This window comes from Perna viridis, chromosome 9 (assembly GCF_037379345.1).
Source record: "Perna viridis isolate PV_CMFRI_1.1 ecotype Kerala chromosome 9, ASM3737934v1, whole genome shotgun sequence".
NCBI classification, from domain to species: Eukaryota; Metazoa; Mollusca; class Bivalvia; order Mytilida; family Mytilidae; genus Perna; species Perna viridis.
In genome coordinates this window covers 20,636,041-20,698,786 of record NC_142453.1, presented here as the reverse complement: position 1 = coordinate 20,698,786, position 62,746 = coordinate 20,636,041, and the positions used below count along the sequence as shown (strand labels likewise).

The following is a 62,746-nucleotide window of genomic DNA, read 5'->3' as shown; positions in this document are numbered from 1 at the left end:
GTGTATCCATCTGCACCTTGTTGTGTATGTCTGTTTTCCATGTCTGGTCTTTGTCCCTGGATTACATTCGTTTGATTACCGCTATAACCTTGGTTCCCTTGATTACTCTTTATAATTAAAATACAACACTTTGAAGCTCCAAAACGGCTTGTCTGAAGACATATCACAAGACCAATTTAAACAAAACACACACACACACACACATGAATTCTATACATCTGAAATAAGTCTACCTGTCGAAACAATCAATCCGATATCCGATGATTTTCGATTTTGTAGCGAGATCGCAGAAATCACTATATATATTAAGCCTGCATAGAGTGAGTTTGGCTTTTTTACATATTTGTTTTTTCAATGTTTGTTTTGGTTTCTTTTTTTTTGATTGGATGGTTGCTTGTTTGTTTGTTTGTTTAGTTTAGTTTGTTTGTTTTGTTTTGCTTTGTTTTTTGTTTTTGTTGGTTTTTTTGTAGCCTGATTTTACAGAATAGTTGATTATTGTAATGGCAATGTTCCAAAATACGGACTGACCAAGGGTAGCCATATAGATGTGGTATTGACGTTTAAATATGAAGTCGAATAGACTTTATGGCAAGTTTTTAGGGACCCTGCATCTGCAAAATAGGATTTTCATCATAGAAACCACAATTTCTTGTGTAGGTTAAGGTGCACTGAATAAGAAAATGTAGTTTGTGTTAAGAAATTTAATTGTTTAGTGCAAAATGTCCTTAGCAACCAAATTTTCTGAAGTTTCATCCTTTCAAATGCGACGCCACAGAAGACATTCTTGTGTCTTAATTCTTGCGATATGTGATATTCTTACCACTTTTAAGTAAAAAATGTTACTTCTTTCGCTTATCATAAATAAAATGGACAACGGAACAAACCTTTTCTGTGCAAATAAGTATTGCAATACAGAAACAAGCCTTAAGTTTTGGGAAAACTCCTTGATTTTCTGTACTTTCATCCTCATATGCTATTTTTATGATTTGAAAACCATTACATGATGAGAAAAAACATAAAAAAATACTGTTTTCAGTGCTCAGAGTGTGGAAAAAATCTGTGTCTTGATGTAGCAGAACACAAGGCAAAATTATCCTTAATCTGGGGGAGCAGAACAAGTATTAGGTTAATTGCTGAAGAATCAATATCACATGTTTAATTTTAATAATTCTTGTATTTTTTAATTCCACACACATAGAGCTTGCCAACAATTACAAGACATACACAACGTAAAAAGTTCCCTTCTCCTTGAGGGTGCACTATACAGTTACATTAAGGCGCACTGTTTCGCACACCAAGTTACCCCCGTCAAATTTTGTAAAACTTGAAATTAAAAGTTGAAATTTGGCGGATGTAGGAGAGAATCTAATACGACGGGGGACTGAAACGTCCCGGATACCATTCTTCATTTAAATTACACCTGTTTACCATTACATATATTACATCTGTCTATGTATAAATGCTTAACAAGTTACAATAACGAGCTGTATTTAGATTCATTTGAAGTTAACCCTGCTTTTTTTCTTCTTGTGTTATCCCTCTTTGTACAATTTGACGTTTATTTAATGTATTCAAAATTTAAAAAAAAGATATGAATTGATTCAGTACATGAGTACATTGATTGTGAAAGACCAATTGCCTAAATATATAAGTTTGTTATTTAAATGGTGCACTATACATTTACATTAAGGCACACTGTTTCGCACAACAAGTTACCCCCGTTTAATTTTGTAAAACTTAAAATTAAAAGTTGAAATCTGGCAAATATATTGTTTAAATGTAGTTAAGCATTTATACATCCTGACTAACAAGTTCCGTACACTAAAATATATCCAGGAGAGGCATAAATGATGCTCTAAAACGCTATCTCCGCGGTGCTTCGGGGGGGGGGTGGCTTCGCCCCACACCCCCTGCCGTAATTTTGCCTACACTTCAATTTGGCCTCAGCTACGCGCCTGGACACGAATCAGTGGAGTATTTACTCTTGAACCAGGATTGTTAACTATACAACATATACTTATCTGGTAAAAAAATCTATAAGTTGGTTATAAACACTCATCTAAAGAATTTTTGAAACAATGCTTAATATGATGACAGGCCTATAATTGCCCACTTCTAAAGAGCCATTTTTCATTCTTATAAAGTGGTTTTTCATGCATTGTGGTACAACACTTGAATTTATTTGCAGTTACAGGTTTCTTTATAATATAAATAACCTCTGAATTAAATGCTATTTCTACTTATCGACCGGGAGGGAAAATATGGTTATAAGGGTCTACCAACCCCGGGAAGCGCCTGATTTCGTTCCATAAATTTAAATCCCTGATTTAATTGAAAGACAACCAATGTCAACGGAAGTGAAATTGACCAATCAAATTAAACTATCTGAATACATTGTAATTTCCCCTCCATGTCGAACATACAACAAACTTTGTGTGCTGCAAAATGTCAAGTTATAAGATAGGAGTGAATTTAAGAGTGACTGAGAACAGTAATCAGGGTGGACGGAAGTATATGGAAGATACTCATGCCATTAGATTTGTGAAAAATGACGAAGGTGGCTTTGAATTCGCTTACTTCGGTATTTTCGATGGTCACGGAGGTGGTGAAGCTTCAAAATTTGCCCGTGATCACCTTTTAGATGAAATCACCAAGTATGAATGCTTTTGGAATGATAATGACGACGACGTATTGCACGCTATCAAATCTGGATTTCTCGACGTACACTTCGCAATGTGGAGGGAAGTCGGTATGTTTGAATGTTGTGTATCGTAGCCATGTTTGTTTACTGTGTACTAACGTGTGCGTCTGATGAATGAAAGGTCTTGCGTATTTTTATGACCGATAAACGATATTTTACATTACTTAAAGGCCATTTCAAATTTATTATTTTCATTTGTGATCAACTGAGGAAATGAAATGCCCTCATAGACTTATATTTTTAAATCCGCAAATTCCGCGCCCTTTCGATCCAGGTCAAAGAGGCACATTTGGGGTGTTTTATTTACATATTGTCATCGATAGAAATGGACTTTTTCTTTGAAAAGGTGAAATGATAACTATGCGTATTAAATTGAGTACAGTGATTCTATTGAATATACAGTTGGTAATATAATGAAATGTTGCCCTACATGTAGAAAATTGTGTCAGTTTTTTAATAAGTTTAATTTTGGATATGATGCAAGATCCAGACTGCATTTGTTTACACCCTTAATGTAGCTATTCCCTCCATAATTTGTGTTTATTTATTTCAGATCAATGGCCAAGGACATCAAGTGGGTTCCGTAGCACATCAGGCACTACAGCAAGCATTGCAATTATCAAGAATTCTAAACTTTATATTGGACATGTTGGTGATTCTGGCATTGCATTGGGGTTTGATGACAGTGGCAGCGAAAAGTTCATTAGACCAAAAGGAACTATGTTGACAGTGGTTTGTATTAAAAGATTATCTCAGATGTTTCACTTGACCAATTAATTTTTTTTGTCATATGCACTGAACTCCATTAAAGACATTTTTGTGCATTGTGGTTAAACTAGAATTGCAAAATACCACATAATGTAAGACGAAAAAATTTGTATTCAAAATCAAGACATACATATCATGTAGTATACTTAAGAATTATTTTTCTAAAAAAATTCAAGAGTGACCATTTTACTTATTGAGTATAGAAATGCAAAGTATTTTTTGGGAAACAGCACTTCCAATCAGGGCTCAAGCTACTTGAGAAAAAACAGGGAGAAGTGGCTCCTCTTTCAGAGAGACACTAGCAGTGATTTAGCTAGCTCTCGTCATTTTCGCCATTTACGAAAGGATTTCATAAATGACAAAAATGTTTTAGATCGTTTTCATCACTTAAAATTTGAAAAGTGTATTAAAAAAAATCCATTCAAAAAGTATTTCGGATAAATTATCGTCACCTCAGATAAAAACTGTCAATCGAAAGTCAAATAATTTCACCTGGCCTTACGCTCTGATAAGTTTATGACCCCAAGCTTGGTAATTACCTGGTCAACCAGGTGTGAAATACATTCTATTATTGTTAACCTGGCATCCTTGATATGTGCATCATTAATAATCCTTTAAAATAATAACAGTTTATCAATCGATTGATCATTAGGACCACAAAAGATAATCCTAGGGTTCTCACTCAACTTCAGCCGGTCGTTTTCGACCGACGACAAAAGCCTCGAGTTGACTCAAAACATTTCTGCTCTCAAGTGCATTTAAAATGTGACTTATGTATGTCCTTATTTAGTCATGTTAAATGATTTATTTCATTAATGGATACTGACCGATTTAACTCTCATATAAAAACAAACCCTTCACAAACCTCGCAACATATATAGCTATCTATTTTTAGAAATTTAAATGCACACAAAAACAATGTCTTCGATGTGTGACTGGTCATCTCATGGATTTCAATTAATTTGAACGCAATAGTGGGTAGTTAGGAAGTGTTAATCGACGATAACTTGAAACAAAATCACAATGATGACGAACGTCTTCATTTCTACTCATGATCTGGGGTCAGAGGTCACCAAAAAATTACCACCCAGCAGTAAGAGATATCAGGCAGCAACCACTTACAGAGTGCAACATTCTACATTTGACTATGCCAATGTGGCCAACCTCCTTTCTATCTGTCTAGTTTCTGCGTTATCTTTTGGTGACTGAGAGGGGATTTAGTAGGTACTATCTAATCAAGACCTACCTTAGGAACAGGCTCAAGGTTTCATCAATCAATTCTCTTCTAAAGATCTGTCTCCATCCTTGTGATTTGAGGAGTTTTAGGTTGAAGAGGTCTTTTCAGGTGTGGTGTTTGGCAAAGGACAGGAGGATGGATTTTCTCTTATTAGTTGAGTGTCAGGTCATACCATAATAGTAGCTTATGTCAAATAGTAGCTATTTTTAGACTGAATGCATCAAAGCTTTGTCATGATGTAAAAAAAATTCTATTTTACTATTTTTTTAATAGTAACTATTGTATTTTATTAAGTAACACTGCACTAGGGAGAAGTGAACATGGTCACGCATCATTTACTATTTTATCATTTACTAATGCTTTTTAAAATTATGTGTTTATGTTATTTACATGCACACAATACAAGCAAGCATTTTCATTTATTCATTTTCTTTTATTGAGATATATATTACTTTCTCTTTAAGCTACATATGTAAGTTACTAAATATTTTGGGCAAAATGAAATCAGCCTGCTGACGGAATGATTGACTGGATCATATATTTATGAAATTGAATTTCTAATCTATACCTCTACCCCTTACCAAATTTATTACAGCAATATTAATATATGATTGAGCAAAGCAAAGCTTCTTGCACTGCACTGTCATTTGATTTTGTCTTTTTTTAACAGCACTTGAATAGAAACATTCTTCAGTGACATTCTGTTGGAATTTTCATTTTGTTCATTTTTTTTTCCTGATCCCACTTATTCCATAATGATTTCTTGTCAAAATATCCTGTCTCTTGATATAAGTTGATCAAGAGTATCAATAATCATGTAAAAATTTTATTACTGACAAATCAAGACTGAAACTTTATTGACACATTTTGTAGCGGTCAGTACGAACTCGTCTCAAGCTTAAAAAATGTTTCGTTGAAATGGATAATTAATTGTTCTGTTATGAAACATGAAGATCAAAAGAAACGCTTCAGGTTTTCTACCGAATTATCAGTTGAATGAATTTAACTAAAGTCCAAAGAACCCGCACAACAAATTTGCACGTTTCGTAACAAAATGTGAATGGTAAGACTTGAATTATTGTAAGCTGAAGTGAAGAATGATCATTCTGTATCTTTACTTAAATGTTTGAAACAAAAAGGTGATTACAATACTTGCTTGTAACCAATAATTTGTTAGATTTTGAAAATTTTTACGACTTACGAATTTTTCTCAAACGGGCACCATTTTTGTTTGAATTGCTATCGGAAGAGAAATAACTCTGGTCAAATTACTTCTAAAAGACGGAGTACAGTCCCGATGATGGGCAATGTCTGAAAATGAGAGGGCGACTTTACTTAGCTTTTGGTTTCATCTGAAGGCGAAGTGAGTGACTCCAGGGCAATTATTTCGAGTCCTGTCCAATGTTATAAACATGTATGTTGCTCAAGGAAGACTGTTATTGTCCTGTTAATACCATATACATGTACATTTGTATTTACATGTTTGTATAGTGTGACCACATGTAAGTCATGACTATTGAAATAATTGATTTCACCACTCTTTATTGCAGAAATTAATTAGCCTTTTAAGGCCAAGTCTGAAAAGTTTTTCCTTTTTTGGAAAGGGAATAATAAATTTTTATGGTTGATTTTGAAGGACCACAAACCAGATAGTCCAGAAGAAAAGAAAAGAATTGAAGAATGTGGAGGGCAGGTGGTTGCTAAGTCAGGAGTACAGAGGGTTGTGTGGAATAGACCTCGCTTTCAGCATCAAGGACCCATTAGAAGGAGTACACCTATTGACAAAATTCCCTTTCTAGCTGTGGCTAGAAGTTTAGGTATTTAAAATGACATCAGGTAGTTGTAAGCCAGAAGGCTGATTAAATTCTATGACACTTAATTTTAAAATGAAAAAGGCTTTTTTAATGTGTTTCTCTAAGGTCTCAGTTATTAAAATGTAAAACATCATGTGGACCTAAATTATGTGGTATACTTCAGTTTATTTCATATTAAGTCGTAAGTGTATAATTAATTGTAGGCAAAGCCGTCACAATAGGAGATAGTATTGTGACGTTATTACTTCTGACAAATTTTCCACTTACAACTTTCTGTGAAATTGACCAAGGACTGCTGGTAACCAGTACTATTAAGTCCTCTACTACTCTAGGTGGATAACTATTAGCACAATGTGACACAAAGGTTTCCTGATACATGTACATTGTATCTGCACATGCACAGCATATTCTTATCAAACTGAATACAGATCATCAGACAGGGATTCAAAGATCATAGGTTAAATGTGTGAAGATTATCAAGGATTTTGTTTTCTATGAAATGCAATTAAGCAAACTAGTATCCTAAATCTTTTAGCCAAATGAATGGTGAAGATTTTGTCCAGGTTCTTGTGTTTTTGCCTATTCTTAGAAACTTTACAAATTATTTTGAAGTGTTTGATACAGAAGTACAGTCCAACCTCACTCCCTAGAATTTGATAACTTGAACATCCAAGATTTCTCCAACACACGCAATTTCTCGAATACAATTTGAAGTACCAATTTTTTTTCCTATGTAATCAATTTAAATGATCTTGTATTTCTATTGGACTGACTATTCGGTCCGTTCAGTAATAAATCTTTGAGAAAAATCCTCTCGAACTCATTAGCCATTTTGTCAGCTTTGGTCATAAAGGGTGTGAAAAATTGAAACCTTATGATTAATCAAATTGTCATTTTTGTAAATTACTGATAATATTAAAGCCATCACTTATTGGACAGTTTTAATCAAATATAGTTTTGGAAGTAAGCAATTTCTAATGATTAAGTCGAACTCAAACCCAGACCCATCGAAACCTGTAAAATTGTCCCGGGTCCGGTAAATACACTTTGCTTGTCGGCCCGGGTGTCCGATGTTTTTTTCTTACGTTAAAGAAGATTTTCTCAAAACTGAAGTGGTTTTTGTGAATAATAAAACTAGAACGTTTTAATAATTACGTGAATTAGTCTACAGTCTAGCGAGATAGTCAATCAATTTGATTGTAAACAATAATATGTAACTTCCGGTTCATTCGCTACACGTCATTTCGTCCTTTGATATATCGTCCCTTCCGTTGTCTCGCTACTCGTTTACATGTGAAACATGCGGTCATTATATTGTCAAAATAATAATGAAAAAAATAATAAAGTATATTTCTTTTACATCGAAATTGATAAAGATTAATAATTGAATATCTGATAAAACAAATCTTCATTTGACAATGATGATGATTATGAAGACAGTGAATGTTTTGACTATTAAGATGAAATGTTGAATTTGGAATGATTATGTTTTATGCCAGAGATTGAGAATAGATTTTATAATTTAATAACAATACTTTATTTTAAATTTAAAAAATCAACAATATATAATACAAAGAACTCAAAACAAAGTACACGTTTCGTTTATGAAGACTCATCAGATACACTCTAGCCAAAATGAATAATGGTGACAAATTAACAAATTCAAGAGCCAATACCCAGTAGTTTTAAAATCAGCTTGATAATAAAATGTACTTGGAGATTCCCACCCCCCATCAAAAATGTTAGCGTGTCGATAAATTGTTCAGAGTTTTTTCGGTCAGACAAGTCATCACCTTGTGTCTGACCAAATGTCAGATGTGCTTAAAAAAATTTCGATGGGTCTGCAAACCAGCCACGAAGAAATCTGGAAATAATACGAAATATACCAACTTCAATTTCTCTAACTCCTGATAACTTGAACACATTTCAATGGTCCCTTGGAGTTTGAGCTACCAAGGTTTGACTGTATGTATAAACATTCAAAGTGTCATGTGGAATTATTTGAGCCTACATGTGAATTAAAATTTATCAAGATACATTTCGTAATCACAAGACAATTTATTTTCATACACTCTCTTCATTACATTGGTGCTCTCAAACTTTGTTTTTATAGGTGACCTGTGGAGTTACAACTACCTTAACGAACAGTTTGTAGTTTCTCCTGAACCTGATGTTTCTGTTCGTACTCTAGATCCAACACGTGATAAGTGCCTTGTGCTTGGTTCCGATGGACTCTGGAATATGGTAACTGCCGAGGAGTCTGTTTCAGTAGTAGTTGATTTAGAGTACCATTTTGAGTACAAGGTCATCAACGATCCCGTATGTATTAATTAAACCTTTTTTTCCTGCTGAAAATCTACACTTCTAAAATAATTTAGAAAATCTGTCTATATTTGCTTTTGTTAGGTAAACTAAACCATGCAGCAGATATTCTATTGGACTTCTAATTCTTTTTATTAATTTGATTGACAAGTGCTTGGTTTGGTTATCTCCCCGTTTTAAAAAAAATAGATATTTTCCTTTTTCCAAAAACGTTATGTGTAGTAAACTAAATTTACTGATTCAAACCTTAAATGTTCATGTTTTTATTTTGAATAAAAGTAAAGTTTGTTTTAAGTAATAATTTACAATTTTTTTTTAAGATAGTAGAAATTTAATCAAGGGAGGTAATCTCTTTTTTTTTTAAATCAAGATTTGTGACCTCAGAGATTACCTACTTAAATCAAAACATGACACATGCTTGGCTTGCTTCACTTGCATTTTTTTTTCACCTTGACAGGATTAGAATTTTGTCCTATAAGAATCAGATATTTATTTTAAGCCATGTATTAGTAATATTTTAACATTGTTTACAATGTAACCTCCTGCGAAGTAAGGCTAGGGTGTTTAAAGAATTGTCCTATCTGTACACCTGTTTACACATCTCGTAGAATATAACATGCAGGGGTGAAAATTAGGAAATACAAGCTAGTAGCCCAGATCATTTTTTTTTAAATATTTTTATACGTTTTAACAAAATTTTATCCAAAAGACTGAGTAGCCAAGCTCAAAATCTAGTAGTCATAGGCATAGGCTAATGGGCACTGTTAATTTTTATCCCTGCCGTGATTTTTTTTTAAAAATACATATATTATTCAAAGGAATGTTAATTATCTTGTTAGTGTAAATATAGGAAGATAACAATTTTTGAATCGCTGCAAGGAGAAATATATGAATAAGTCTAGGTGAAGTGAAGCAGAAGTATTCTGTATTTCTAGTTATTTTTATAGTACTGCTTGCTAGTATATTTCATAAAATACATCTATTCCCATCTCGTATACAAATGCATAATGAAATACCTTCAGTGTGGCTTATAGGAACTGTTTTCATAGGAACAAAAAAATACAATTAAAGAGGATATATATATTTAACACTGTTAGATGATACAAAAGAAAAGTACAGTGAAACTTGTCCAAATCAAACTCAAATTTAGACGTTAAGTAGCACTCCAGTTAAGAATCATGCAAAATGTGATTCATGGGTGAAAAGCCTACACATTTTTATTTTTGATATTTCGTTTGAATGGCCACGATAAACAGAAATTAACATTCAGTTTTTCATATAACCTGTGTTCTTAGGAGATAAAAATTCTATGGAATGCACTGTAGAATTCAAAATTAAGGGAGATAACTCTGTAAGTGACACTAAAATACAATAGAAACTGTAGGATTTTCAATATGGATTATATTCTAAGAGCAGACAGATTGGAATGAATAATTATACATGTCATCATATAGACCTGTAAAACCTCTCAATAACAAAAATAAAAATATGTAGCCTTTTTTAGGGTGTAGCACATTTTTCAGATTTTGCATGATTCTTACAAAGACAGCTACTTAAAATGTGTTTGATTTAGAAAGGTCCTTGGTTTACCTAGTTTCAAAATACATTAAAATTAATATAAATGGATTTTAAAAGTGTCTGATTTAGACAGCTTTTCATATTATTCAGGAATCAGTATAGACAGGTTTTACTGTTTGTCCTCAATTCATGTACATGTAAGTATCTTCTGTTATCCAACAACTTGGATTAGATTGTACATTTTCAAGAAAATAATTGATTATGTATTTTCAGACTGCTCCAGTGTCATATTGGATAAACCCAGCAGAGAAACTTGTACAGAGAGCCCTGAACAAGTGGAAGTCGAGACTGATGAGAGCTGATAATACAAGCTGTGTTGTTGTGCTCATTGATCCTCTTGGACCTAGGAAACTTTCACTTCTGAAAAAGGAACGTGAGGAAAATATGCGAAAAATGAGAGAAAGCAAAGAAAAACAGCAAGTTCAGGCCGCTAAAATGGCCACAAGATCTTCACCAAGAAAATCAGTTGATGCTGATTCAGACTCGGTCAAAACTGAAATGAAAAAATCCCATCCTGCCAAAATCAGTCCTCCTAGTCCTAAAAAGCTGGGTGATTCATGTCATAAAAATGTGGTATCTCCTATTTCCGTCGACAAGACTAGACGGCTTTCCATTCCTAATTCTATGGAATTTGATCTGGATGATAGTATCCAAGCAGCAAATGTGAACAAAAAATTACATTTCACTCCAAGTACTTTACATGAGAAAATGACTAGAGCTGTTGATATTTCTGATCAGATTTTAACGCAAGGAAGTGCATCAGCCCTGAAGAAAGCTGCTGAGGCATTATTACCAAGTCACAAGGGTATTTCTTTGAAAAAGATAGATGATCAAGTTTGTCCAGAAAGTGCCTCAGCATTGAAGAAAGCTAATAAAGCAAGCACTAAACTGACTGATATTCAATTTAGCAATTCTACTGTCACAACAAATTCACATTTTACACGGACTCGTCAACGTCATTCATCTGAAGCCGTGTTGTCCTTGAGCAACCAATCTTCTAATCCTTTGACATTCTTAAGGAACATCAAGGGAAAATTCTTGTCTGAAAATAAGCCAGAACCTCATTGTAGAAACATACTAACAGAAAATTCTAAGCAAACAAATAAGGCTAATCATGCTCATGAACAAACAAAAACTAAAGGAAAAGATGTGATGCAATCCAAAGAAGATCTTGGTATTTGTGATACAGCAGCAGCTTTTAAGGTACGGACTAAACAGGAAATAAATGAACGTCTTGGACATGGACATCAACTCAGGAACAACAGCAACAATAACAGCACAAATAGTAAAAAATTAGACAGTAAACCAGTAGCCGCTGCAGCTCTTAGAAGATTGTCAACAGATCTTGACAGTGCAAAGCGTTCCAGTATGAGACTACGAAAGTCCTCTCACAGGGCACTCCGGTGTAAAAGTCAGACTGAAAATAAAAACTTTGTATCAAAGTTTAGATTACGAACAGGCTTGAAGAGAAAGAGAACATGTTCAGATGGTGCACCTCTGACAAAGAAAGTGTGTCGTAGTTAATAGTGCTAAGTTTGTTTTAACGTTATGCATTTTTTATGTGTATTCCCATGTTTTATTGCAGATATTACAAGGTAGTTCAGTCTTTCTAAAGGTACAAGTACTGTAGATGTATTAATGAAGGAATTGAATGACAGTATTGTGATTTTGTTCCAAAGGCATTCAAAACGCATTTACATTTAGAAGTTGTTTCCGTCTTAATATGTGAATATGCATTGTTTTAATTTAAACGTTTTATTGTGTTCAAATCATTCTTTAGACATGATTTTTCAATTAGAGAATGAGATATGGAGTTTTAATCCATAAATCAATTTATTTCTTAATGATTAGGAAGAGTTTTTTATTATATTGTAGAGGTACAGTGTAGATCTCCATTTTCAGTATGTTGAAGTAAGTGGACATTCGTACATGGTTTAAGTTACAGGGCCTAATCTAGAGGGAGAAATGAGCAAAGACTTTTCCTTGTTTGTGCTCACTTCTCCCATTTGTCTTTGATGGGGAGAAGTTTTTGTATTAGATTACAGAAAAAAATTTCAATATTGTTTTTTTTTCAAACAGAATTTACTAAAACTTCTCCTTGTCATCAATGTTTAGATTAGGCCCTGTAAGCTTGTGTACTCATTGTTGTTCAGTTCTTGTACATGTAAATTATTCAAAGCTAAAGAAGATGTAAAATTTGATGTATACATGTACTTGTATGTACAGTACACGTACATTTGTACTCTACAGTCAACACATTTTGATTTCTCCACTCTCAACAGTGGAAATGATGTGAATGGAGTCACCAATTCAAAATACATGTACAATGTATGTGTATAGTTTACTTCTGCCTTCATACCAAAATACAATGTATGTTAACTGATTCTTGAAAGTTTAATATTATTTCAGCATACATGTATGCAGAAAAAGTAATTGAAAAGTATTGAAATGATGCAATTTTATCTCAATTTCTACTTGGTGAAGACACAGCGGAGGGAAATGGCTGTGGAGAGTGGAGAAATTCAAAAATAGCTGTGGGGAGTAAAATTGCTGTGGAGAGTGGAGAAATTTAAATTTAGGTTGATGGTAGTGTAGATTCATGTGCATTTACATTTCTTTTAAAGTATCAATAAACCCATGTTAAGTTTTGAAGGAAAAAAAAACAGTAACTTTTCTGAATTATATTTTTTTGATTTAATTAATTTTTATTTTTTTCCTTCTTATACATGTAAATGTGATAGAAATTGTTTCAGTTGACCGTTTTGTTAAATACACTAGTTTATTTTACATGTTCACATACATGTACCTGAGGTTTTTAATTCATGCAGGTTTTAATTTTGTTTAAGTTATAAATTTCAATTGAAATGTCTGTTTTCTTTTCAATATATTCTTGCTTATGAGTATATCTGTAATTACAAACAACTTCTAACTCTGCACATTTTATATTGGTAATGGAAAAATCAAACAAAAAATAGTCTTGTTCCCTGCTACCAGCAAGCAAAATTCGGTACAATGTAGGTAAGTAAGGAAATTATTTTACCTTTGTGTTGAAGAGGAAACTTAGAATTTATGCTGCTTGAGCCGAATTGGCCATAAAATGTTAAGGGTAGATACATGTACATGTAGGGTAGCAGGATTCCAGGAAACACATTTTTTGCTCAATGATTACCTTTAAATTTTTATTTTCTAGAACAGTAAGGTTTCATCCAGTATTATATACCTTTTTTGTATTTTGTTTAATCTTTGTCTAAGTCCAAATACTCTTTTAAAGATACAATGTAAAATGTAACATTTTAATAGGGGCAGAAATTACCAAATTAGTTGGATTTTGAAAAACATGATCTTTTTTTATGAAAATTGTATTTTAGTTCCTGAGGTTGAAACTAGAAATTTCACTAATACACGTGTACATTTACATGTATGTATATAAGTCTTCAAAAAGTTGAATTTCTTAAAATGTACTTATTACATGTACATACATGTGCATGTTTATTGTACACATCTTTTGGAGAATATGATTTGGGTTTCCTTTAGGCCAAAAGAAAATAATGCATGTTTCCTGCTACCCTACCTACAAAAATGTACCCCGTTTTTTGTGCATACCCTAGACATTTTATGGCTCAAGCAGTGTCAAAGTCTACATTATTTACCCAGTAACTCAATGTAAAATGTATTTGATAAGTAAAGTAATTGCTATAGATAGCAGTGTTTTATCGAATGTTCCCAGTGTAATAAATTTTCAATAATTCACACTTTGAATTAAATTCTGTAATTTCACTCTCGCGCTTTCTCCCGCCAAAAACGTCACAACTTTGATATCAATCCGCCAATCACAGAATATAAAATTCATATTGAAAATATCCATAAATTATGAAGAAAATCTATATACATGTAATAAATAGGATAATCGGTTGGTGAATGACCTGAATATGATCACTCGTGCCAAGAATACTTGAGGATTTAACTCGTGCGTGGAACAAGTTCTGCACACTCATTAAATATAGGCATTCTTTGGCACTAGTGATAATAATTTTGGTTATTCACTCTTTCCAATTAATTATCCTTTTGATCCTTATCTACTACATATACCAACCCTGTTTTATCTTGCTGGTAGCAAGAAACAACACTTAATTTTTTTATTTTTTTTTTGGTCTCAATAAAACTATATTAGATACAAATGTAATTTTCAGTTGATTTGTAGATTTTTGCTCTAAATGTTTTAATATTACCAGAACACTAGTGTTGTGATTCTTTATTTTACTGTTTATTTACTTTTAATTTTACACTTTGGTTATACTCCCTTGTTGTTCCTGATATCTTACCTTGAATAAATCAACATCTCAGTTATGGTGTTGAATGGGTCAGGTTTCACTAAGCACCTTAAATTGAGGTAGTACAAGTACATGTATACACATGTACAAATAATCATATCCTTGTATATAAAATAATTCAATTTCTAGTGGTCTACTGATCTATATTTACTGATAAGGTGAGGGAGGAATACATGTAATTTGAAATATTTTATGATGCTCTGTCTAATCTTTGTGGAGACTTTTATAGAAGAGTTTCATGGTTTACACGTATATACATGTACATTTTTGTAGAAATTTTATCAATAACTGTGTTTTAATATCAATTTGAAAGGAGTTTGATTGATTAGATGCACAGTACAATGTACATGTAATGCATTTTTATTCTTTGGGATCAAGATTGAATAAACTTATTATGCAAACTGAAGTCTACACTTACTACATGTACATATTCATGTATGATACACATGCACTACTGTCACTGCATCTTGCAAAAATCCGGAAAAAATGCTATATTTTTAAGTAGGATATGGTTGATTAGAGATCTAAGAAGGTAGACCTAAGGTAAGAGACACAACTCTTACAAATCATTGGAATGTTTGTATTCAGCATTTGACATCAATCTCATGTAAGCATCAAAGTAACTTGGATTGATTTCATTCGGGTTTCAAGTGAAAGCTTGACAGGCTTTGTTGAAATTGAATATGACACAAACATATCACTGATTTCAAGAGTTATGTCCCTTACTCTAGGTCTACCTCCTTAAATGCATCATCTCTTTGTGATTCATCGATTGTAAACCAATGGAAATATTATTTGTTCACCTCTTTTCTCGTCACCTCCTTCAGTGATTATTTAGGGTTTTGAAATGAATTAAGGTTCAATTACCTCCCCTTGGGTTATGAAGGTATTTGTTATCTTGTCCAGTGTCATTGAATTACAGGTAGTCTATCCAATAATTCTGTCCACAAAACCAATGTATTAGATAAAACCTGATTTTGTTATTATTTATGTTACTTGTTACAAGTTATTTTTACCATTTGTTATCTGTAAATAAATTTATGTATAGACTCCAATGAAATTTGTTTATAGAAGTGAGAGATCTTTAATTCAGTTTTTATTTATTATTTTTTGTTTGAAGATGATGCTTTAATTACTAAATTGTTGAAAGAATCACAATTTGAGTGTTAAAGATGATTTTAAAGTTACACAGTATACAAATTGCATACCATTGGTTTTGGAACATGAACAATTATACATTTGTAGTAGAATTTAGGCCAGAAAAAATGTTTTAATTGTATTTTTTTATTTATTCAAAGTGACATCTAAAATGTGTCACATGCTGAGCCTGATTATACATCATGTACATGTAACCAGCTCTGCATGTAATTTAGCAATGTTTAGTTTGCATTACAAGTTGGTGTTTTTAGGCCATCCTTAAAATATTGTTGGTTTTATTTATTCACCTACAGGCTAATCATTTTGGAACTACCTACACAAACAATTTTGTTTTCATTTTCAATAAAAAGGGAAATTCCATTTTAACACAGTAACTATGAAGTTATTCCCATTCTGGCCACTTCTTACTAACCTACAAAATGTGCCTGTCTGTATTCAAATTTGATGATTGAGTAACAACAAACTAAAAAAATATTTATGAAGGCCTTATTGCATACAATCCCTAATTGGATAAAAATGCCTTTCTAGGGTCAGCTAATTGATTCTTAACATCCTGATATAGTATATACTAGTCATATCATTGTCAAAGGTACAAGTTATAACATTTATGACTACATGTACATGTATACACTGTTGTAGAAATATGGGTATAGTTTAGAGCATTGTGTTAAATGTGCCTTTAATGAAAGAGTAATAGAGAAATTTATGTTACTGAACTCATTCTAATTAAAACCTACAACAGTATTGTCACTAAAAGACAAGTCATCTGTCTTGATTTCAATAGTAGAACACACAATTATTTTGGTTGTTTTGATTTTTTATTTAAGTATCAGTCCACATAAAATTCAGGCACTACCAATGGTAAAGTGGTTCATGGTCAAGAAAAACCCACCAAACAAACGATGCTTTTTTAGTCTACATATGCTATACTTTCATATAACAGCTACCTTTTCTGTATTCAGATTTGCACTTTTGAGAAAATCATACATTTATCTCCCACTAAAACGAAATAAAGCCAAACTTAGAACGATAACTCTTGCAAAGTTCAAATTTCATGTACAATCTATATAATTTTTATCTCAAAAGTGTAACAACCAAATGAAAAACTAAGACTGGTTATGTGATCAGTTACTGTTTATGAACAAGAAATAAAACTGAATTTGGTGGGTTTTGACATGCATGAATCTCCTTCTGTCTGATTTTTAGAAAGACTGCTTCTTATGTCTGTATATTGATACCAGATTCTTTGTGGCTTTAGGTATTGTATAGTGACCACAGCTGAGTGGATGTTTACAACAATGATGTTAAATACAGCCTTAGGTGGATCCAGTGATCCCTCATCCCCCATTATGAATTTGAAAAATTATGAAAACACACACTGTATTTTTGTGTGTGTATATGCATGCATAAAAAGTGTTTAATGAATATTTTTTGTGTCCCTCCACCCCTTTCGGTGATTGTGTGGTTTCCACCACTTTTTAATTGTTTTTATCCATACCTATACAACAATTTTTATGAAGCAGTTTTAAAAGTAAACTTTGGCAATATTTGTCTATGCAATGAACAACTTTGACAATACTACTTCTAAGAAAGATTAAATTCTTGTTTGATTTTTTTTTACAAATGCCTATGGAACAATGAATTGACTGTATATTTGTACATAGACAACAAAAATGTTGATAAATTCCAAATTTTAAACTATTGTACAGAAAATGGAAGTTTAAAAGTAATAAATTTTATATTTTACCTCAATCATGTGTTTTGTATCGTTCTTCTATTCCCTATATTTTGGTGGAAGTGTTATGGTATATTAAATGCATACACTATACAATGGTACTTCAGTACCAATCTGTGTAAGAATCAGGCAGTGGGTGACACATCATTTTGTCTCGCCTGCAACAAAAGTCGTGGAAGGCGAGATTTAGGTTATCTATCCCAGCGATGACCGCATCCACAAATTACATTAAGTTTTCTGCAAGTTCATTTCAACATGAACCCCTTATGCTAGGTCAATGATATTTGGTGTACAGATGCCTTACCATCATTGCATCACAAATCCATGCCAATTTTACGCATATACCCCTGCAGCCTTGGTTTGTTGAAAGTTTAATATTAAGTTTTATTATAGTTTATTGTAGTTTTGCATTTTTATTTGGATTCCGTCTCAATGTGATGCAATAAAAAAAAACAATTAATCCCCAGGTACTCATATTGTTGCCATTCCTTTGTCCTTTCCTATTTTATAATATATATTTTTAGTCATCAAACATGTTGTATTTATGTGACCACTTTATGTATACTATGCCACACGAAGTGGCGAGTTATTTTGTGATGGCCTCCAGAAAAGTTTAGTTGAGTGTTCATCCATCTGTCGCTTAGTGCATTTTGTAGTGGTAACACAAAAAATAATTTCATATTGTAATACAAACTATGAAAGCAACACAAAAAAAAAATTGAACAAACATACCATTATATTGACAATATCGAACAGGTGATATTTATCTCTGATAACAGTTTCTGATTTAGTCATTTTTGCCTAAAATATATTAGTACATCTAGAAAATAATCGAAAAGCTATTTAAATTTATCCTGAAGCATTTGTGATATATATATTTTGACTGCTTATATACGGAAAAAGTGTGAAAATTTTCCCTTCATGTTTTTTTATAGTGCATTTCAACAAAACTTGACGAATCAATATCTCAAGAAGGCTAACTTGCAAACACTTTTATTGTTTTTTTTCTTGGGGTTATGAGGTAAACACACTTGGATAATGCAATAAAAAATCTGTTTTGCTGCACCTTATACAAATTTTACCTGATTCTTAGAGAATTACTTAAGTGTAAGTGTTTGTAAGAATCTGGCAAAATGGGAACAATCAGAAACATGCATGTCTAAACTCCACCGGTCTGACAATAAAATATCTTTCAAAGGTACCTTCTCTATTTGAAAAGACCCTAATTTAATCCCTGCACCACTGGCTATGTTTAGAAATTTTTCAATAGAATGTAAGACAGAGTTATCTGCCCTTGCAATGTTCATTTTTAATGTATTTCAATGAAATTATAACTCAATGGGCCAGCATGATTTGGAAAATTTCCTGGATTCTGATGTTGAAAATAGTCAAATTAAATTATCAAAATGGCGGGTTTTAAATTTTTATACCATGTTTCACCCATGCCTGATTCTTACAGATACTGACACTTTTAAAAATACTTCAAATGGTTATTATCTGCTGTCATCTATGTCACTGGTGTCCTTGTTTGTAGATATTTGGTGGCTGGACAATAACTTGAGTAGGAGTGTATAGATTGTAAACTATAATGAGATTGTACCACAAGTTGCCATACCACAAAGGAAACGGTGCAGCTTGGGTTGGTTTTTGGCGGTTGTGACTTGACTACACCAGAAACAAGCATTGACAACAATTTGACTCTAAAGTACAAGATGCAGCTTGGATTGGTTTTGGCGGTTGTGACTTTATTAGACCAGAAACAAGCATTGACAACAATTTGACTATAAGCAAATGAATCTCTTTAAAATTGTATCACAAAGTGTTTTACTAGAAATTTGTAGGAGTTCTGACTGGAGCGAATTAGGAATTAGAGGTAAATTCGAGAAATTCTAATCCAGTTTCTAGGCCTGTTTCAGGTATAAAATCAAGATCAATGTCTTATCAAGCTCAAGCTTGAATGATGTTTCCATACTAGCTCTATTCCTACAGCGTAAGAAGTTGAAATTTCGTTCATCCACACCTGAAGATGGCACCAAGTCCGAAAATATCTTGATAGCTTGCCATACAGATAACCTCTAGTAGCATTGCTGCAGTATTCTTGCTCCAGCTGTTGAGGGTTCGATCTCTGCGGTCGTATCAAGCTATTCACTGTGAAGCATTTGATCATATACAGAACTGCATTTTGGAGAAAACCTCACATTCATCTCCTCAAATCAACCAATTCAAGAAAGATAATTCTTGCAAAATATCAATTTCACCCTGGTTTGCATATACAATACACTACATAATTCTTTTCTCAAAGTGCAACAACCCGTCTGTAATTGTTTCTACGTCAATGAGTCTTCGATACTTATGCTAACTAACTAAGGGGGATTTTAACGTCCTTGACTACTCTGTAAGGTCTCGCACGGACGGGATACTTATGCTCTTACTGTTTGATATATATATATATATATATATATATATATATATATATATATATATATATATATATATATATATATATATATATATATATATATATAAAAAGACTGTTAGTTACAAAATAAACAATAACTATCCATAAATTCTGAAAAGGTGTGAGGTGCGATGCAAGTGAGGGGCTCCAGTATGGATTGCAACCCCTCCCCCCCAAATTTGTTCTATAGGTTTTAATGAAAGAAAATTTGTAACTTCCGCAACCAAGTTTTCTCCAGTGATTCCTATATTATTAACAAACTCAACCATACCCCGGGATCCGCCTATAAGATTATGAGGTCAAACATGAAAAAAAAAATACATTTCGATATCACAGCTGAGAATTACAAGGATTATGATTAGAGTTTTCTTCCGCTGATAATTATAAATTTATGTTTACATAATGCACATTGATAATATGTTTTATTTCCATTTCTGTTCGCTATGTTTCATTCTGAATTCTTTCTATAAGATATCTGTTCAACTTTGCTTAACACACACAATAAAAGGTAATCATATGGTATATCTTAGTGTAAGTATTTGTAATAATCAGGCAAAATGGGAAAAATCAGACACAACCATGTCGAAACCCCACCAACCTGACAATAGAATATCATTCAAGGATGCTTTCTCTATTTGAAAAGACCATAATTTGATCTCTGCATCATTGGCTTTGCTTAGAAATTTTTCAAAAGAATCTAAGAAAAATGAGGTTTTTGACAGAGTTATCTGCCCTTGAAATGTTCATTTTCAGTGCATTTCAATGAAATTGTAACTCAGTTTTCCTTGATTCTGATGGTGCAAATTTATACACTATCAAAATGATGTTTTTTATACCATGTTTCACCTACTACCTGATTCTTACAAGGACTGACGCTTAATATGTCTGACATTGACAAGTTAATACAACGGACCATTGAAGGTTTTCAATTTGTTCAACACTTTTGGTTTTAAAAATGAACAACCATAGCTAAAATTACGTTATGAGAAAATTGTTTTTGTGAATAATGTCTGGAAAAGGATTATCGAGACCAGAGCAAACTCGGGAATGTTATCTTTGTCAAAAGAAAAGTTTTCAGTTCCATTGTACTGACTGTGAAATATTGATATGTAGAGACTGTAAGAAGAAACATTTGGAATTAAAAAGTTCGAAATATCATAATATTGCACGAGTGACTGGTTGGTACGGAAATTAGTCGAAGCTTCGCTATATAGATGAGACTTCTAGTTTGACAAAAGTTATAGCACGTATATAACTTGGAGAATTCAAGAGATTTGCGAACACTGGATATCATAGTGTGATCTCTCTTTTAAATAGATTGTTATATATAATCAAAATGCCACCGAAATGGAATCAACCGTAAAGGATTATGGGCGGCAAACACATATTCTAAAATTAATTTGACTTTTGTAATTTTATTCGTGATACTGATAATTTTGTAGAACTGATTTTCTTTGCAAGATGAAACTGGGCATTTCAAACCTCGTTTAATCATATTAGGGGTAATGTCTCTATATTTCTTAGTGGTCAAAACCTAGGCGCGGATCCAGAGATTTTGAAAGGGATTCATGCTATTTTATTCATACGTTGTCCACATTTAGCATGAAATTAACAAGATATTACAACGAAAGGGCAGATCCGGGGTTCGCAACACCCGCTTTAGTTCCGCCTATTAGACCGCTCCATTCATTTAAAGCCCAAAGACGGGTTTTAGATCTTTTTGAATGCTGGGGGAGGGGTATTTCCTGACACATTCCCCATTTCCATTTTTGTTTAAAGTACAGTACTACATAACTACGATTCTGATAAAAAAAAAAGAAAAAAAAAGAATACTTTCACTCACATGTCGAAAATGTATACACTGCGTATATATTATTTTAATATAGATTTTTAATTAATAATGAAGTCTTATAAAATATCCAAATCTTATTTATTAAAATCAAAGTTTGTACCTCATTCAAGTCCGGTAGGCTTTCAGGAAGAGTGGTTTAAGAGCTTGCGTGGAGGAAATATAGTAGATACCCCCACCCCATCGAAAATTCGTGAAATTCGTATTTATTTGGCAACTAATAAAAATTGTTATGGGTATTCTATTTGACTAATTTTATTTCTTTTCGGTATTTTTCTGAATTTCTCTTCTTCTTGCTTGGTTTTTCAAATTGTGTCAATTCGCTTTGCAGTTTCAAGGTACCCAACAAAAATCATGTTAAATCATTTTAATGAAATAATCATTACAACGAACAATATTTACAAACATCCACAGGCAGTGACAAAAGGCCTTTTTATTTAGCATACTCTTAGCGGTGAGCATCGTGTTCATATAACACCGACCGGCCGTGACCATTATCAGTAACACACTGAAAACACAAAAAGCTAGACCTATAGCAGTCTCAATCATAAAAAGCAGGTACAATTTGTTCGTAGTTCCCTGTTCTATAGTAACGGAGAGTGCAAGCGGGTTCGTATTCATTCATGGGTTTCAATAGTTTGCTGCTCAGACATACAGAGGGAAATCACTTGAACCTGAGCAGAATAATGTGACGCAATCGTCTTCTGAACATGATAATTCGACTAAAATTTTGCAAAATAAAAGAAAAATAAAATTTGATCAGATATCCATTACTGGCTCTGCTTATTTACTGTTTCCATTTGCATTTTTCCTAAGTTTTTCCTCGGTTTTTCTTATTTTATCGAGAAGTTTCTTCTCACGCCTTTCAATGACTGCCAATCTCTTAAGATCATAATCCTTTCCAACTTGCGCTGTAAAGTAGATAAAATGAAAAAATTGTAGATATATATAATCGCTACACTGCTCCATCGGATCAAATTGATACAGGGAAGAAAAAGTAAATTTATAGAAGGGTCTGAAAAATTCCAAACGACGTTAGAGCTGTCAAATTTGCGAAGCAAATGTTTAGTTGTTCCCTCCCGGGGACTCGAACTCGGCACTGTCCGACTCGATGGACTTCAGCGCATCAGATTTATATTTAATCTGATATAAAGATAAGGACTCGTCAATATGAGAATCAGGCACATGCATGCTTTTAGCACATTTTTATGGAATATTTTATTGTTGAAATGCATTCGAAACACACTGGAAACACTCCAATAATTAATAGTGCCGAGATAACTTAGTGTATTCGGGAGAAATCTTTAAAAAGTTATTCGGGTATAAGAGTGGCGGGAAAACATGCCATTGATTAACATTTTATTTTTGAATGATAAAATCTTTCTTCACAATCCACACTCCACTCTGTTTGGCGGCAAAAATAATTTCGCCAATAAAAATTCTACTAAAGTTATATTCTTTGATATGTAAATAGTATAATTTATGCAAGATTAAAACGTTGGTTTGTACTTAAAACATTGGAGGTGTACATGTAGACATGTCGTTTTTAAATTTTGATGTAAAGTTAATTTTAATCGTGAATTCCTTTATAAACCTACCTTTTCTATTAAGTGCTTCCTGGCGCCTTGTGCTTGCGATCTTTGCTCTTTCTCTGCTGTTATTTGCAACTGAAAAAGAGAATCAAAGATAAAATAGAATGAGTCACCAAACTAATGACATCATAGGAACAAGGTTATAGACAATATATGTTCCTTCATTAAAAAGATGGATTTTGTACAACTTTAGTGTGAACTAATACTGACATTTGCCTGTTCGTTACACAGCAAGTCTTTGGTTTAAGATTGAGATGAGTTCACCCAGATATGGAATCTTGATACTTTTTATGTAGCACTCCAGCTAAGAATCGTGCAAAATGTGATACATGGTTTGAAAGCCTACATATTTTTATTTTTGATACTTTGTTTAAAATGTTTCAGTAAACAGAAATTAACATTTGGTTTTTCGTATAACCCGTGCTCATAGGAGATAAAAATTGTATAGAATGCACTGTAGAATTCAAAATTCAGGGAGATAACTCTGTAAATGCCACTCAAATACAATAGGATCTATTGGATTTTTTATGTTGATTATCTCTTAAGAGCAGGTAGATTTGAATGAATAATTACACATTTCATAATATAGACCCATGAAACAACTTAATTACAAAAATAAAAATATGTAGCCTTTTTTGGGGTATATCACATTTTTCAGATTTTGCATGATTCTTACAAAGACAGCTACTTATATCTTGATTTGATTGGGTTTTTTACCATGTGGCATATGTTTTTATTAGAGAATACAGGGATACACATTAGATTCCCATATAACATTGCATAGTTGCCTTAGTTTTAATTATTCATTACTGACCTTGTGACACTGTTGGTCTAACTTTGTTGTTTTGAAGGAGGGCTGGTAAGCGACGTGGCTTCCTTGTCATTATATCGCCATCTGGCATAATATGAAAGGAAATGCCACCCCTTGCACTCGTGGTTTCCGTGGATATGATCCCACATGTTTTCAACTCCTTTATTATTTCTTCCGATAAACGCCGTTCTGGAAGAGGCAATTCACAGATAATTTCTGGCGAAACTTTTCGCATGTCACCATTAAAACATGGCAAACAACCGGCTTTCACAAAAAGCGCTCCCATCTTTGGAGATGCTTTATGAAAATTCAACGACGTTCCCACGTTACCATCTTTTACGTCACTGTCGACAGGGCTTGGATGCATTTTATAGGTCAGAGGTAATAAAATATCCATTTCGATTGCTTCCGACTACTTTCAGTAGTTTTTATTTTTGTTTCTTCATTTGAATTGATTGAGGGCAAAACAATCGAAAAATCAACCTACACGGATGGGTTTATTAAAGACGACGTGTTTGCAGACGTAGTTTTACATCTATAAATGTCTTTATATAAAAATCAATTGATAAAGAGAACATACACAAATCCAATTTGAGGCACAAGAAAAAAAAAGGCACACACACACACACACACACACACACACACACACACACACACACACACACAGAAATATAAAAAGCATACACATAAAATTTACAGGAAAACAGACAAAAGGGGCGGATGCTTAGCCAGGAGTACCAATGCGGGAATTTATATCTTTTATTATACTGCAAAGTTTAAGTAGTAGATACGGCTTTTTAGTCGACATCAAGTTCAAAAACTTGAATAGATAATATCTTGGCAAACACTGTTTGCGTTTCTCTGAGAAAGAGGAACATCCGGGAATATAATGATATTCATCACCTAGTTCTTGGTTATTGCATAATACACAGTGTCTGTTTTCTCTTTCTATGCCTTGCCATCTACCAATTTCGATAGGTAAAATGATTTGGAATTCTGAATCTGCACAATTTCTTAGATTCGGAGAAATTTAGAATATTAAGATATTCTTCGAATTCAAATTTGGTTTTGAAAATTCTATAGTTTAATCCCTTTGGCGAGTCATTCACTATTAATCGCCACTTTTGAATAAATTGATCAACCAGTCTCTTTTTGATTGCACATCTTAGCCATTCATTATTTAGAGAAAGTTTCTGTTTCACAAATATTTGGATAAACGCATTCATTTAAGATTTTTCGAACATGTAGAACTATCCTAAGGATAGTATTACCTTGAACAACCAGACTTCTAGCAAGTGTTTATGGTATACATGAAATTTTGGAATGGATACTGAACACAAGTTTTGCCTAATATGTCATTTTCAATCGGAAGCAACGGAATTCACCATATATCATATAATTCGGTGTAGAAGTTTTTACGTTTAAAGGTATTTTACAAAATCTTAGATGAACCTTTTCCAAAATATCAGTTTTTCCAATTAAAGCCCAAGATCTCGGAACCATATAATAAAATTGGTTTCACCATTTTATCAAATAAATCTATTTTAAACTTTATTTTCAATTTACATTTCCTTCCTATTTTAAGAACTTCATACATTGCTTTTGTTGCCTTGTCTGCTAAACTCATTTTAGTAAATATGCTAAATAACAACACTTTTGTTTTATTTATATTAACTGTCAGTTTCCAGATATCACAGTAGTTCGAGAAGGTAATCAATTGTTTTTGTAAATCTTCTGCAGATTCAGCCGTTGATACGGTATCATCTGCGTAGAGTAAAACAAACAGCTTCATGTATATATCTAGAAATGTTTCGATTTCTGAAGATACACAGTTTAGACCATTTATATTGTGGGACTGTAAAAACTTTTCTAGATCATTTAGAAAATGGAGAAAAGAAAAGACAGAAAATTCTCACCTGTCTCACACCAGTTTCACAGCTAAAAAAGTCGGATTTCATGTTTCTGAATGTAATACATGATTTGATATTTGAATGCATATTGAATATGACATTATACATTTCCCATTTACATATGCATGTGGTTCAAAAGTCGTTTATAAAAAAGTCCGTTTCGCCAAGCTGTATCAAAGGCCTTTTCGAAATCTATAAAAGCACAATAAAGTTTTTATCGCTTAGATTTTAGAATTTGGAACAAAATATGGATCGTGGAGATATTATCTACCGTGAAATGTTTTTGTCTGAAGCCGCATTGATTATCTTTTAAGATAAGAAAGTCTTCGGAAAAAGTGTTCAACCTAGCATTTAATATCGCAGTAAACAGCTTTCCGGCACAACTTACAATTTTGATAGGTCTGTATTTTTTTGGATCATTCGGATCTTCTTTGTCTATATATATTGGTTTAATCATCCCTATTAACCAACTACTGGGCAATATTCCTGTGTCAAATACAACACTGAACAGTTTTTCGTAAATATCAATGAAAATATCTGATGTATTTTTGATATACTCATTTATTATCTTATCTTCTCCGAATGCCTTACATATCTTTAGCTTGTTAATACATTTAATGATCTCGTCTCTAGAAATGTAGCCGTTTATATACGCATTTGAAAATTTTATTGGCACATTTTTGGACAGTCGGTACCGAATGTTGGTCATCTTCGTCAACAAAATTCAACTGTTTAAAAAAGTCATAAATTGTATTTATATCGATATTTGGTTGATTTTGTATTTTGTGGAGTACTTTAAATATGATTTAAACTATGATGGGGTGGAGCATTTTATACTTTTGTTGTAATCTCTTTCACTTGAAGTTGACGTAGTGCATCAGTACTTTGATTTGGCAAGATCTTAGATAATTTTTTGGCACCGCTTAGACAATTATTTTTCCCTTCTTATAGATGACATGAAATAATTTCAAAAATGCGTGTGAGTTTAAGAAAACAGAGAATGCCTACCCTTTCAGTGCATTTGGTTTTTGTATATATATGCCATGAAATGTTTATATGCATCGCTGTCGCTGCAGTCATATACCCTTAGTTTCGTTTTTTGGCTTGGGAAACTAATGTTTTGAGCACTGATTTGTTTATGTTATTTGCTCCTGCATTCTAGATAAGCAATGCAAACGCGGATCTAAGGAAAGACGTACCGTGCGTACACTCCTCTAGCCTAGCTAAAATAGGGGAAAATAATTTTGTCATTGTGAAAGCGGGATAAAATAGTAGTTACATGCATTTGAAAGAGTAATCAAGGGAACCAAGGTTATAGCGGTAATCAAAAGAATATAATCCAGGCACAAAGACCAGACATGGATACAGTAACAATTTTCAAACTCAAAAAAAATAAATTTAAAAATCGAATGTTGCAATAATTTATTTCATATGAAATTAAATCGCTAAGGAGTTGGATCATAGTAAAATACTGACAAGTTGATAAAATTATCGCCCGCATTTAACGAATTATCAATCGACTTTATATATGACCGATTGGGTAACCCGTATACAGTGAAACGTTTCTTCAGTGTAAGTTTTTGTAAGAATCAGGTAAAGTGAGAAAAATGAGAAACTTCAGGTCAAAAACCCACCAATCTGATAAAATAGTTTCACCTAAGTAAGCTTCTTGTATTTGAAGACCATTATTTGATATCTGCATCACTGTTTGTTCAGAAAATTTTCAATAGAAGATTTGAAAAATGAGGTTTTGACAGAGTTATCTCCCCTCGAAATGTTGATATTTTCAGTGCATTTCATAAATATAACTCAGTTTACTAAAATGACATGGAAAATCTTGTTTATTTTACTTGTTTCTGATGGTGCCAATAGTCAAATTAAACATTCAAAATGATGGGTTTTTTAAACATTATATTTAACCCACAGCCGATTTTTTTTTAAATCTGACACTGAAAAGTGACCGTCAAAGGCATAGCAAAATATATACATAGGGATATTCAATAATTTAATCAAAGCTGTTAAGAAAGATTAATACTGAATGCTTGATTTTGGAGTCCTATGATAGCTGTAAATTTTTTTTATTTGATTTATGTAGCTTTTTTTTTATATCATAATGCATATTTTGTATAACTGATTCCCTTCCGGAAGCTTTGCATTGAAATGAAAACCACATTGTTACCATGGCGATGGTTATGCTCTCCTTAAATCTTGGTGTAGGAAATCCAGGCGCTAATCCAGTGGTTTTGAAAAGGGGTTTATTTTGTACAAAACGAACTACATTTCCCACTGAAAGGGATTCAGGAGGTTGCAATGCCCCTTTTGAGTCCATCCTTAAAAACTTACCATTCATTTAAGACCCGTATACTGCCTTTGGCTGTTTATCAATGTTTTATTTTTGTTTTTTATTTTTTTATTTTGTTTTTTTGTTTTTTTTGTTTTTTGTTTGTTTGTTTTTTGTTTTGTATGTTTGTTTGTTTGGTGTTCGTTTGTTTGTTTGTTTGTTTGTTTGGTTTTTTTTTTTTTGGGGGGGGATTGTTATTTCTTTGATATCATTCCGTTTTCCATATATTTTTAAGGTACACGAGCGTGAGTCCATAAATTCTCTTCACATATATTTTCGTCTGGAATTTTTTTTGAATCATGAAATCTAGTAAAAAAATCAGAAGTTTGTAGTTAACAAATGCAGTACCAGTGCAGAATTGGTACCTCATTCAAGTTTGAAGAAACCCCATTAAGAGTTCAGGAGTTTGTGAGGATACACAATTAGTACCCGTACAATAAATATAACTGAAAATTGTTGACATTTTTGTTCGCATTTTTGTTTGCAAATAATAAAAATTGCTACGTACGGTTATTCTATTGACTGATTTTGTTTCGTAGCGGTAGTCTTTCTTTCCCTTCGTTTTGTTTGATCAATTCCTTTCGCAATTTATAGATATCCTACAGAAACATAAGAAATCACTTTTATTAAATAATCATAACAACGAACAATTTTCATAAATATCGACATGCAGTAAAATAAGGCCTACTAATATTTATATATATACTCGTAACGACACGGAGGGCATCGTGTCCATATTATACCCCCCGGCCCGTCATTGCCACTTTCAGTAAACACCTACAGGCTACTGAAGACAGTATAGTCCGACCTATTGCGGTCTATATCATAAAAAGCAGGCAACATGTCTTCGCAGTTCTCCCATAGTAAAGGAGAGTGCAAGCGGCCGGGTTGTTTTCAATCAAGGATTTCAATTGTTTATTTTTCTAGTTTATCATACAAAAGAAAATCACTAGAACTTTCAGAACGGAATAATATGACGAAAAGCTTTCTCAACAGAATTTTGCAAAAGAAGAATCTGTTAAAATTAATATAAAAATATTGAAATTAATATCCGTATATGTTTCTGCTTATTTGCTGTTCCGATTTGCGTTTTTCTTGAGTTTTTCTTCGGTTTTCCTGATTTTATCGAGAAGTTTCTTCTCACGTCTTTCAATGACTGCCAATCTCTTAAGCTCGTAATCCTTTCCAATCTGCGCTGCAAAGAAGATAAAATGAAGTTTATATAGAGAAGGGCCTGAATAAATGATGTTTGAAAAGTCAAATTTTATAAGTTTATTTGGTTAGAGTTACTTTGAATTTGATGTAATGTCACCTACCCAGCTCCATCTTATACACTCAAAGTCGAAAATGTATCATCGCAAGAAAAAAAAATCTTTAAAAAGGGGCTGTTAAAGAACTCATGCCACTTGTATGGCCTTGAGGAGGTAGACCTAGGGTAAAGGACATAACTCATGAAGTCAGTGATATGTTTGTATCATATTCAATTTCACCAAAGGCTATCAAGCTTTCATTTGACACAGAATGAAATCAGTCAAATTTACTTTGAAGCTTGCAGGACATTACTGTAAAATGCTAAATACAAACGTTCCAATGATTTGTAAGGGTTGTGTCCCTTATCCAAGGTCTACCTCCATTAAGCGCGTTAGATTCACATTCAATGCGATATGAAATGAAGGACTCGTCAATGTCTGAATCAGGCACGTGGTTTATTACAATTTTGCGGTGTATGCAATCGAACCACCTTGGAAACACTCATGTCATAATAGTGCTGAGATGACGTGGTACAGAGAGAAATATTTGAATGGTTATATAATAACTAAAATTGGCGGGAAATTTAGCAGTGTATTATAATGATTAAATCCTTCTTGCCCATTCTTAGGAGTTTACTTTAATATTCAGTGCTATAATTATGTATATTGCCAGATTATTTTACATGAAGACATTTCATTTTAAAATTTTCATGAAGAGCTAATGCCGAATTCCGATGGTAAACCTACCTTTTCTATTCAGTGCTTCCTGTCGCCTTGTGTTTGCGATCTTTGCTTTTTCTCTGCTGTTATTTGCAACTGAAAAAGAGCATCAAAGCTAAAATATCCAATGAGTCATCAAATTCAACGAATCATAACAGCATATAATTATAGGTTATAGACGATATATGTTCCTAAAAAGATGGTATCGTACAACTTTAGTGGGAACTCGTACCTAAATCAGACATTTGCATGTTCGTTGCATTGCAAGTTTTTGGTTTAAGAATAAGATGAATTCATGCAGATATAGAATCTTGGTCCTTTTCATATCTTGATTTGATTGGTGTTTTTTACCATGTGGCATGTTTTCATTAGAGAATGTCGGGATACACATCAGACTTGCTTGAAACATTGTATAGATGCCTTAGTCACTTACCTTGTGACCCTGATGGTCTAACTTTGTTGTTTTGAAGGAGGGCTGGTAAGCGTCGTGGCTTTCTTGTCATTGTATCACCATCTGGCATAATATTGAAGGAAACGCCACCCCTTGCACTCGTGGTTTCCGTCGATATGATCCCACATGTTTTCAACTCTTTTATAATTTCTTCCGATAAATGTCGTTCTGGAGGAGACAAATCACAGATTATTTCTGGTGAAATTCTTCGCATGTCACCATTAAAACATGGCAAACAACCGGCTTTCGCAAAAAGCGCTCCCATCTTTGGAGATGCTTTATGGAAATTCAACGACGTTCCCACGTTACCATCTTTTACGTCACTGTCAACAGGGCTTGGATGCATTTCGTAGGTCAGAGGTAATAAAATACCCATTACGATTGCTTCCAACTACTTTTAGAATATTTTTTTTTGTTTCTTCATTTAAATTGATTGAGGACAAAACATTTTTGTTCATATGAAACGGTTTATAACATGGAATTCATTCCGCATGCGCATTTATGCATGAATTACGAGTTAGATTGTATGTATGAATTGTACGTACGGTACTAATGTGTCGTGCGTAAAAGCTTCCAGCAGCAACTTAATATTTAATGCAAATTTGTCTTTGGATCACGGGTAGGATCCAGACACTTTGACAAAGAGGGGTGTCAGTTGGAGTTCCTAAAAAGGGGGTGTTAGGACTATATTTTCCTTTTTTGTCAATTTTACACATTAGAATGACAAATTTTCCAATAAAAGAGGGGCTGCACCTTTTTTGGACCCACCACCGGATCAGCTATTTCAACTTAAAATTGTAAATAGTCATTTTCTGAGGATTCAATTCAAAACAAGCAAAAAACTTATATCTCAACCTAACATATCTGCAGTCACAAAAGTAATGATGAAATGATTGTATTTTTACTATTTTTGTAAGTGTGTCATGCAACAAATTCATACACAAATTAAACTTTCATGTACAAAATGTACATCCGAACTGTCGTGTAATTTTCTCGTGTGACAGTTTATTTCGTAATGCAAAAGTCGAATGACATTGCAATAATTTATTTCATATGAAATAAAATTGCTAAGGAGTTAAACCATTGAAATATACAGAGCAGTTTTTAAAATGCATGTAAAAAAATCACCAATCTGATAATATATAATTTCACTCAAGAATGCTTTCTGTATTTGAAAAGACAATTATTTGACAATCTGCATCACTGGCTTGCTCAGAAAATTTTCAACAGATTAGAAAAATGAGATTTCTGATAGAGTTATCTGCCCTTGAAATGTTCATATTCAGTGCATTTCAATGAAATTATAACTCAGTTTACCAAAATAATACGGAAAAGCTTGTCTTCTTGATTCTGACGGTGCCAACATTTCAGTCAAATTAAACATTCAAAATGGTGGTGTTTTTTTTTAATACCAAATTTCACCCACCGCCCGATTCTTACAGAGACTTAAAAGTGACCTTCAAAGGCACAATAAAATCTAGATCACAAAAGATAGGGAGGTCTTTAAATACAGGTTACTTTTACATAAAATACACTACATAGGGATATTTAATAATTTGATAGTAGTCTTTGAAGACAGATTAATTCTGAATGCTATACTGGTCGCCAAAACAGGTTTGACTAATTCCGGATAGATCCATCCGCCTAGTGCCTCCGAGGTTTTTCTTTTGTGTAACTAGAAAGGCTGAGGTTTTCCGATTGTTCCGCCATACGATTCGCTGAGAGTAATTATGGAACGAAATGGTTTATATCCAAATCTAACTTAAGAATTATAGCATCAATATACATATAAATAGTAAAATATCGTCTATACATATATTTAAAAATAGAAACAAGGCTACACGTACATTGAATACCCTTTGTCACTCGTGGTCATATTATAGACATTGAACAAAGAAGACTGTTACACCATATGTAATATTTGAAACTAATCATTATTGGAGGATCATCTATATGTATTAAATAGTAGTCTTTATAAAAATCGTGCAAAGTCTTTAAACTATGATACACCTACATATTTTTATTTTTGTTAATAAGTTGTTTTATAGGTCTGTATGATGAAATGTATAATTATTTATACCAATCTGAGTGCCCTTAACAGTTAATTCACATTGAAAATCCAACATTTCCCATTGTATATGACTGTCATTTACAGAGTTATCTCCCTTAAATTCCACTGTGCATTCTTTATAACTTGATATCTCCTATAAACAAGGGCTATATAAAAAGCCACATGTTATTTTCTGTTTACTATGACATTTCAAATAAAAATATGTAGGCTTTCCAACCATGAATCACATTTTGCATGATTCTTATCATACACATGGTACTAGTAAAGAAAGGAAAATAGAAAATCTCACACTATTTTTAGTTATACAATTTATGACTTAATTGTGTACACATAACGCAAAGATTAGATTAGAGGTTTCCATTGACAAAAATAGAAACTACTTCCTTCTTCAAGCGTAGTAAGAGGGTAAGTTATTAGAAATGTGTTTCCAATGCTGCATGGAAATATTAAAACTGGTTGAACGCCGTTGAATAATTTCTGCCACTGGCATTTGTATATACTGTGCGTAAGCCGTTATTAAATTTGACCTCGAATAATAATGCAATGGTTTAACACAGTGATGAATCATAAATATACCCATAGATATTTCACTTAAAACACGTTTGTTATTTCAACATTTTCATGTGATTTCATATATATGTACTTGTATGTTAAAATCTACTATTTTCTCCATGAATACTGGTTCTCTAGGAAGTTATGTACATGTTAATACATGTTCGTGGTCAAACGCAACACATTTAATCATCAGTCTCTAATGACCCTTGTATTATTGTTCATGTCCTCCAGTCCGGCTGTCCGTCATTACACCACTGTATTTCACTCATCCTATTCCACTTAATAATGGAATTGAATGAAATTCACAATCTTTATGCACGTTCCCATTGTGCACCTATTTTTTTTAGTTTTACCCGAATCAATTTGGGGGTTTCACATATAGCAAAACATGGACTTTGCAATTTATGGATATGGAAAGATAGGAGGACCCATCTCTTAGCCTTTACTCCTCATACACCACAAAGTGGAATTGAAAAACTTTAAACAATCTGAATTATATATTCCCATAGTGCACCTCAATAGATGGATCCAATGCCCCCTTAACAATTTGTAAAACTTATAAAAGTGGCGTATTTTTGTGAGTAGTAAATACAAATAGATATTTGAAACACCTTATGACCGCCATGTTGGGATCGGCAGCTTGAAAAATGTCCTGAGGGAATAAATCTATGCCACTGATTTTTTTCTGCGTGAAAAGGGGCAAACAAATTAAGTTTATGAATCAACATGAACATCTAAGGCGATTTATCATGTTCATATCTACCAAGCGTAATACTCTTAGAATATGTTTTTTTTTTTTTCAACTATTATCTTCTTGTTTCAATTATCCAGACATAAATTATTTTCTTTAAGTAACGTCATACAACGTTTTCCCGACCACGTTGTTACGTTACCTTTGGTTGGAACAAGAGTTACTACGTAGATTTAGTTTATAAGTCTTCTTTTTCAAGTTTTGTAGCTTGGTGAATTGTGTTGACTATATCTGGAATTTGTGTAATAGCATCAAGACCATTCTTGATGTTTGTTACGAGTGAAATAATTTTGTGGCCGACTTCTGATGTATCTGGTTCTTCTTTGCCGGAGCTGTCTCGTTTTGAGTGACGAATCTATATCGACATTTAATATTGATAAGATGTTTTTGAGGTCTTCTTCACCACCAACTACAAATCGAATCCACTTACACTGCCAGTAGCGTCAATGTTTCTAGAGCTGTGGTATACTCTTATGGAACTGTATTCCCCGACAATTTCACTGAAGTGTGCACTGCTGATGTAATGTTTGAATTTGTGCTTCCAGATTGTATTGAAACAGACGATATCTATATAAGAGTTTATGCGAAAATTCTTGCAAGGCTTCTAATTAAAGAACTTGTCAAACAGGCCCCGTTATTGGCAGATACATTTCAAAAGTTTGGCAGATGGTGCAAGGACAACTCTTCCTTGATCTCTTCATTAACACCTTTGTGGAAAGTGACATTAAGTTATTATCATTTCACATGCTTGACTTGTTGGATGGGCTTACCAATAAGGGACTTTAAAATATTCGAAGTCAAGGAAATGTACCTCGTGGTTTGTCGTCAAGTTGATGAATTTGAGAATACTTTTTTCATTATCTTGTTGTTCAATATATGAAGTCAGATGTATATGAGAGATACATTTTATTTTTTTTCCAAGAAAAATAGTACCAGCATGTTATTGCCCAACGTAGCCAATTTAACCCCTCTACATATCGCAGCGTACCTCGGGTGCTATTTTGCTGTATCGAGCATAATCCATAGCTTGGATGACGAAGAACCAAATTACAAAATAGACGATATTCTCGAAAATGTATTAGAAGGAACAGAAATACTTCAAAAGATAAAATCATCCGAAGAGGTCGTAGAAGGCAAAATACATATTAAGATAAAACAATTTGTACGACTAATTTAGATATAAGCTCATGTAAACATGACTTTGTATCGACTACTTGCGGAAATGAAGAACAAAAAATGCTGCTACTCATGCTATGAAGTACCTCTGTATCTATATCCTCTTCTGATGAACGTTAAGTACAATATAACTCAGGACTAAGTATTTGCAAGCAGATAATTGGTCACCCTTACCCTTAATTTTAAGTTGTTCGATTTGATGGTAACATTGAAAATATTCTTGTTCTTCATGTAATGAATCGTTTCTAACTGACGCTTCCCTCTGGAGTGGATCTAATAAAAAAAATAACTGTAAATTGACCAATTCAAATATTCATTAGTTCAGAGTTATTTGCTCATGTATCAAATTAGAAGTAGTTTATCTAGTAACTCTGGCTTCTTGGTCATTACTATAAGCGGCGTTAAGATCGTTCAAATATACTCGAGTAAGAGTAGCGGGACGAAAATATTACTCGGGATTCCAGTAAAACTGTGTTTCAGTAAAAGGATATTTAGTGCTACTCAAACAATGTAATATTGTACATACTTTTACAAATCATATTTACTTTTTTAATACATAATAATTCTTTGATATCATTATTACATGTAATAATATGATAAAGGTGAAACCTTTTAACGCACTCGAAGAAACATTAATAAAAAACAACTTTGATATTTGTGTCGGCTCTGAGTTGATGATTTAAACATATTTTATTCAATAAAAAAAATGGATATTTATATATAATAGAGTACATTGATTGATTGATAATGATTAAATTCAAGCACTTTAAATTTAAATTAAGAATTTACTCTAAAAATAATAATAGTAATTCTCTGTGCAATTTAAATTATAAATGCATAACTTTTCCATTATCTTTAAATTAAACTCTTTTTTTTTCTTTTTTTTTTATTTTAGTATATTTCATTTATATACATGTTTTGTAAACATTGGTGGATAAAGTTCAAAGATTGAAAATTATTAACTCGATCTTGACAAAAGAAGTATTTCATTAAGGAAGATGGAATTGATTTGAAATGATTTTTAATATCTAGCAATGATTAAATTAAAATGCATGATAAATATATCATTTATAATGCTGATGAATATATTAATAAATTAGTATTTTTTTTTATAAAATCAATATTATATTTTATGAAAAATTAAATGTCAGTCATCAATATAATGTTAAGGTCTAAGCAGACAGACTGCAGTGACCTCTGTAGAGAGCAAAATAATTGCAAGATAACAAGAAATGATGATTATCTTCAATGTGGTCCCTACAGTGTGGACAGTTTTGGTTATCAGTCAAGTGATGAAGAAACAAATGTTGATGAAGATTGCTTGCCTCATTCCTCAAACTCTGATTTGATATATTATACATATAACCTTCAAGTGTGGTAAATTTTGTAATGATATATATTTGTCCTAAAGTATTTTACTAATTGTCATTGTCTGATGTGTCTTTTGGCCGAAATTACCAGCATTCATAAGGAATTATTGGTTGTCATGGTCCGAAATGTCTTTGGTCGAATCGTCTGGCAATGGTTAACATGATGTTTCTTATAATTTGCGAAACGTCTTAAAAGATTTCTTTTATTGCATTTAGTTTCGCTTCATTCTGTTTCATTTTGTATAGTTAAATTTTGTGTTTATAACGATTTGGTTCATTTTATTTAATTGGTTCGTTTCTATTCTTTCTTTTATCGATTATTTTCGTTTCGCAATTTTTATGACCCGAAAATTGTGGGTAATATTGATTACGTAATTTTCGTATACATTTAGGCGCCATACTGCAAGCCAACCCTATCTTGGAATAGCTGATTCGATTTGTATTTAATTATCGAAACTGCAAATATTTTCCGAGACTGGTTTGGTTCTCACTCGCACACATACAAGTAAACGGAAATGAAGCTGCCATTATGCTGTTTTTCAGCTCCCGAAAATGCAGATACGATCCGGATATTGATGATTTTTCTTGCCATAAGTATACAGAACCAAGTTGATAATACAAGCATAAACGCTCCCTTCTGGAGCGTATAAGTTAAGTCAAAAAGGGATATACGTTATTGGTTCGATTGCTGTGATCCGAAATGTCTTGGGTTCGTTTTGGCAATCGTATGAAATTATGGGTAATAGTATTTTCGTAAACATTTGAGCGCCTTCTGTTGACCGTTTTTGACAATCCATATCTTGGAAAAAAACATGATGTGTATTGAACTTAATCAAAAACGCTACTGAGACTGGTTCTGTTCTCAATCACATTTTTCGAAGCGTACGAAAATGAAACTGTCATTATACTGTTTTAAGTTCCCGAATTTACATGCACAAACCGGATATTGATGCCTTTTCTGCCCATAAATATACATGACCCAGTTGATAAATACAGCCATTTACGCTCCCAAACGTGTATATTTCATAGTTTTACTTTATTTTGAAATTTTGAAATACTATTTCTCTCTGGCAAATAAGTAGTAATACAGTTGACTATAATTTAAAAGGAAGCCGCCCTACCCCAAATCTGATTATATAAAGTGAGTCATTTAGGCAACAATATCTAACAGTTGCGGTAACCAGTGTAACGGTCTCGCTCGTATGAGCGGTACCGGCATGCTCGTTATTGCAGCTGCTCCAAATAGGCCTTTGTGGAAAAGTAGTAAATGATGCTCTTTAGCATTTTGTATGAAAAAAAAAACATTAGGAGTTGGTATTTGAAACGCGTTGATGGCCGATTTATCGTAATTCTATTCAATTCTGACTGATTGTATTTACGTTTCCTATTTTCAGAAACCGATTGTATTAACCGATTAACCGGACCTACGTGTAATTGTTTCACAAACGCTAATTGGACAAGCACCAGTCTAACTAAATCATCTTCAAATGATATGAAAAAAACATTTCGTTATCAGAATACATGCGTTCTATGTTTTGTCCCAAAACGTGAAATTCATTATCAAGAAAGTCAGAATTCACAGAATGATGAGCTATTTTATTTCGGGTAGTTCGAATGTCTTCTAGACAGTCTTCTTCCTGTTGCTTTAAGGTTGAGAGGTATAAATTGAGAACAAGAGATTAACTGAATGTCACGTCAACGTCGACTAAAGAAATGTTTATTTTAACCACGTATTCACAACAATGTTGGCAGTATGTCTCACTACAAACGGTTCCACTTTTCGAAAAAAAGTTTTTCAAACAGCTTTTTATTGATAACTTTCGATAATGTTTTTGTTTCGAGCACCTCTTATATATGTTACAGTAAATAAGCGTACTTTGAATTACACGTAATAACTAAAATTCAGTTATTACTAGTACTCCCTAACCAGTTTAGTAAATACAGGCATTTCATGATTTTCTACAGCTATTGCAAATGATTACTCAAAGAAGTCGAATTTTTACACTAAGTTACTAGGCCCATATTAAATGCTTGATTTGATTGAAAATTATATGTTTAAATAAATTATACAGCTTAGCTGATAATATAACTTGTCTTCAAATTAAGAGTAAAATATAATGTAGATCACCTGTGCAGGTCGATAATTTGATTTCAGAATTAACGCGCTTTTTGATTGGATACAAAATTATTTCCATTATCATAGAACAAATTTTGTTATGTTATTGTGACCTCATCAATCTTTTGTGATGATTTAATCCTTAACTTTTGATACTATGAATAAATTATAAGGAATGACTTTTATATTTTTCGATCTGTTTGAAATAACCTCAGTTCCCGTGGTACATGTGTTAATAATTTGCTACGTAGGCGTTTTTATCTGCGCCAAGTGATTGAGGTTGTTTCTTCATTGAGCAAAAAATGTAACAGTCGTTCTGTAATTAATCCTCGTCTTTTACGACGTAAAATATGTTAACAAAACGAGACAGATTTTCAAATTCCATCAAACGAAAACATTTCTGAGAGCGCAACTTCCAAGGTCGATGTTATTCCGGAATCTACGGAATACGAACACGGGTGTACTGCTTGTCATGCACTTCAATATATGTAATTTCTGCAAACGCAAAGATCAAATTGTAAGGGAAAAATAAGCAAGCGAGTGGCAGTTTTTTGTTGCAGCTAGCAGAAATAAAAGCAACTAGATTTTGAGATCCTTGGTATTATGTCAAATAAATGTTCATGTTTAGATCTTTTGAGTCTGAATGATCGAAAAAAAAGATTTGTGTGATGTAGAACTCCATATTGATTTAGAACAAAATCTGAATAATGGTAATGTGAAAATCCTAAGATTCGGATCAAAATTTAAAATAAGAGGTGCAAAATGGGAAGATTTGATAAAGTTCTGTGAAAGTGTCATTTAATTGCATTCAGTGTTACAGGAGGACTAATGGGTGAGAGATGTGCACGCTCTGCGTAACGGAAGAAAGTACGAATACCCTATCTCTATATACCTCTACTTTCTTGTTGGGCTAAATTGATGCTATGAAATTATTCTTCCATGCAAAATTTGGCGAATTTCATACTCTCTGCAATAGTGCAATTCACTAATTTAGCTTTTTTTTACCTATAGTGTGTTACACCCGATATAAGGAATTTTGACGTTTCTACGGGTTTTTGGAAAGTTTAATTGATTATGAAGAACTAAAAGTACCATGTGCGACCAATATGCAAAAATTATAATTTGTCCTGATTCCAACAGTATACAGCTTTCACCTAATCACAGTTTTTATTATTTTCGATAGTCATTTATAGTTTAGATAGGTGTGTTTTTTTTTAACACAGCCGCAATAGCGTGCGTAACGTCTGAACAGTATGTAAGCGCTTTGATTTCCAGTTTAAGGAGATTGGAGATAGACGATTTATATAGGTAGATGTACGTTCTGCAATTAGGATAGGAGAAACAGAATATATGATTTAGATTTACTTGATATCCCAAAGTTGTTTTTAATTTTTTAGATAAGTGTAGCGATTTAAATATTGTTTATGGGAGTCATGATTTGTCGTAACTGGAAGTTAACGCGTTATTGATACTGATGAGAATTCCTCCCTTGTTGTTTTCTCCTTGCATCACATGGATCGATCCGACAACTATTTGGATATAACTTTGTATAAGTGCAGCGTGAATGAGATTGTACGCATTTTCTGTTTTTCATCCCGTAAAAGGGTTTTTTTTTATAACTGTAATAGACTGCAGGCTAGTGGCATATTTTATTTTGTGAAGTGAGCAACTTTACTTCTGTCGTCAAATAGACTAGCGTAGAGCTTTTGTGTTTAGTATTGACTAGTAAAAACAGTGAAAATATAAATATCCCCACTCCCGACTTTGATAATATGCAGTTTTTGACCTTCGAATTCATTTGGATCTAAATCTAAAATATGAGTCAGTGACAAATCCTGAGAATCACGTAAGGTGGATCCCACCAGGGTCGCAAAGCAAGGGATACAGGGACGGCTACCCTAGGCCTCTAGAAACTATGGGAAAATTAATTAAAAACCTTGTGTTCTGGGCATTTCCAATCTCTTCACTAATTATTTAATTAATGTTAACCGTGAAATTTTTGCGGTAGTTTCATTTTTTGGCAAAATTCATAACGTGAATATCAACTATCGGCAAATTTTCTTCGAAAAACATTACAGTACAATTTGATGAACGATAACGATCGCGAATTTAAAACAGTGAAAGCAGGTTTATAGTAGAAACCGCGATAAGAAAACGGCGCGAAAGTTTCCCGGTTTACAGTATTTATGTATTTTAATCCTGTTCATTCTATTCATTAGAAGCCTACTCCACATTGATATTGTGATTGCATTATTCATGTCGAGGTCAGAATCAGGCTATTTTAATGCAGTTGATTTGTATTGTGATATCAAATTTCTTAATAATCCGATTACCATTTTTCTTGGAATGTCATACTTACTTATTTACTCCATAGGCCACTGACAATTCCGACCGCACTCTTTCTGTTCGTTTCGAATTGATGTATGGTGTTCTAGCTGTACAAACTTTCATTCAATTCCTCATCAAGAGCTCATCTCCAGGTAAATCTTGGTAGTCCCCTTTCCTTTTTCCTCGAGGTATCTATTGTAGAGCTTGACAATAAGGGTAACAACAAAATTACCGAATGCTAACCCGATTCATAATCAAGTCAAGTGCAATATAAGTCTGAAAAATATATATATCAACACCGGAGCAGCTAGTCCTGCAATGGTCCTGACTTGATACAGGCACTTCAAACGAAGTAGTTGGTTAAATCTAGGTTTTACAGCGCGCTAAACCTCCCTCTTCCACTGCGGCGTGACTATACCAAAAGTGATTAAAAATACATTCGCATGCTATTGTCATAATAGGTAAGTCAGCGGTCACATCAGCACAAAGAACATTTTACAAAAAAACAATCATTACTCAATGTTTAGAAGAAACTAATTCTACTTTTGCCTTTACGAAGTGTATGTCCGAGCCAATTTCAATTTCCTTTTCTCTATTTCTTTCATAATTGGTACATGAGTTGCAATGTCCCAAAGATGATCGTTTGTTATATTATTCTGCCGCCATATATAAAGAATGATTCTCAGACATCCGTTTATAAAGGTTTGGAGTTTCTTCATTTATACAACTGTTAAATTCCATGTTTCTGCTCCATAAATCAATACAGATTTTACACTGCCTGCTATTAAATTTCCTTAGCTTTGTCTTAGAAGTGTGAGTGTTTGCCAATCTTTATTTTACGTCATCATCTGTGCTACCCCGACGATTTAAAATACTCCCCACTCAGATCATGAAAACAAGATCGAGCGTTGATAAAACATATGTTGTGTTAAACACTATGTAATAATTTCTGTATCATATACTCCAAAGAACGTCAACTATCTTTGAAAACATGAAGCTTTCTCCATCGAGTCCATGTTTGTAAACAATTCTAAATTTTCCGAAAATGACCGGAAATGGTGTGATAAAACTTCCAAACGAAGTGTACCTTTTTAAGTGCCCCAAAAAAGATGGTACACCTAGATATAATTATATAGTTCTTGGCAGAGATTCATCATACTTTTTAAAAAATAATTCTAAATTATCTTCCAAATATATCTAAAAGATGATGTTTTCAAAATGCTGGAATTCCAATGGGAACAAACTGTGCTCCTCAACTTTCTGACATATTCCTACACTCTTCCGATGCTGACTTTATTGCTGATCTGATCCGAAAGAAAGAACATCGTTTGCACAGATCCTTTAATTACAGTTTCCGCTATATAGACGACGAACTATTGTTAAAGGATCCTAGTTTCGGGGACTTGATACATTGCATCTACCCCCAAAGAATTTGATATAAAGGATCATACAGACACTGTGATGTCAGCATCATATCTTGACCTACAATTAGAGATCGATGGTAAAGGAAAACTATTGACCAAACTTTACGACAAACGTGATGATTTTTACAAATGTAAATGAGCAACTCGGCGGGTGTTTCTAGAAAAGCAGAGGATGCTTACCCTACCGGTGCACCTGGTCCATGCTCCCAGTTTTTAGTGGAGTCCGAGTTGCTCATTTACTTTTGTTATTTTGTATGTATGATTTTAGTTACTTTATGTTCTTTGTTGTGTATGTCTGTTTTCCTTGTCCGGTCTTTGTCCCTGGATTACATTCTTTTGATTACCGCTATAACCTTGGTTCCCTTGATTATTCTTTCATTCAGAATTGTCAACTTTCCTTTCATCTGTGGCAACATCCTTTCAGCACCTGCGTATGGAGTTTTCTATCATGACTCATATGTCAGAGCTAGCCGTAACTACGCAAACTTTTTGTATCGCGTTAGGACTCTTACAATAAGGCTTCTGGAACAGGGTTATGTTGCTACAAAATTGAAATCATCACTACAGAAGTATTATGGTCACCATCATGAACTCGTGGATCGTTACGGTGTATCCATCTGCACCATGTAAACTGATTTGTTCATCGTGTCATAGTTTTCCTTAACTCTTTCGTCTACCCTGGACTTTTTATGAGCAACTCGGCGGGTGTTTCTAGAAAAGCAGAGGACGCTTACCCTACCGATGCATCCGATCGATGTACCCAGTTTTAGTGGAGTCCGAGTTGCTTATTTGCTTTTGTTACTTTTTACGTATTATTTGATTACTATTTATAGATCCGCTGTGGCCAGTCATTTGGAAACATGCTTGTCAACATTTTTATGGGGCACTATACAGTTACATTTAGTCGCACTGTTTCGAACATCAAATTGACCCTGTCGAATATTGTAAGACTTAAAATTTAAAATGGACATTTGGTGCTTATATCATTTAAATAGTTGTAAAATAGTTGTAATGTTTGTAATGGTTAACAATTTTTCAGAAATGACCTATCCGTATGGTACTACCTAAAATTGTCGTGAAATGACCGGAAAAAGTTGTAATAAAGTTTCCGAACAATGCCGAAGAGGCATGTGAAAAATACTGGAAGTGTACCTTTTTCGGCCGGCTGTGGCTAATCCTTATGAAAGCAGTTTGTCAACATTTTTTTTTTATTTTCTGGAAATAACCGGAAAATGATGTTATAAATTTCCGAACAATAGTGTTGTGGCATGTAACAAATTCCGAAGTGGACCTTAAGCAGCCAGTTGTGGCTATTCATTAGAAAACCGTTTTCGTTTTACCAGGGCGTGGGGATTTTGCCTTTATTTTTAAATAGTATCTGAGAAATCATCATATCTTCTACACCAGTATCTTGTTAAGAAAGATTAGTAAATTAGTGAATACAATAACGAATGAGAGATTTCGGCTTGTTATGTGAAGTTGTGGTAATCATGGTAGGAAAGTTGTGGTGTTCATGGTAGAAAAATCAAAATATTTTTAATACTATTACAGGCAAAGCTACCAGAGAAGAGACACTCTCATTAGATATTTTGAAAATCTACGTCTGATTCGCGTCTCTTATAAAGTATATTATATCACAGTACATCTCGAGTTCAACCTTCACAGTTGTTTGGAATGTAGTAAAGAGAGAAAATATCAGTTATTTAGTACTCAGAAATATTGGTATGCTGTGCACGTGTTTCAAAGAGTGACCTCCTGATGAAAAAATTAAAACCATATATTTTGGGAGTTAATTCAAGTTGGAAAAATATAAAGAAGAATTACTCGAAACCAAACATATCCAAATAAAGGAGCTATGTTACTATACGTTTTGGTTGTAAAAAGTTTTTTTTTTTTTGAATTATTATGAATTATGTCCACTTAAGGTAAAATATAATGCTGAGTCAATTCGTCGTGTTACTAAGACCCATTTCCTAAATCGTTTTAATAGGACAACCAACGTCGTGTTTTTCCATAAAATACAATGATAACGGAATTAAAAAAAAACTATTCCTAAAGTTTCGTTTGAATCTACCACAAACAAAGTCATTGTATGTTTAAGGTTAAATATAACACCTGATAGAAATAACTTTGTAAAAATTATCAAAACGTTTTGTTTTGTTACATTCTGATATCAAACTCAAAAGCATTTTAATGATCAAGAGTTTTGTTGATGAAGCTACAGTATGTTCATTTCAATTGATCAGAAAGAAAGAATATCATTTGGCTAGATCCTTCAGTCTGATCAGAAAGAAAGAATATCATTTGGCTAGATCCTTCAATCTGAGTTTCCGATATATAGATGACGTAGAATCTTTAAACAATCCTAATTTCGGGGATTTGATACATCGCATCTACCCAAAAGAAGTCAGCCTCATATCTTGATCTACACACAGAAATCGATGGTAAGGGAAAACTATTGACCAAACTTTACGACAAACGTGATGACTTTTCATTCAGAATTGTCAACTTTCCTTTCATCTGTGGCAACATCGCTTCGGCTCCTGCGTATGGAGTGTTCATATCACAACTCATACGTTATGCCAGAGCTTGCTGAAACTACGCAGACTATTTGTATCGCGCTAGAACTCTAACAAATAGACTTATGGAACAGTGTTATGTTGCTACAAGATTGAAGTCATCACTACAGAAGTTTTATGGTCGTCATCATGAACTCGTGGATCGTTATGGTGTATCCATCAGCACCATGAAAACTGATTTATTCAACAGGTCATAGTTATCCTTTCTTCGTTTGTCTACCCCGGACTTGACTTTTTATGAGCAACTCGGCGGGTGTTTCTAGAAAAGCAGAGGACGCTTACCCTACCGGTGCACCTGGTCCATGCTCCCAGTTTTTAGTGGAGTCCGAGTTGCTCATTTACTTTTGTTATTTTGTATGTATGATTTTAGTTACTTTATGTTCTTTGTTGTTTATGTCTGTTTTCCTTGTCCGGTCTTTGTCCCTGGATTAAATTCTTTTGATTACCGCTATAACATTGGTTCCCTTGATTACCCTTTCCCATTAAACGCGGTAAAAAATTCTAGAAATTTATTTCTTTTTCTTCTTTTATGAAAGCACTGAATAAATTTGTAAGAAATTTAAACGAGTTAAATAAATTTTAGAGACGATGTAAGGTACCCCTTAAAAAGGAAAAGTGGAAAATACCACACACTATCGGATTGTGTACACATCATTATACACACTTGATAACTTACTTGACTTAAACAGACTACTTCCTGTGTAAACTGAAAACGAGATTAATTATACAATAATACGAATTTGTGCAGGGGAGCCTTTGCGTGGACTGGCAAAAGTCATCATTTAATGACATTGGCATATAAAATAAGTCGGCAAGTACACCTTGTTATCAAACTTGATATCGAATAATTATCATTACACTAGTCTTCTGTTAAGTTAAACGTTTTCAACTATTTGAGTTACTTTCAAATTCATATGGTCAGATTTTTACCATTTCTCAACTGTGATTTTCATATGATATTGAAGGAAAATAGTTTACTTGATAAATGATACTTTAGGAGTATAAAACGGAATCCATACTATTTCCAACCATGCACCAGTGTGTTTTGGTAGCTTATTCTCAATTGACTAACTTGTTTCTAATTAGATACCATTGTTCATTGTATTTAAATATTCACAGTGGATGAGAAGTGTCATTGAACTATCATTGAAAACATCTTTAAAAGTGTTAGATGCACATACATTGTTGAACTGTTTTTTTCCTAAACAAAATTTTCTATAAAATATTAATGAACTTTAAGTAATGTAAAAGTACAGGATTACATTTTTTGCAAATTTGCCATGTTTTTAGCTACTCGTAATTTTCTGTAAGTGGGGAGAATGCACATGTCCTACTTAATCTGAAACAATTATACCAGAAAAAGAGGCTTATGTAATGTTTGAATATAGCAGTATCTACTTTTTTTAATTCTTTTCGATCCCTATGACATGTTTGAGATCCCCCATAATGTAACAACAATTTTATTTAAAATGAGTTGGGTGGTATGACTAAATATTAAGGGAACATCTAGGGACCATCTCAAAAGTTTTTTCTACTCATAGTGTTACTTAACATCAACATATTTTCAGAAATTCAATTATGCATTTGCTTTCACTCTTTTTAAAAAGACGCTTTAACAGAATTCATCCGTTTCTGCGTTACATTAGGCACCTGGAACAGGGTTATATTGCTGCATGTTTGAAGTTATCACTATAGAAATTTTATGGTCGTCATCATGAACTCGTGGATCAATTCAGTGTATCCATCTGCACAATGGAAACTGATTTGTTCAACGTGTCATAGTTTTCATTTCCTTTTTCGTCTACCCCGGACTAGACCTGTTATGAGCAACTAGGCAGGTGTGTTTAGAAAAGCTGAGAACGCTAACCCTCCCGGCTTAACTGGTCCATGTCCGAGTGTTTAGTTGCTTATTTTCATTTTTTACTTTGTACATGTTATTTCAGTCATTTTATATTATCTTTGTTGTGCGAATCCGTTTTCCTTGTCTGGTTTTGTTCCTGGACTACATTCTTTTGATTTCCGCTAGAATCTTGGTTCCCTTCATTAGCCTTTAACAAACAGTTAAATTAAAAAAAATCAAAATAGGCTTTGTTTATACTTTGTGGATATAACATTCAATTACCATTATCCTAAAATCAGGAACAAGTTAATCACTTGTAAGTAGAGTAAACGCTACCCAAACACACAGGTGTTTAATGGTAATTACGTAGAACACATTGGTTTAAAGTAGGGCAGACTTCTACCTGAAGTCTTTATAATTAATCAGCAGCCTACTTAGGTTTGCAATAAAAAATTGTCGACCCCATTATCCGTGTGTCCCATCCAATTTTTAATTTCATCACCATTTCATGTTCACCCCCTGAATATAGCTGAAATATTGCTGCTCGGGCGTAAAACCCCAACAATCAATCAATCAATCAGTCGTTTGTTCCTAATATTTCTGTAATGTATCCATCTATCTCTATATAGAACTCCCATAAAGGATTAAATCGTAAGTTACTAAGGTATATCTAGTGATGTCTTAAAAATAAAACCTTACTGAAAAACTTGAGCTTTGAATGAAAGAGTGATACAAAGTTTTCCATAATACTGGACACGCGCCACTCCTTTCTTTAATTGTCGTTTCCACCGATGCACTACATTTACAATACATAATTAGAAGCGTTATTGTCAATGACGTATTTGTATTTCATTAATTTGTTTTCATCTATATAAATCGTAATGGAAAGATTTGTTAAGCTATATTTGCTACTTGTAGAAGTAGCTACAGATGTTCTACAAAAGCTTTTTGAAAACCGGTTCAAGGCAGACAGCATACCAGACTTTACTAGATTTCTTCAAAACCATAGCCATGAATTGTTTCACTTATGTTTTACGAGATCAGGTCCATGTTGTATTTGTCAAAACCAGAATACCCTTGGAAATCAACACCAAGTTATCAATGTAACTCAGTTTGAAAAGCTGTTTTCTAAAAGTGGAAATATTTCTTGTGGGAAAAACTCGAGGAACCACTGTTGTGAATATGTGGTGAAAGCAGGCCTCACTTTAATAGATGTTGATGTTACCTTTGGATCGTCACTAATTCTACATTTTTACCAGTCTTCTTTAAACAGACAAGAATTGGATTGTATCGGTAACATTCGAACATCGCGAAATAAAATATCTCATTACTCTGGAAATTCTGATATTCCTGTTAGTGAATTTTACGCTCTTTGGGGAAATATACAGAATGCATCTATTCATCTTGCATCATGCTTATCCAACCACTACCGAGATAAAATTCAAGACGAAATTAAACGATTGTGCAATAGAGATATTTGCGTTTCAGAATCATCTGTTCTGGTACAACGTGCAACGATATGGCAGAGAGAAAACCTAGAGGTAATACAAATGTGTAGGAATGAGAAAATGACAAAATGGGTTTTTTATGGAAAAAATCAAAGTGAAACAAGTACAAAACAGATGCAAACAGTTACAAAAACAAAAAAGCAAAAACAATAACAAAGCAAAAAATAAAAAAAAAGACTAGTATAAAAATCCCACAAAAACCATAATACAAAACACATCAAAGATGATCACTCGTAGATCACGTTTCATTTTTTTCCTTAATATGCCGCTGTAATGAATACCACATTACCACATATCTTCACTTCAAGCTATCAAGCAAAGGAAAATATTCATCATGCAATTATTGTATAAAAAGGTGCTTTTATGCCAAATTTTAGAATCCATATAAGCATTTCTTTATGACTAGGTGTTTGCTCAGATATAATACTATTTGCTGTTATCAACACACTGGACTTTTTGTTTTCTTATAAACCAGTATATAAAAATGAGAATCATATGATTATCTCATGTAAATTATTTTATGATCATCATATGAATCGAGCAGCATATGATAATCATATACAACACTTTAGGTGATGTATCAACTTTATGTGATAAAGAAAAGGAGAACTGTATGTTTGATATTTAAAGGAAAAAATACACATTTGCACCTTTTTACAGTTCAAGGAGAACATGCAGTCTGTACATGTCAAACTGGACAAAATAACAATGGATATTGGTCGTATTGCGGGTAAGCATGAGGTAAGATGACTAACTTGGTCAGACATTTAGTTGTCGTGCGATAAACATTAGTTGGATAATCTTTACAATAAGGTTTCAAACCATAAAAGAAATGTTGACATTTTTAAGGGGTAATTGCCTAACCATTATGGAATAAAGGACCAAAAAGAAGCCTCATCAAGCATTATATATTGATTAACAATATAAGTCAAGAATAAGTATATGGATGTCTATAACATTGATCCACACTATTTTATTCATCAAAAGTCACACTGGAGCTGATTTTGGGGAGACTTTAACGTTAAGGAGAGATGGGCAATAAAAGGTCACATACAAGCATGTCAGAACAATACCTTGACTATGTAAACGGTATATTTGGGATTATGGCATACCACCCAAAGAAGGCTTGAATTAATATTTAGGGCGGTAACCTGAGCCTTTGGGAAATGCATTTGAATTGCAATGTAATCCTTTGTTTGAACATTTGAGCGGCTTCCATAATATTGATAATAAATTAGCCAATTTATTTTGTCATCATAGGAACAAAAGGTAGTACCTCATAGTGTACCAAGATTTACTACCGAAGTGGGTATTGATTCAGAAGAGTTGGAAGCAGGAACAAACAGCTTAGGTAGATAAATTGATATTAACAATTACATTGAATTTTCTTTTGATTGTAATTTTTTTTGGAAGAACTTGGTTTGAAGCTTCTATATAGAGGTGTAGATATTTCCCTGATTTTTCTTATAGACACAACCACAGCAAAAACGAAATTAAGCTGTTTTTGCTATACAGATCTATAGACGATTTTACTAAATACTAGTAAAAAAATGTTCACATGTAAAACGTACCTGGTTTACAGCAATATTAGTTTTTTTTTATTGTTGTTTGTTTTGTTCGAAGATTTACCCAAGAGAGGACCGTCGGATGATAATGATTCATGGCAGGAAGATCAAAAATATTTTCAACTTTACAAAGATGTCGAACAACTCTGGATTGAAGGTAAATGCGACCAATCATCTGCTTGCAAATACTTAGTCCTGAGTTATGTTGTTCTAAGAGGTTCAACGGAAGAGGATATAAAAGTTGAGGTACTTGATAGCATGAGTAATAGCATTTTTGGTTCCCCTTTTCCTGAATTGGTTGACGCAAAATCATGTTTACACGAACTCATTCCTAAATACGTGGAGAAAATCGAATCTACTTACACAACCAGCAGCGTCAATGTTTCGAGAGCTGTGATATACACTTATGGAGGAATATCCCCTGAAAACCTCACTGAAGTGTGCTCTTTTGATGTGTTGCACGAATTTGTGATTCCAGATTGTGTAGATACAGACTCTGTTTCTGTACGGGTAAAGGCAGTCACACTTGTAATAATTCTTCTTAAAAAAATGAACGGGCAGGCCCTTGGTATCGGCAAATACATTTAAAAAATTTGGAAAATGGAGAAAGGACAACCGTTCCTTGAACACTTCATTGATTTATTTGTGGAAAGTGATATTAGGTTATCATCAGTTCATATGGTTGACTTTTTGGACGGACTTACTAATAAGGGAGAAGACTTCAAAATATTCGAACATACAAAAATGTTTAACGTCATATGTCGTCAAGTTGATAAATTTGGGAATACCGTATTTCATTATTTTGTGTGTCAATATCTGGAATCATATGTATATGAAAAGTATGTTTCATTTTTTTCCGAGAAAAACATTATCACCATGTTGATGCTCAACGGTGACAACTTATCACCACTTGCTATTGCAGCCTATCTCGGGCGTAATGGTGCTGTATCTAGCATAATCAATACCATGGAAAGCAAAGACCTCGATGAACAATTATGGGATATTCTCAGTAATGTTTCAGAAGGATTAGAATCACTTAAGAAGATAAACTCAACCAAAGAGGATAACAATAACAAAATCAATATAGAGATAAAAAGCCTGGTAATGGGTGGTAAAGAGGACTTTGAATGTATTTTAAAGATATTAGATGTCGATATTCAATCCAGTCACATACAATGCAGTGGAAGCGAAGACGACAAAGATAATGAAAGCCCCGAGGTCGGTGATGATAGTCGTCAACAAATAGAAGAATCAGATACATCAAAGGTCGTAGGCGATACAATTATTTCACTCGCAACAAGTATAAAAAAAGCATTCGGTGCTGTTGCACTAATACCTGACTTAGCCAAAACTATCCACCAGGCTACGGAAAATGGTGGTTCGTAAACTAGATCATTTTATTCTTTTTATCACACCACTGCAATCAACGAATGGGCTTTAAATACCAGTCTAGTCCACTTTAGCAGAATTTAAATAGTTTCTGAGAATTCGATTGCCCGTCCGCACCTATGTCGTAACAGTTTGTTTTTATGCAACTCTAAACATAATTAAATCAGTCTATGTTACTATGATGCTTACATGAAGTTGATGAAACATGCTGAATACAAACGTTTCAATAATTTGTTAGAGTTATGTCCCTTACCCTTACACTCGATGTGCCAAAACCGGATTGATTTTACAGTCGAAAACGGGTTCAGTAAAGGCGGGTTTTACTGTTTAAAAAAAGGAAGGTAGACGATAAACACTAAATCAACTTGTTTTCCAAATCACTTGTGTTTGCTGTTTTTGGAAGTTTTCGACTGTTTTTCTTCCGATTTTTCTTTGTATATTTAATTTGTCGCCTTAACTGTATTTACTATTGACTTTGGTTTCTGTTTTGTACACGTGTCAACTATAGGCGTGCATATTTTTAGTAATTGTTTTAGTAATTTAGTAACTATGTTCAAATGTTTGATAACTGGAATTAATATATCATATAAAAAAGTGGAGGTTTAAAAATAGATAGAATTGATCGATTGGTGTATGTTGCACGGGGGGAACGACCAAAAAATTTGCTTCGCAAATTTGACAGTTCTAAAATCGTTGGGAATTTTTCAGACCCTTCTATATATATATATATATAGATAGACTATATATATATATATATATATATATAGATAGATAGATAGATAGATAGATAGATAGATAGACAGATAGATAGATATATGCGATATCTATTCGTTTTATATAGGTTTAAATGCGTCCGTAATACTTGTATAAGTACCTAAGGATTTCCTGTATACTACATACACATTTCCCAGTCTGGTTTATTTCGCAAATATCTTGCCACCTATTGGCAAAATTGCATTTGAATTTAACAAGTTAAAAACAGATATCGAATTTGTTATATCTTATCTTTATACATGTAAGTTATATGGTTAATATTGACTAAGAAATGTCAAACAGAATTTACAGAAGACAATAATGAAATACACCTGTCATTTGTATACTAGATGGATGATGACAAATATCCTTCTGTAGAAGAAAGAATTGAAATGCAAGCGAAATTCTGTGCCAATTGATTTAAAAAAAACAAAAAAAAAACAATACAGAAACAAAAACAAAACAAGGGGAAAAAAGGATTGGTTAAACTCCTGGTATAAAATGTGAAACTTTTATTTCGTATATAGCAATACATTAACAACTTTTACATTGAGGAAAGAAAAAAGCTGCAAGAAGCTGTTAGTTTGACAAGGTTTATACTATTTAGCGGTAATCCATTTAACCTGGTTAAGAGGTCTGATTTGAACAATAACCGAAAGATGAATGTTAAATTTAGGCACGCAGCCTTTATATTGAATCAGTTAAGGTTCAGAAATGACTTGTCTAAAATAATCTCAACTGGGTTATTTAAGGAATGACTGTTATATATTTTAGATCTGTAAAAAAATTTATCCAATCACATGGTGCACGCTAAATAATCTGTGCACCATGACCATTGAGGTTATTTCAAACAGTCCATAACATATCAGTCATTTCTGATAATTATATGTTAGTATAAAATTTAAGGTATAAATTAACAAAACATGTTCATGACGTTATAGTCACATTGCAAAATTTGGTCTATGAAATGATGGACATTTTTTAATCCAATCAGAAAGCGTGCTACATATAAAAAATTAAATTATAAAGATATATTCATATAACAAAACAACAAACATCCACTAATTTATCTAAAGTTAAGACACAATATAATCATGTTGTAATTAAAAAGGGGAAATGTAAACCAACATTTTGTCAAAAAACGTACGACCTTTTAGATGATATATTGACAAATAACTTAGGAGAGACATTGATTAAGATTGGTTAGGGTTTTGAGAATGTGGTATTATTTACCAATTCACAAACGAAAACGGTAACATTTTGACTGAAGGCATCGAAAGTTTTGCTTGTCTAATAAATATATATGCTCCCAGTTTTTACTGTCGATGGCTCAAATACACTAACTCCAAACTTTCAACAAAGAAACATAGTTTTCCTTTCCTCGTTTGTCTAACCCGGACTTGACTTTTTATGAGCAACTCGGCGGGTGTTTCTAGAAAAGCAGAGGACGCTTTCCCTACCGGTGCACCTGGTCCATGCTCCCAGTTTTTAGTGGAGTCCGAGTTGCTCATTTACATTTGTTACTTTGTATGTATGATTTTAGTTACTTTATGTTATTTGTTGTGTATGTCTGTTTTCCATGTCTGGGCTTTGTCCCTGGATTACATTCTTTTGATTACCGCTATAACCTTGGTTCCCTTGATTACTCTTGATACAGAAAATATCCCATTACAGATGTTATTTTTGTATTTTAACTTTGATGTACGTTATAGGTAGATTGACCAACCAGGACAAAAGGAAGAAAATTTCAGTCACAATTTCAAAAACGCATAAGTGCTTTATAGTATGGCTACACACCAGCTAATCAACGATGTGAATTTGTGCTTTATCGATAGACATATCTATATATCCATACATACAATTACTTCATCGTTAATGTAGCAAACTTGAAACAAAAGTATCAGATAAACATTTTCTGTGCAAAAGATTTTAAGATTTAAATATCTAAGTACTTCTCCATCTAAGAATAAAGCAAAATGTGTATAAGGTGTAGCACATGATGGAAAAACGCAGATACACACGTATTGTATTGCATTAACCAACTGTTTATACCTGATAACCTCCAGAAATAACCAACAAATTGTTTGTTAAATTTGCCGTTTTAAGATATTGTTAGGTCAAATTTAGTTAAATTCACTGTGGAAAATGGCGGAAAAATCTGCGTTACATATGCTTCAGGGTTAATTTGAATAGCTTTTGAGTTCTTTTCCAGACGTATTGAATATATTTGAGGCAAAATTGACCAATTTGAGAATTATGATGTGCCACCAATTGCCTGATTCTTACACAGAGTGGTACTTAAACAATACAACTTAACATACAGTAATTGGATGTTGAAGAGGTGAAATGTTTCCAATTAGTTTTACAACCCGGCCGAATCATGATCTATGAAACCAAACGAATAAAAATATCAAAGCTAGCTGTTAAATACATCTTAAGGTTTTTGTTTTGAACTTTTTAAAATTAATCTAATAGGGCCATTGAAACAAGTTAAAAACATGGTCATTATCTTTGTTAGTAACGTGAAGTGAACGATCACACTTTAACCAGAGAAGTTGTAGATAGCAAATATCCTTATCCAATTTTCAAAAGAAAACTGTGTCAAGGTTTATTTGGAGTAGACAATTTTTGGTTCCGGTGAAAACGCCACTTCCGCTTAGAGGAACTATAAAATGTACCTTCTGCAAAATAGTTAGAACGATGCCCATGACAAACTTTCGGATACTAGTCTGGCTTATTTACGGCTTCGCATCCTCAGGTAAGAAAAAAATCGATAATGTAAACATATTTCATATATTAATGCATCTGAATTTTGAGAATAAAAGTATTTTATAATGACAAATTTGAAGTATAAGGACATATACTAGTAAGTAGGGCAGCATAAGTCCCTTTTTAATATCTGTTTTATTTGATATAAAATTGTAGAATATTTTCGGACGTTATCCAACCTGCCAAACTTGGTGCAAATTAAAAAAAAAGAACTGATTACCACGAAAACATAATGGATAAGTCACTGCTGTTTATATGATAGAAAACATGTAAACTTATATTTTTTTTCTGTTTGCAGTCACAGCAAAGTATACAAAGTGCTTTTCTAAAGATGACAGCGACACAATTTGTACAGCTATTAACATTACTTGTCCCAGTGGGACTTTAATTTACAAACCAGATATCGTTGCTTCTTCTGATGATTGCTCCGACAGGAATTCATTTAGCGACTCAAGACCGTGCGTTGGTATCCCTTATGATTTGACCATTGAAATAGCACAATGTTTTTGGAAACCTACCTGTCTAGTTCGGTTTCCAGCAGCGCCAATTTTCAACAGTACAGCAAAACTTTGCCCACAGCCCGCAAAATCTCTGATAGTGAATACTTTAAGATGCATAAAAACAGGTAAAATAAGTTATTTTTTACAAAAAATTTGATAGACATCGATATATGTTTAAAAATGTTATGATTTCAAATTTCAAAGTTGATGGTTGTTTTTTGTTTTTTTTTTGTTTTTTTTGTTTTTTTGTTTTGTTTTGTTTTGTTTTGTTTTGTTTTGGTTTTTTGCTAAGGATAGGTATTAATGCTGATGTGAAGGTGTTAAGGACGTTTATTACATACTTCGAACAATAACAATAGACAAGCAAATGAAAAGATATATGGTGTTTTAATTCGTAAAAAAATGTTTATATTGTAATTATTTTTGTAGTTCCTTCATGTTTCATTTCGTTAATTAATCAAAAGACCAGAACAACCACAAAAATTGTTACTAAAAAGATAATTTTTCTACTCAATATTACCATATTGGTAGGTTTCTTTTGGTTTTGACCATCACTGAATTCAAAATGAAGCCTTACATATACCTTTACACAGGCAAATATTGCGCATGTGAAATTCATGTTAATCGAGCTTCACATGAAATTCACGTGAACTTCACATGAAATTCACGTTATTTTCATGTGAAATTTACCTAATACGAATTGCATGTGAACAATTCACGTGAATTCAGTCACAAAGTTTATCCGGTCAATTTGGGTGAAAATCATGTGAAATAATTTTGCTTCTGTACCAGTTATCAAAATTAAAAAAGCTTTTTCCTTACATGTGTTAGATTCTCTATTTGATGTGAGTGTGGTCTTTTCAAGTTTTTTTTTTTGGTCATAGGAACTTCTAAAATCTATTCCGATGAAATTTGCAACAAGACTTTGAATGGGGAGATAGGTCCAAAAGCTGAGAGTGGAATAATTCGGAGCCACGCACATTTACCTTGGAACTACAACGAGTTACTATGTCGGATACCAGATCATTCTACAACTTCATGCGATGTAAAAATAGGAAATCGACTAGACAATAAAACGTTCACTCATATTGAGGTTGATTTCTTTGATATCGACGCTGAACATGACACTCTGGTTATCGACAAAACATCAATTACAAAAGGAATAACCAGAAACAGTTACAAGCCGAACTCTGGAGTGGAACTTAAATTTACATATAACTGTGAAAAAAGTAAGAGTGGAAGTGGATTTGTCATCTGTTTTAAGAGTAAGCAAATTTTTATAATGGATTGAACAAATCAGTTTTAATTGTTAAAACCTGGTTTTTGAAAGCGTCCATTTAAAATTTGTACTATAGATAAGCACTGCTTGTCACAAAATGCCTTATTTTTAGCTCACCTGCAAAAGGTCATATGAGCTATTGCCATCACTTGGCGTAAGTCGTCGTCCGTCGTCCGTCGTCGTCGTTAACAATTGTACAAAACTCTTCTCCTCTGAAACTAGTTGACTAATTAGAACCAAACTTGGTATAAATGTTCCTTGGGGTATCCTGCATAGAACTGATATGAGGATTTTCGATTCGTCAAAAACATGGCCATCGTTACTAAAAATAGAACATGAGGGTGAGACAGTAGTTTTACACATATATCTCCTAAACGGTTAGGTTTATCCAAATTCTTTCAATAGCTAAAATGATCCATATTATTAGGACTACAAAAGTCTTCAGACTCCTTGTAAGAGCTATTGTCCTTGAAAGGGGAAAAATTACTTTTTTTAATAGTTTTCAGTCGATATCTCGAAAACTATGATAGATTAAAAGAAACTTTCAATTGTTGAAAAGATCTTGTGATAATCCTACCAAAGACTTCTTTAGTCAAAATTCTTTAACAACTTCTTGTTTAATTTATTGCCTTTGAAAAGCAAAATTCAAGAAGATGAGCAATTCAGGCTCCTGGGAGTCTCTTGTTTAGATTGTTAATCTACACAATAAGTGCATTGAATCGGTTGTCCTTGGATAGCAAGGCTTCTGTCAGGGATATATCTTGCTGGTTTAGTGTTTGTTTATTTCATCACTGCAAGAATTTCATTACAATTTGAATGACTGATATCCTGGTTCCCTCATATATGAGATATGACATCTTCAATTAGATTTCACGGATTGACAACACACCGAACTTATCGGATTTTACCCACCTTCAATTTGATGGGTCCTAATGGTGGTGCAGGACATTCTTACCCTTTCGACCTCCGGATGTCTGTTTGAGGGGATTTCAAATTAAAAATAGCCCAGTTTGATGCGTGTTTTCTCCATTTTTATATTTTACTGTAAATTATTTTGTTGTCTACAGCTGTCAAAAAGGGTCTCCTGTTCAACTAAGATACTTAGATATCAAAAGATCTTTTGGAAACCCTCAATTCCAAATTATTATTAGAATACAATAGCATTAAAAACTATGATTTTTCAAATCGTTATACTTCTATCCCCCATAAACAGTTAAAAACCCGACTCAAAAAAATTACATCTTTGTTACTACAAGAATGAAACTACACCTAGATACAAATATGTAGTTTTTGATACAGTTTGATCATACTTTGTAAAAATAATTCCAAATCATTTTCCAAATATACCGCAGAAGACGTTTAAAATGCTGGTTTTCAAAAAAAAACGGTCGGCATTCCAATGGTAACATTTGTGCTCCCCTACTTGCTGACCTATTTCTATTATGCGGCTGATTGATTCAAAAGAAGGATTATTTTACGCTGAATCCTTTAATCCCACTTTCCGCTACATTGATGACGTATTATCGTTAAATAATCCTAGTTTCGTGGATTTGAAACATCGCATTTACCCCCGAACTTAAAATAAGGAATACTACAGACACTGTGTAGTCAGCCTCATATCTTAACGTACACTTAGCGATCGATGGTAATAGAACACTATTAACCAAACTATGCGACAAAAGCGATGACTTTTCATTTCGTATTGTCAATTTTCCTTTCATTTTAGGAAACTTCTTTAGCACCTGCGTACAGAGTTTTCATATCACAAATCATACGTTATGGCAGAGCTTGCAGTAACTACACAGACTTTGTGTGTCGCGCTAGACTTGTTACCATCATGCTTCTGAATTGAAGTCATCAATACAATAGTTTTGTGGTCCGCTATAATTTTGGTTCCCTTGATTACTCTCTGTGTATATATATCGACTATGATTCCGGTTTCATAGTTTTGCCTATGTCTTTGTTATATTTTGTATTTTTTGTATTCTATTTTATTTTATTATTATTTTTTTTTTAATTGTCGATATTTCATACCTTAACCCTCATCCCATGAAAGTTAATCAAAATTTTTATCAAAAGGATACGATTCTGCGTTGATTTATTCTAATCATGCCTACTCGCGAAATAGAAACACTTGATAGATCCTTTGCTTTCAACTTTGAAAAAATATTGCATGGTACAGAATAGTTTATTTTCCAAGTTAAGGGCACATGTCTTTAATACTTTCGCCTTATATAAAAACACATCGTGTAGATATTCTACAGAATTTCATCACTCTCTTTACTACCCCTGGTTATGTGTTAAAACTTTACATAATTAGATCTATATTCAAGGCCTTTTTCCTTTTTTGTGAACTAAACATTTACAAATATAAACGAACCAAAATGATCTAGATCGTAAACACGATATAGTATACACAGTACGTAAAAGCTTTTGTTTTCTATTCTCAGAAACAGATGAAACAGATGAAAACAAGTCTGAAAAAGTCTCTGCCTGTAAAGATCTGATTGTAGAGGAAGAAGGGACTGTAACTATGACAACTTCGCCAGGTATTTAACATTCATAACATGTGCCTTTGGTAACAGATACAAAAGACAGATAACACTTATTGTATGCAAGGACGGAATTGAAAAGTTAAAAAAAACATCATAACGATCATTATTTGGGTATATTGCTGTACCCCCGTCCGATGTATAACAATTTCCGGTGTACTACATATATCCCTTTTTGTACGGAACTGTATTCACGTGACTGCGGCAGAAATCAGAGGTTGCCGAAAATGAAACATGCTTGTTTCACCCAAAAAAAAACAACAAACAAACAAACAAACAAAAAACAAGAAAAACAAAAAACAAAACAAAAAAACAAAAAAAACAAAAAAACAAAACAAATAAAAACAACAAAAAAACAAAGGTTAAATTGCTGGCATTCTAAATAATATTTAAGTTTCAAGCTCAACATAGAATATTTCATACTATTCCAAAACCTCTGTATGTCATATTATCTAATCCCTTTTAGAAGTGTAAAAAATACACATGGAACCTAGAACCAATCAATCGATATTGATTTATCGTCTTCCATTTGAAAATCTTCGCAAACAGCAAACTCGTGACATAATTAAAAAAACTATTGAAAGCCTGCTTAACAAAAAATGAACATTTTCTGAGGATTTGAAAAATTAAAATATCAAACATTTTTTCTCTCGTCTTAAAAATACTTAGAATAAATCAGTGGAATAAAAATATGACCGTGATGCTTTGCAATCTGCCTTCATGCATTATTTTGATTATTTGTTTTGTAATTTTTAATTTTGAAAGGGAAAACATGTAAGACAAACACAATACACAAACATGTACACCAAGAAAGTCGTTCAGTTTATGAAATGAAAATCAACATAATTATGAATTATATACGACAGGATTTATAGTTAATGTAATAAAAGCTACATTCTTTTAAGTATTCTATTTCACCATTAACACATGGATTAACATTTTTACATCTGCACTTAAATATATAATACTTCAAAAACAATGGCACATGGTTAATCATATTTTTAAAAGGATGTTCCTCATCTACCCCAAAAATAATTTCTTTTGCATTGAAAGTATTAAAATACCTAGCTCATTAACCCATTTGTTAAAGAAAGCCAAAAGTTACACTCCCAAAAAATATGAACAAGTTTCTCTTTGTCTCTAAGCAAAAAGTACAGAGCTCAGTCTCTTTTAAGTTACATTTATATAAAAACGAATTACATGGAAGAATCCTAAAAAAGTAATTTGAAGTAGAAATTTTGTAAAAATTATTTTTTTGTGGCTAAAAATGCCATTGATATATATCATGCCAATCGTCTAGTTCAAAATTCAAATCATTTTCCCATCTTTGTTGGGAATTAATAGTATTGTCCTTTTTCTTCTCTAAATATAACTTATAAAAATATCTACAATTTTCGGCATTTTTCTTGATAAAATCTATCACTTTATCTTTTATGTTTGGCAATTTATTACAATTACCATTAATGTTTTCCATCTGTTTGGTATGGGACTGATAATTTCATAATATTCTAAAAAGTTAATATTTACATTGTATTCCCATTTAAATTCATCATAAGAATAAAAACTATTCTGATTAGATATCAGATCATTTATGAAAAATAAACCATTCTCTGAAAACTTTGGTTTAATGCACAGTTTTTCCTCTATTGTCAAAAATGGGTTAAGCCACAAGGATGGTTTTAGAATGGAATCAACATCCATATCATTTGGATCTTTTGTGTCTTTCAAAATAGAAAAATTGATAAATACATCTCTCCAAAAAGAATTTAGTTTTTGTGCGACAAGACACAAACACTCAGAGCTGACATACAATATCTAATTACCACCCTATCTTTGTATATAATCTATCAAGAGAATTTTCCAAGGGAAGTAATTTTGAGGATCTAATAGTTTATGAAGCCACAGATCTCTTTATCTTGTCTGGTTTTCCATTCCAAAGAAAATTAAAGATTTAAATATTTTGAATCCCCCTTAGGATGGTATCAGGTGGATTTGGAAGCACTGTTAACACGTGTACGAAAATAGGAAGAGCTAAGGTCTTGATAACCGTTATCCTTCCAATATATGTCAGTTCTCTATATGTCCATGTGTTAAGTAGAGACTTGATGCTCTGAATTTTATCATAAAAATTGCAAATGGTTTTGTCAACCTTTGTTAATTCAAATCATATTTCACTGTCATCCAGGATTAAAGAAGAGTCGTCCGCGTATTGACTTAGTAAGAACTCAGAGTTCCCTACCACGACACCGGACACATTTGGGTCATTTTTAATCGCTGCACTCAGCGACTCTAACTCAGGTGCACCCCCTTTCTAAAGTAAAAACATTCTGACATGTGTCCATTATTCAGAACTGTACTAGACATGTTTGAATAACATGTTTCGATCCACTTAATGATGGTCGGACCAAAACCATAGAATTTCAAAGTCTCTTCAATAAATGACCATTCAACAGTATCAAAAGCCTTCTCAAAATCCATCAGCAGTAATAACCTAAGAATGTTATCCTCTTCTAGTTTTTCAATCAGGTCAAAAACCAGTCCAGTACATTCTCCAATATATCCACCCTTTAAAAAGCCCTTCTGTGTTTGACTGATGATATTTGCTAAAACTGGTTTCAACCTATTAGCCAAACTTGAAATCTACACACAGACGAGTAATAGGTCGCCAATTCTTAAGATAAAATTCTCCCTTTCGTAATTCAATGTGTCAGGAACATATTTTTGAACAACATTCCAATCACCAGCAATAATTATGGAGGTATTACCAAATCGAGCGATATGATTTTTAATGGTATCGAAAAACGTGGGTTTGTCATCATTTGGTCCATACAGCGCGGCTACCGGTGTTCCTGTATAGTTATATCTAAAATAATGTAGTCCCCAAATTTATATATCTCATCATGTAACTTATACTCAAAAGAATTTTTAAACAGAATTGCAACATCTCTGCTTGTGCCGGAATGAGAGCTTAACTTTCTAGTGTACCCCATTTATGTAACCATTTTAGTTCTTTTTCACTGATACAGTGTGTGTCTACAAGTATAGTTATATCAAATAAACCTTTATATTTAGAAAACAAAATAGCTCACATTTTAACATTATCGCCTAATCTCCTACAATTCACACCTCCAATTGTTAACGATGACATAAAATATGTATTAGATTTGAACATATACATACCCAAAAATATACCAT

The 62,746-nt window shown here is 33.0% G+C and overlaps 5 protein-coding genes across 6 annotated transcripts in view; 3 read left to right on the top strand and 2 right to left on the bottom strand.

The window, feature by feature from the left end:
* Window positions 1–2,383: 2,383 nt before the first annotated feature.
* Window positions 2,384–15,801, top strand: LOC148607272 (uncharacterized). The gene is made up of 5 exons (XM_088544479.1): window positions 2,384–2,749; window positions 3,255–3,433; window positions 6,343–6,523; window positions 8,634–8,839; window positions 10,634–15,801. Exons 1-5 carry the CDS (start codon window positions 2,446–2,448, stop codon window positions 11,942–11,944), a joined length of 2,181 nt encoding a protein of 726 aa, XP_088400605.1. The 5' UTR covers window positions 2,384–2,445; the 3' UTR covers window positions 11,945–15,801.
* A 5,982-nt stretch (window positions 15,802–21,783) lies between these two features.
* Window positions 21,784–24,662, bottom strand: LOC148607271 (uncharacterized). Its single transcript, XM_088546720.1, has 3 exons — window positions 24,358–24,662; window positions 23,550–23,618; window positions 21,784–22,862 (listed from the first exon to the last, which is right to left on the bottom strand). The coding sequence occupies exons 1-3, from the start codon at window positions 24,638–24,640 to the stop codon at window positions 22,735–22,737; spliced, it is 480 nt and encodes a 159-aa protein (XP_088402846.1). The 5' UTR covers window positions 24,641–24,662; the 3' UTR covers window positions 21,784–22,734.
* A 4,553-nt stretch (window positions 24,663–29,215) lies between these two features.
* On the bottom strand, window positions 29,216–31,281 carry LOC148607270 (uncharacterized). Its single transcript, XM_088546717.1, has 3 exons — window positions 31,009–31,281; window positions 30,603–30,671; window positions 29,216–29,800 (listed from the first exon to the last, which is right to left on the bottom strand). Exons 1-3 carry the CDS (start codon window positions 31,238–31,240, stop codon window positions 29,673–29,675), a joined length of 429 nt encoding a protein of 142 aa, XP_088402843.1. The 5' UTR covers window positions 31,241–31,281; the 3' UTR covers window positions 29,216–29,672.
* Window positions 31,282–48,071: 16,790 nt separating this feature from the next.
* Window positions 48,072–62,746, top strand: part of LOC148607268 (uncharacterized) — a 16,736-nt gene continuing 2,061 nt past the window's right edge. Inside the window, exons 1-6 of one of the 2 annotated variants that reach the window (XM_088544232.1) lie at window positions 48,072–48,777; window positions 49,405–49,485; window positions 50,005–50,095; window positions 55,519–55,845; window positions 56,605–56,985; window positions 59,450–59,548. In XM_088544232.1, coding sequence (XP_088400358.1) covers window positions 48,118–48,777; window positions 49,405–49,485; window positions 50,005–50,095; window positions 55,519–55,845; window positions 56,605–56,985; window positions 59,450–59,548 — 1,639 coding nt within the window. In that variant the 5' untranslated portion in view covers window positions 48,072–48,117. The remainder of the gene's footprint in view (window positions 48,778–49,404; window positions 49,486–50,004; window positions 50,096–55,518; window positions 55,846–56,604; window positions 56,986–59,449; window positions 59,549–62,746) is intronic. The other variant, XM_088544233.1, reaches the window with a different exon arrangement.
* On the top strand, window positions 50,766–52,324 carry LOC148607269 (uncharacterized). Its single transcript, XM_088544234.1, has one exon. The coding sequence runs from the start codon at window positions 50,910–50,912 to the stop codon at window positions 51,693–51,695; it is 786 nt and encodes a 261-aa protein (XP_088400360.1). The 5' UTR covers window positions 50,766–50,909; the 3' UTR covers window positions 51,696–52,324.

Excerpts from the sequence above, each read along its gene's own strand:
- LOC148607270 (XM_088546717.1), bottom strand. The coding sequence starts at position 31,240 with ATGCGAAGAATTTCACCAGAAATAATCTGTGATTTGTCTCCTCCAGAA. Across the intron at positions 30,672-31,008 it reads TAGACCATCAGGGTCACAAG|TTGCAAATAACAGCAGAGAA; the intron begins GTAAGTGACTAA and ends GCTCTTTTTCAG. Across the intron at positions 29,801-30,602 it reads GGAAGCACTGAATAGAAAAG|CGCAGATTGGAAAGGATTAC; the intron begins GTAGGTTTACCA and ends TCTTCTTTGCAG.
- LOC148607272 (XM_088544479.1), top strand. The coding sequence starts at position 2,446 with ATGTCAAGTTATAAGATAGGAGTGAATTTAAGAGTGACTGAGAACAGT. Across the intron at positions 2,750-3,254 it reads CGCAATGTGGAGGGAAGTCG|ATCAATGGCCAAGGACATCA; the intron begins GTATGTTTGAAT and ends TATTTATTTCAG. Across the intron at positions 8,840-10,633 it reads ACAAGGTCATCAACGATCCC|ACTGCTCCAGTGTCATATTG; the intron begins GTATGTATTAAT and ends ATGTATTTTCAG.
- LOC148607271 (XM_088546720.1), bottom strand. The coding sequence starts at position 24,640 with ATGGGAGCGCTTTTTGTGAAAGCCGGTTGTTTGCCATGTTTTAATGGT. Across the intron at positions 23,619-24,357 it reads TAGACCAACAGTGTCACAAG|TTGCAAATAACAGCAGAGAA; the intron begins GTCAGTAATGAA and ends TCTCTTTTTCAG. Across the intron at positions 22,863-23,549 it reads GGAAGCACTTAATAGAAAAG|CGCAAGTTGGAAAGGATTAT; the intron begins GTAGGTTTATAA and ends TCTACTTTACAG.
- LOC148607269 (XM_088544234.1), top strand. The coding sequence starts at position 50,910 with ATGGAGAAAGGACAACCGTTCCTTGAACACTTCATTGATTTATTTGTG.